Raw genomic sequence first — 72,089 nt, 5'->3', positions numbered from 1 at the left:
TAGCTCGAAGCGTCTTCTGTATCCTCTCAGTTAAGTAGCACCATCGATTTTGAACGGGCCCCCCCATTCTTGCCTCGGTCGGGTCATTGTGCCATTCTACATATTCGAAGGTGTCACCTCCTTTATTTTGTATCATTTATTCAAAGAGAATAGATATTAGCATGAGAATATTTTCTTTGTGTAGGTATGATGTGTCATGTGTCCAAGAATTACTACCAAATTGATGGTAAATAGCAGTACGAACTCATTTTTTTCATTTTCTCCTATACAGAATAATCTCACCGTTTTTACAAGGAAATAATCTCACCGTTTTTGCTGGCTGCTCCGGCTAGGCGGCGGAGGAGGGTGCGTGCGACAGAGGGGGGTGGCGACGAGGTTCCAGGGCGTCCGGGGCGAGGAGGAGCGTCAGGGGGGCTGCTCGTGCTCCTGACGGCGTGGCCGGATCGGGGGAGAGGTGCGGCCTGCAGGGCGGAGCCGATGGGAAGGGGAGCCGATGGGGAGGGGGGTGGCGACGGTGGGGAGGGCGGGGAGGCACCGGCCGGTGGGGGAGGGCGGGGAGGCGCCGGCCGGTGGGGGAGGGCGGGGAGGCGCCGGCCGGTGGGTGAGGAGGTGGCGACGGTGGGTAGGGCGGGGAGGGCGGGGAGATGCCGGCCGGTGGGGAGGGCGGGGAGGCGCCGGCCGGTGTGGAGGGCGGGGAGGCGCCGGCCGGTGGGGGAGGCGCCGGCCGGTGGGGAGGGCTGGGAGGCGATGGCCGGTGGGCGCAAGATGGGGGAGGGAGCGTGCGGGAGGAGGGCGACGAGGTGGGTTTTTTCTTTTTTTTTAAACAACGAGGTGGGGTTGGAGCGTTAGTGGGCAGCCGAGGTTGATTTCTTTGTCATCCGCTGTGCTCCAAGGCAGACGGCAAAGGAGCTTTTGGCGGATGGCAAAGACACGGCGGTTGGAGCGTTAGTGGGCAGCCGTGGGGTTGATTTCTTTGCCATCTACTGTGCTCCAAGGCAGACGGCAAAGGAGCTTTTGGCGGATGGCAAAGACACGGCGGATGGCAAATGTAATGGCTACAACTGCGATTTTCTTTGCCGTCTGCATGGGCCATCTTTGCCACGGACGGCAAAGAAGCGACTCAAGGCAAAGCACTTCTTTGCCATCTGTCAGATCTTTGCCATCTATTTTTTGGTAGTTGACGGCAAAGAGCTTCTTTGCCATCAGCCAACAGACGGCAAAGATCCGGCAGACGGCAAATTCTCTGATTCCAGTAGTGATAGCGTCCTCGCGACCTCAGATATACACCCCCAACGTGACACTCTCACGTAATAACGAGTCGAGGCTGTATACGCCAAGCCCTCCCCCCCCCCTCGAAGATGCAGAGGGGTCCATCCCATGCGTAGTGGAAGCCATACACTCCACGCTAGGGAGAAGCTCAATCCACCAGTGACTCGGGGGTAGGGACACTCGCGAGGCCAAAGCGTCCTCGCGACCTCCCATATACACTCCCACTGTGACACTCTCACGTAATGATGAGCCGAGGTTGTATACGCCCAGGGCCCCCGAGGACACGGAGGGGTGCATCTCACGCCTAGTGGCATCCCTATGCTCCGCGCTAGGGAGAAGATAGCAGCAATCAACACAGTCCGCGAATGACTGCACCCGGAGCTGGCACCAACGTAGTCCGCCAATGACTATGCCCACGGCTGGCACCGACATAGCCCGCCAATGGCTAGGCTCTCAGCTGGCAAGGAAGCCAACTCAATCCACCTACGACTACCCTCACGCACTGTGTGTGGGACACACAACATGAGGTACGGGGCCACTCCTACGTCAAGGGGGACCCCTGAGCATCGCGACTCAGGGGCCTAACTGCGCCCGTAGCCCCTTTCCCCTTTGGACCGTCCTTGGTTTCCAGTCGGCTCAATCGCGAGGAGGTACGCGCGGGGCCATCCCTCCCGACGCAGAGACTACTGCGCTCGAAAACCACTTCAGATCCCTTAGGGAGAACGATGGAGTCACTCGTACGTCAAGGGGGACTCCTGAGCCTGAACTGCGCTTGTAGCCCCTTCCCCCTTTGGGCCATCCTTGGTTTCCGGCCGGATCAATCACGGGTACGCGCGGGGCAGGCCCTGCCGACGCAGAGTGCTGAAGGAGTTCAGGAGTCTTAAATTATCGGCTTCTTAGGAGGAGCATTGGAGTCGCTCCCACGTCAAGGGGGGCCCCTAAACATCACGACTCAGGGACCTAACTGTGGTCGTAGCGCCTTCCCCCTTTGGGCCATCCTTGGTTTCCAGTCGGTTCAACCGAGGGGAGGTACGCACGGGGCGGGCCCTGCCGACGCGGAGTGCCGAATGTGTTCCAAGTTTTGAAATCTCCACTGCGTTCTCCTCATGAGGGCAGCTCGCGCGTCAAGGGGGACTCCTGAGCATCGCGACTCAGGAGCCTAACTGCGCTTGTAGCCCCTTCCCCTCTTGGGACGTACTTGGTTTCTGGTCGGTTCAATCGTGGGAAGGTACGTGCGGGGCACGCCCTGCCGACGTAGAGTAACACAACAAACATGAAAGCAACAAGGCGTGGAAAACATTCAAGCATTCAATTATTACAAACCATGACCAAGTTCATAAAAATGCAAATAAGTTTAACGCCTCCACGAGGCACGATGTTGTTTGCAGGGAAATAATAAAAATAAGAAATCAGGAGGAGCCTCCGCTGGTCACCCCCTCCGAAGGGGGCTCGTCATCAACGTCAGAGGCATCGTCTTCCCCATCGCCGGCTTCAACGACACCTGGAGATGAAGGAGCTGCGTGGCGGGCTAACCTCCTCACAAATGCCTCCGTGGGGCCCTTCACCGCCTCCGTGGCGCGGTCGCGGGCCTCGGCAAGGACCGGCAGGATCACGGAGCTGAGATCAAATCCCGGCTCGCGAAGGTGAAGGTGCCTGAAGACGCGAGTCACAGCCGCGAAGAAGAGGTCGCAGCACTCGTTGTCCAAGATCTTGTCCACCTACACGACGGCAACCTCCAGCACCGCGACGAGCCCCTTCGCGAGCACTGATGTCAGCTGTGCTTCCCTTGCAACGGCGACAAGAATAGTCATATCGATGACACCATTAATCCTTCAGCTGTGGCTACGCCTTAAGGGACTTCCTAGGCAATATGCAAAGGATTTCGCCCGTGGCCTTGGAACCTTGTGTTGGTGTTCCCTCGAAGAGGAAATGGTGATGTAGCACAGCGGTGGTAAGTATTTCCCTCAGTTTGAGAACCAAGGTATCAATCCAGTGGAGGAGTATCACAAGATCCTGCACAAACACAAAAGCTTGCTCCCAACGCTATGAAGGGGTTGTCAATCCCTTATAGATTGTTTGCCAAGTGAGAACTGAAAGCAACAAAGTAACAAAGCAAAGTCAAAGCGGAGGTGTAAATGATGGATGTGAATAGACCCCGGGGGCCATAGTGTTTACTAGTGGCTTCTCTCATGAAAGCAAGTAGACGATGGGTGAACAAATTACTGTCGAGCAATTGATAGAACCGCGCAAAGTCGTGACGATATCTATGCAATGATTATATCTATATGCATCACGTCCAAAACAAGTAGACCGATACTTTCTGCATCTACTACTATTACTCCACACGTCGACCGCTATCCAGCATGCGTCTAGTGTATTAAGTCCATAAGAACAGAGTAGCGCCTTATGAAATATGACATCATATAGAGGGATAATCTCAAACCAATGATAAAAACCCCATCTTTTTACCCTTGATGGCAACTACTTGATGTGTGCCTTGCTGCCCCTATTGTCACTGGGAAAGGTCACCACATGGTAGAACCCAAAACCAAGCACTTCTCCCATTGCAAGAATCATAGATCTAGTTGGCCAAACAAAACCCAAGACTCGGAGAGACTTACAAGGGTATCAAATCATGCATCAAAGAAATCAGCAAAGACTCAAATATATATCATAGATAATCTGATCACAAATCCACAATTCATCGGATCTCGACAAACACACCGCCAAAGAAGATTACATCGGATAGATCTCCATGAAGATCATGGAGCACTTTGTATTGAAGATCCAAGAGAGAGAAGAAGCCATATAGCTACTAACTACGGACCCGTAGGTCTGAATTGAACTACTCACGAGTCATTGGAGGGGCGATGATGATGATGAAGAAGCCCTCCAACTCCAAAGTCCCCTCCGGCAGGGTGCCGGGAAGGGTCTCCAGATGAGATCTCGCGGAAACGGAAGCTTGCGGTGGCAGAAAAGTATTTTTGAGGCTCCCTTGATTTTTTGCTGAATATTTTGGAATATATAGGCCAAAGATCAAGGCCAGGGGGCGGCCAGGGAGGCCACAAGCGCTGACACCGCAGCCTCCCCCCTGGTGGCGTGGTGGGAGCTTGTGGGCTCCCTGGAGCCCACCTGGCTTGGCCCAGAGGCCCCCTGATCTTCTTCCATTCGGGAAAAAATCATTTTGGGGTTTTATTCCGTTTGGACTCCGTTCCAAAATTAGATCTGAAAAGAGTCAAAAACACAGAAAAAACATGAACTGGCACTTGGCACCTAATTAATAAGTTAGTCCCAAAAAAGATATAAAAGGTACATAAAACATCCAAAGAAGACAAGATAACATCGTGAAACCATCAAAAATTATAGATACGTTTGAGACATATCAAGCACGGGAAAGCCGCCCTCCTGGGTGGCCATAGGCTCATCGAACCCGTCCCGGCAGAGGGAGCGGATCGTCGTGCGCAGCCTCAACTCAACATCAGGGAAGCATGCCAGCTCAGTGGCTTTCCTCTCCTCGGCCGTGGCGAGAGCTTTCTCCTGGGCTTCAAGGACGGCCTTCCTCGAGGCGGCCTCCTTCTCCGGCTTCGTAATCAGGCTACTCGCCTCCTGGGATAGCTCTCCCTCCTGGGCGACGAGCTTGGTCTCACGGGCCTGACGTTCCTCCCCCTGTAGGCAATGCTCCTTGGCCAGCTTGGTTTGTTCTCCTTGGAGGACGTTCAGGCAGGGGCTTCCACCTATTCACAACATTCGACAACCGCCTTAGCTTCTATGAGCGCCCGCTCACGTGCGACATGGGTGGGCTCGGCCTCCCTCTCGGCCTTCCTCATCTCGACTGCGACATTCTTCAAGGCGGTGAAGGCCGCATTCAAGACACCTTGAGTGAACATCAAGGTCTTCTGGACCTCCTCCTGAAGAGCCTCCAGCGCACGCGCGGGTGGTGCCACCAGATGGGCAGCACCGTGAAGAACAGGGGGCCCCGAAGACTGCTCCGCGATCGCGAGCATTGACGCCTGAGGAGCCCGAGGGCCCTCGTGGGCCTACCCCCCAAGAAACGGCATCCCCACAGTCGTTTCAGGACGCTTCGGGGGCTCAACGACCAAGGCCAAGGAGGCCGCCCCATGAGCCTCCTCTTCCCAACCGCAAGCGACGGCGCGCCGACGAGAGGAGGCGGGGCGTCGGCAGTGGCCTTCGGCTTGACGACCGTCCTCTTCCTTTTCGCCCCCGGCGAGACAACATCCCTGGACGTCAAGTAAAAAGGAGGGATCATTCAAGCGCGGACAATAGACGCACAAGGCATGCCCAAGCAAGTAACTTACTCTTCGGCATCGCGCCATCTCTTCCTCCTCTCCGCCACGACGACAACAGAGGTGACAGGGCCCCCACAGAGGGGGGCGAGCTCCGCGCCTTGGACCTCTCGCCGGCAGAGGCAGGGTGCACCGGGGGAGGCTCAGCCCCAAACTTCCGAGAAGCAAGCACGCACGCAGACCGCGTGGCGCGCAGGGTTAACACGGCCCCCAGGAGGCCCTGGCCAGGCACGAGGAGGTCCCAGCGGGAGTAACACCGGTGGCATCATCATCTTCAAGCTCGCGCAGGAGGATGGATTGCGATAGGAGAGGCACGCTCGACGGGCGGTCGATGACGGTCTTCCCCGAGTCCCCTTCATCGGAGGTGTCACCAGATGACACCTCCATCGGACCGAAGCCCTCAGCCGGGAGGAGCCCCTGCTCGTTGACGACAGCTATCGCAGCGACCAAGTCGGCCCGATCGTAGAGACATTATAACGGACCCAGGGGCTCGGGAAGGTCCTCAGTGGGGAGGTCTCTAGACCAGAGCCGGAGCTCGTCGTCACCAGCCCGGTACTCCCAAAGGGGCCTGGAGTGTGCCTGGAGAGGCTCCAGGTGCTGCACCAGGAACTCCTTCACTATCATTCCACCGGTCAGCATCTTGGCGCTGATGTCACGGGAAAAGCGCTCCAGCACGGGTGCAGCCCGAGGGTCAGAGAGCTTTGCCGAGCTCCATGAAGCAGTCTTCTCTAGCAACCCCTTCGGCTCCACTAGCCTAGGGTTGGCTTCCTCGAGGCTCATAAGGACCCAACGGTGCCTGAAGTTCTCCACCTTCTTCTCGGCCTTCAGGAGCACATTGCCACTCTGGGCCGCCACGAAGGATACACACGCCGATGGATGAGCGCCGTCGTGCAGGCACAAGCTGAAGAAATGGCGGAGGAGTGCAACCGAAGGCTGCACGCTAACGAAAGCCTCGTAGTAGAAAGCAAAGACGGACAGAAGCAAGATGGAGTTGGGCTGGAGATGAAGGGCTTGGATCCCATAGTGGTCCAAGACGGTGGTGAAGAACAAGGTGAAAGGCGGCACTAGCCCATCACAGATAATTTGGAGGAAGAAGAGGTATACCGCCTCCGACATGGGCTGCTCCTCCATGGCGCTAGGCCAGACCAGAGTTCGACCGTGCTCACTGGAATCGGCCGCAGTCCATGGAAGCACGGGGATGAGATCCACGTCATTGGAAAGGGCGCACTCCAGGAGTGGGTAAGTCGGGGTCGGACGTTGCGCCTCTAGCTTCTGCTTGCCGGCAGGCGCCATCACTAGGCCGGTAGGGGAACGACGCGGCGCTGGATCTGGGGGACGCCGGTTGGAGTCAGATACCAAGGAGGAAGAGTGAGTGGGAAGAAGGAAACCAATAAGGTACCGACGCAACAAGCAGGGCACCTAATAACTTGGGCAGAGACAGAAGACAAGGAGGACCCATCACCAGCCGTGTGACACGCGCCGGCCTGGCCAACAGGCATTCAGGGGCCTGTGGCACCACATGCTGCACCCTGAGGCTCCGCCTAGAAGCCAACCCGAGCATGCGGCGGGCCCAGGGGCTATTGTCGGTGTTCTTGGAATGGGGGTACCCAGACCTGCCTACCTCTAGCCTAGGGCAGGCTCACCTCATCAAAATTAACCGACGAACCCGGCACCACTCAAGGCAAGTCCCTCATGAGGGGCCAAGCCTCACGAGGAGGAGCAACGTCAAGACCCGCACGGGCCTCCTCAGGACCCATCCAGAGCGGCAGATATTCCAAGACAAGGCCGGGCCTCAGGAGTTCACGATATTAATGGATCTCACCATGTTTCTATTGAGTTTTGTGTGCTGAAGTTTTCAAGTTTTGGGAGAGACAACGATGGATGAAGAAATAAGGAGCGGAAAGACCCTAAGCTTGGGGATTTGCAAGGCATCCCAGCGTAATATTCATGGAATACCCAAGCGTCTAAGCTTGGGGATGCCTTGGATGACATCCCCTCTTCCATCTACAATCTATCGGTGTCGTGGTTTTGTCACGGCAGATGACCTCGTGAAAGGACTTGATGATGGAGCCATCGCACCTTGGTGGCGACTCAAAGGGGGTGAGCGAAAGCGAGACTCAAATTTACCCAGGTTCGGCCCCTCGTGAGGAAGTAAAAGCCTATGTCCTGCTTTGTGTAGATTAATGGTGGTTTTGATTACAAGGAGGGCGTAACTCGCCTGACCTAGCTCTCGATTCTCTCTAACTCTCCTCACCTTTCCCTGGGACTCGCCTTTATATACAGGTCGAGGCCCTAGGGTTTACAAAGTCCTGCTATCCTATTCTTGGTAGTTTTCCTTATCTCTAAGTCGCCGTGTTCCCCACGACTAGGAGCTTCCTTGACGTTCCATCATCCACATGGTCTTCTTGAACCGCCCTACAACTCCTGGGCCATTGGACGCATAATTAAAGGTGAGTTGCCCCTTTGGTGACCCGGCCCATTAAGGGCGGGTCACCCACAGGTAACATCCCCAACATTAGGCCCCAGATTGTCGTGAATTCATTTGTGTCAGTAAACTCCCTTCAATCTTGGGGCGACTCGCCTCATTTCCAGCCTTTGGCGAACGTTGAGCCGCCATCTGTGGGCACTCTAACCTGATTCGCCATATAGTATTTAAAGGGTGTCGCCTCATGTCCTTGGTTCCAGTCCCCAAACACGGTAACTGTCAGTGAATCTTTCGCCCATAATTGCTTATCCCGAAAATCTAGGCGCCATCATTGCGTTTACTGACTTATCGCCTCGATCCCTGCCTTGGCAGCCTCGTTTTCCGTTCCTGCCCTTTAAATAGTAAGAGAAATGGGGGGGGGGAGAAACCTCGTCACCAACCCCCATCTCACCTTCGTCTTCGTCTCCGTCTCCACGCACCGGCGTCCCGCACCATCTCCGAGCTCCAGTGTCCCGGCGTCGTCCTCGGCTCCAACGCCCCAGTGTCATCCCCGGCTCCCGGAGTCTTTTTCCATCGACCGCGGCTCTCCAGGCGGCAAGGAACACGAAGCTCTGAGCCTTTGCTCCCGGCGGCGATCCCCTGTTGTCAGGTACACACCTTCCTTCTCTTAGGTCTAGACCAAGAACACCATGGCTGTAGCCCTCTTGCTAGCCAGCTCCATAACAGGATGAACACCTCGAACTATTTTAGATCTGCTCCCTGTTGTAGCGATTAGCTTTAGATAGCAAGATGCGTCGGCCATTTTAATCACGTCCTCCTGCTAGTTCAAACACATGTTCTGTTGACCAACACTGTAGTTGTACTATATGCGTAGTTCATCGCCATTACTTCAGGCGATATCTTCTTATTTTAATCTGTCCGTAGATCCATAGCTTACCGCCTGTCCGTAGAAACATGTTTATTCACCCATTGAGAATATATCTAAGGACAAGAACGTTTCCGAGAGTCGCCTTTTAACTTCGGCCTTCATGGCGACTCAATTTTATTACTGTATCAGGATGTCTTTTCTTCCAGTCTGGAGGGCGAGTTAGAACAACCCCCGAAGGTACACTCGTAGATCGCCCAGATAATGGGCTACGATGCACGTTAAATGTTGGGCGAGTTATGAAACCCTTTGTGAACACCATGGCCCGTACCAGCGGGTTAAAATACTTTGGCGAGTTATCAAACCCATTCCGAACACCATAGAACCATATCAGCGGGTTAGAATATTTTCTAATCTTTTGCTGAGTCGCCTCGCACTACGTTTTTTTGTAGTCATGGCCATTACGAAATGTGACTGGTTGCCGATGAAAGTCGGCGATGCCACACTCAAGAAATATGTTAAGGCGGGTCTCCTTCACAGTAAGGAGACTATTGGTTGGAGAACTGCCCGGGCAAGCTGATTACCAACCCCTCTCTAGGAGAAGTAGTGATCTTCATCGATTATCTCTAGCGTGGATTCAAGCCGCCTGGGTCAAAGTTTTTCTGGGACGTCCTGCATTTTCTCAACCTCCATCCTCAAGACATAGGACCCAATTCCATCAGCAATTTATGCCAGTTCCTGGTCTTGTGTGAATTGTATTTGCAGAGAGAACCCATGATCCCCCTGTTCTGGAAATTCTTCCACTTAAACCGCCAGACCGAGTTCCCCAATGGTCCCAACCACGAGCTTGGAGGAGTTAACATTCAGAGACGCCGCGAGCGTGGATTCCCGATAGTCCTTTTGCCCAGCCACCCAAAAGATGGGACGAGTCATGGTTCTATTGCCGAGATACTTCTCCACCAGGCAAGAACCCTCTCCCGGGTTTCAGAGCAGACCGCTTGCTAATGGATTTTGAATTTCCTGACAAGCTCACCGAAGAAGAAGAGTCGGAGTTCATCCCACTCTTTTCAGATCTGAAATTCCTGTACAACAACGGGCTCATCGGGATCGACCTGTTCCGCTGCTGGATAGAGTGGAATATCCTTCCCTTGAGCCGCCGCGGCGGCTTGATGTATGATTATGATGGAACTTTAGAGCATCCACAACGCGCCAGTCGCCACCAACTCTTAGAGAGCGAAATCATTGGAGTCATCAAGAAATTGACCGGTGAGTCTCTGGAAGAGTGCGCCAAGATCGGCCTTAAAGGCTTCTGTCGTGCAAACCCGGTGCCACCAGTAAGAATCTAAGCCGCCACTTGTCTTGTTTATACTTAACAACCTTTGTGGTTAAAGACTTGCCTCTATCTATCAGAAAAAACGATGTGTTTTGGCGGAGGGGCCCCAAAACCGTCCCCCAAAGTCCACCAAGGTGCCAACCAAGAAGAAGAAAACGGTGAGCAAGAAGAAAACTGCCACAAAAGATTCATCTTTTGTTGGCGACTTCATGCAGACAAGGCACATTCTGAGGTAAGGCTTTTTCCTTGTCCCTTTCTCTATATGTTCCGACCTAAGCTTATACCATATATCCTTACATGTAGGGTGATGATGATGAGAGCAAGAATGATGCAGTCGAGGTAATTTCCATTTCTTCCGACTCACCTTCTTCTTCCCCTAGACCAGCCAGGAGGATCTGCGGAAAAGTTGCCATGTCTCATCCTCATGCTTATATGGACCCTGATTTCCTTTTGAAGAAAGCAAGATTCACCCCCTCTCGCAAGACCCGTAGTCGCTCTAGCGACTTGGTCACTAGACTGCACGAGAAGACGACCGGTCGGAAACGGACCAGTGAGGTACGCCTTTATCTTGTTATATCTTTTGCCGTGTGAAATATAACCCGCCATTTTTGTGAACTTCAAGTCTTTGTCCTGTCAGACTTCTCCTCCCACATCTGGCGACTCGGCCTTCTCTGCTCTCCCACCGATGGTTCGTGTACAAGGGTAAGTCTTCTTTGTTAACCCAAGCTTTCTAAACAATAACATGTGCTTTTAACCTTGGCGCTTCTATCGCAGGGCACAAGCAAAGAGGAGGAAAACTGGCGACTCTCCTTCTGCACACAAAACATCTGATGCCTTAGGCACGGGCACATCTGTTCCTGAGGCTGAAGAGGAGCAAAAGGCGGCTTGCAACATTCCTGCAGGCAATATTCCCGATGCCTGGGGTGACTCGCCCGTCATTTTGAAAGAGACCGCTCGCCAGAGTAACCCGCCAAGCCCTCTCAAGGCGACCGACGATCCAGACGTCGTGGTTACCGGCTTTGGCTACTCTACTCCCCCAACTGCCGTGCTCTCAAAACATACTTCAAAGGCAAGTCGCCTTTCCCCTGATGGCGATGCAGAACCCCTCAAACTCCCCCAATACGAGAAGCTGGAATTCGACCAACTGTGCTCCGGCTTGACAACTCATCTGGAGAAGGATTTTGAGCTGAACAAAATCTTGCTCCACCTTATGAGGGCAAAACATGAGGTATGTGGATGTATCTCCCTATACTCATTAGCCTTCCAAGGGCCGGGCCATCTTTCTTGAAGATGAGCCGGGTCTTTGTATTAGAAAATTTCAACCTGTAGCCCCAAGGGCCGGGTCATCTTCTTAGAAGATGAGCCGGGTCTTGTATTAGATAACTTTAACATGTAGCCCCCAAGGGTCGGGTCATCTTTTTAGAAGATGAGCCGGGTCCTGTATTAGAAAACTTCAACCTGTAGCCCCCAAGGGCCGGGTCATCTTTGCAGAAAATGAGTCGGGTCTTGTATTAGAAAACTTCAACCTGTAGCCCCCAAGGGTTGGGTCATCTTTGCAGAAGATGAGCCGGGTCTTGTATGTGGTATGACTTTTTGATAAAAATCATACATTAGCCCTCAAGTGTCAGGAGTATTGCTTGCAAAAATTCTGAGACTTGTCTCCCCGAATATTATGTGCAGGAATCTATGGCCCACAGCGAGGCGGCTGTAGCCGACTTAAAGAAAGACTTGGTTGGTCAACAGGATTCTTACTTCGGGCTGGAAGCCAAATTCCGCTTGCTGCAGGCCGATTTAGAAAAAATGAAGGCTGACCATAAAATTTTTGAGAAGAAAGCCAATGCCGACCAAGCCGCCATCTTGAAGCGTGCCGAGCAAGCAGAAGAGAAGCTGGAAGCCGCCCAACAAGAGCTGACTGGCTTAAAAAAGCATGTGTCCAATATGACAGTCACCATGTTTGGTAAGCTTGACCGTTTGAACTCTTTTGACTAACCAGGTTGGGATCAAAAATTACCAATACTTATGTCCCCTTCGCAGGTGCCCGAGCTGTCAATCTGCTAGAGGACTGTCTGCTTAAATTGAGAGCCATATACGCCTTTGCTGAGCAGCTATACACTGGAGGCGTGCTGTCAATCAAGGCAGTGATGGGCAGTACGGGACCAATGATGACCATCAAGAAAATGCTTGGCTTCTTGTCCACACTGCCTCCTCAAATAGAAGAATTAAAGAGATCAGCCGCCCGAACAGGAGTTTTGAACACCCTAAGTCGATGCCTAGGATACGCCCTGGAGCTCAAAACCGAGGAAATAGTTGCCGGCTACCCTAAGTTGAAGGTCGATGGGTCAGAATTCACCGAGGTGGATTATCAGCGGTCCATCGTAGAATCTCGCTATGCAGCGACGAAACTGGCGGCTAGCTTGGATCTGAAGAAATATCAAGCCGCCTATGACGAAAACAAAAAGAAGGTGACGCCTCCTTCATATCAAATTGCTAGCCTGGTTCCTAGCCGCCCCAAGAATCCTTTTGATCTTGACTTGGACCTGTCTCACTTCCTGGCTGAGGAAGACGAGTTCATCGCCTTGTCCAAGTGTAACTGGAAGCTGGCCGACTTACGAATTGAAGGCGGAGAAAGTTCAAGGCAAGGCGACTCGGCGGCGGTTTGACTCGCCCATGAATCCTTCCTTTGCTGGGGAATGATACCCATTTTGGCCGTGCGAGCCATGTAATTATCTTGCTAGTGTGTGTGTAACACCAAACATACCGTATTTTCTTTTGGATAGAACCATTTGTAGTCCTTGAATCTTATGCGTGACTCGCCTACAACCGTTTGGTAACCCAAGGAATGTCACAAATTTTTTCTTGGTATGTTTAAGAACAATAGCAGCCAAGTCAGTAAAATTGCGGCCAGGAATAAACCAGCCCCCTGGATCATGAGCCGTGGCAAAAGATAGATTAGCCCCCGAGATATGGCGAGAAATATGAGCCGTGGCGAGTTATAATCAAAGCAGACTCAAAGTAAAAAATTCATCGACTCAATGACTTTTGATAGGATAAGACGAGTTTGCAAAACTCTAGTGTTACCCTTAGGAAGCTTTTGCAAAAATAAAACCTTGTTATTTTAGACTGGCTGATCAAGCGCGAGTCAAGCTTCTGTGAAGCAGGTTCAATGAACCAATGGTTTCTCTATTTTCCATGTGTGACTCTGGCCGGTACCTTTTATAGTTTAACCGAGGCGAGTTCAGGGTCCAAATAACGGATTGACTCACCTCGAGTACATAGGTCCGTGTGGTGACTTGTTCAACACATAGTCCAATATAACCATTTGTAATGCGGTAATTTTTCTCTAGCCAAGAGGGTATTCAGGCTGAACTCAATGAGTGGAAGGCCCCAAGTGACTTATGGTTGAGGAAGAAACCAGACATAGGATTACAGAAGCGTATACGCTCTTACTGCAAAACGACTTGGGGACTTGTAGCCCCCAAGTAAGCCGGTTCACTTCTCAAAACCATATAAGGCGCCTATGTTTGAACCGTGCGACGTGGCAACTTTTGGCCCTCTTTGGCTTACCAGCATCCAGTTTTGAAATGAGTGCAGCATGGCGACTTATGCTCTTTGATGCTGATAGCGTCCATGTTTGGGCGACTTATAGAACAATAAACACTCATGCTTTCAAAAACTGAAACGACAAAGGACCCCGAAATTCGTGGGTGCCGCCTTTATTGCTTTCATAATTCATGGGTTACAAAAAACTTGATAAAAGAAAGAAAGGGTGCTCATGGCTCTATGTATAGTAAGGCCACAGATGGGCTATGTTCTAGGGGCAAGTTGTCTCAACCTCCGGAGTTGGACAATCTGGACGAAGATCCATCAAATAGTAGGAGCTGTTCCGAAGATTCTTGCTGACGACAAATGGTCCCTCCCATGGAGGTGACAACTTGTGCATACCGGTATGATCTTGAATCAAACGGAGCACTAAGTCGCCTTCTTGGAAAGCTCGGCTCTTGACCCGGCGGCTATGATAACGGCGTAAATCCTGTTGGTAAGTCGCCGGTCGTGATGCGGCCAAGTCACGTTCCTCCTCCAAGGAGTCCAGCGAGTCTTGTCGCGCTGACTCGTTGTCCTGCTCCACATAAGCGGCGACTTGCGGAGAATCATGTTTGATGTCACTTGGTAACACTGCCTCCGCCCCATAGTCCGGAAAGAAAGGAGTAAAACCCGTGGAGCGGTTTGGAGTCATCCTGATACTCCAAAAAACTGATGGCAACTCCTCAACCCAACATCCTGGCGTGCGTTCCAAAGGTACCATGAGTCGAGGCTTAATCCCTCGCAATATTTCCTAATTCGCCCTCTCTGCCTGTCCATTAGACTGGGGATGCGCCACCGTAGAAACATCAAGTCGGATATGCTCTCACGAGCAGAACTCTTGCATTGCACCTTTGGATAAGTTAGTACCATTGTCTGTAATGATACTATGTGGATATCTGAACCGGAAAATTAGCTTCTTCAAGAATTTCACGGCCGTATCAGCATCACAACTGCTAATAGGTTCTGCTTCCACCCACTTGGTAAATTTGTCAACCGCCACCAGCAGATGAGTCTTTTTATTAGAAGACATTTCGAAAGGGCCAACCATATCGAGCCCCCAGACTACAAACGGCCAAGTGATTGGTATCATCCACAATTCCTGAGCCGGTACATGCATCTGACGTCCAAACTTTTGGCAGCCATCACATCGGCGAACAATCTCCTCCGCGTCTGCGTGAGCCATCAACCAATAAAACCAATGCCTAATGGCTTTAGAAACCAGGGATCAGGATCTAGCATGATGACCACAGTCGCCCGCATGAATCTCATTGAGGATCATACATCCTTCCTCAGAAGAAACGCATCTTTGAAATACCCCTGAGGTGATTCGCTTGTGTAACTCGCCGTTGTGTATAACCATAGATTTGCACCGACGGACAATTTGGCGAGCTAACAGCTCGTCGGCAGGTAACTCGCCTCTGGTGAGATACGCCATGTAGGGAATCGCCTAGTCCGGAGTAGCGTGAAGAGCCACCACGAGTTGAGATTCGGGGTCTAGTATCGCCAGGTCTTCTTCCGAAGACATTTTTACTGAAGGGTTATACAATATATCCAAAAAGACATTGGGAGGAACCTGCTTATGCTGCGAACCAAGAGCGTCCGCTGCTTCGTTAAGCCGTCGATCGATGTGATCCACTTGATAGCCACCGAAATGACCCGCCACATCAGACATAGCCCGTCTGTAAGCCGCCATCAAAGGGTCTCATGAATCCCAGGTGCCACAAACCTGTTGTGCCACCAGATCGGAATCGCCCAAGCATCTCACTCTCATGAGGTTCATCTCCTTGGCGAGTCGCAAACCATGAAGCAGAGCTTCGTATTCTGCTGCATTGTTAGTACATGGGAACATGAGTCGGAGGACATAGCAAAACTTATCTCCGTAAGGCGAAGTTATCACCACGCCAGCCCCCGATCCTTCCAACTCTCTGGACCTGTCAAAATAGACGGTCCAATATGTAAGATCTGGTTCTTCCTCAGGGATTTGTAACTCGGTCCAATCATTGATGAAGTCCACGAGCGCTTGAGACTTGATAGCTGTCCGAGGCGTATACCGCACCTGATGGGGACCCAGCTCGATGGCCCATTTGGCAATCCGTCCAGTGGCCTCTCGGTTATGTATGATATCGCCGTGGGGAGCGGAGCTGACGACTGCGATCGGGTGTTCCTGAAAGTAATGCTTCAACTTTCGACTCGCCATGAATACCCCAAAAACCAATTTTTGCCAATGCGGGTAACGTTGCTTGGAGAGGGTAAGGACCTCGCTTATGAAATACACCGGTCTTTGGACGGGGTATTTTTCCCTTCCTCCTTTCGCTCGACAACTACTGCCACGCTGACTGCTTTGGAATTGGCAGCAATGTACAGGAGCATAGGTTCTTTGTCTGCCGGAGCCGCCAGCACCGGCGGGTTAGATGATTGCTACTTCAAGGCTTCGAAAGCGTCGTTGGCCTCATCTGTCCATACAAAACGATCGGTCTTCTTGAGCAGCTGATAGAGAGGGATGGCCTTCTCCGCAAGACGACTTATGAAACGGCTCAAAGCCGCGATTCGACCTGCCATGTGCTGTACTTGGTTAAAGTTGGCTGGTTTCCCAAGCGAAGTAATTGATGCAATCTTGTCCGGGTTGGCCTCGATTCTTCGTTCTGACACCAAGAAACCCAATAGCTTCCCCGCGGGGACACCAAATACGCACTTTGTGGGGTTAAGCCTCATCTGGTAGACACGCAGGTTGTCAAATGTTTCTTTGAGATCCTCCAACAGCGACTCCTTGCGGTGAGATCTAACCACGATGTCGTCCACGTAAGCGTGGACGTTACGACCTATCTTGCTGTGTAAGCAGTTTTGGATGCAGCGCTGGTAAGTCGCCCCCGCGCTCTTAAGCCCAAACGGCATGGACACATAACAGAAAGCTCCGAAAGGGTTTATGAAGGATGTCTTTTCCTGATCCGCCACCGCCATTTTTATCTGGTGGTATCCTGAATAAGCGTCCAAGAAACACAAACGTTCGCAACCCACCGTCGAATCAATAATTTGATAAAGTGCAGGCTCTATTAAGGTCCGTGTAATCGATGCACATGCGGAAAGTGCCATTCTTCTTGAGTACCAAGACCGGGTTAGCCAGCCATTCCGGGTGAAAAACCTCGATGATCAACCCGGCGGCAAGGAGCTGGGCCACTTCTTCTCCAATCGCCTTACGGCGCTCTTCGTTAAACCGGCGGAGGTACTGCCGTACCGGCTTAACCTTGGGGTCAGTATTGAGATGGTGCTCAGCGAACTCTCTCGGCACACCCGACATGTTAGAAGGTTTCCATGCAAAGATGTCCCGATTCTCACGGATGAATTTGATGAGCGCGCTTTCCTATTTGGGGTGAAGACCTACCCCAATAGTGAACTGCTTGGTGGAGTCACCCTACGTAAAATCAATGACCTTGGTGTCGTTTGCTGGTTTGAACTTAAGGGGCGGCTCAAAATCAATAGTTGGCTTTTTGAGCGGCGTCATGTCTGCCGGGTCGACGTTGGATTGATGGAATTTAAGCTCCTCGGTCGCGCAAGCTGACTCGACATAGGTTGCATCTCCTTCTTCGCACTCTTGGGCTATTTTCCTGTCACCGTGGACGGTGATGGGACCCTTGGGTCGAGGCATCTTTAGCTTCAGATAAACATAGCACGGGCGGGCCATGAACTTGGCGTAAGCTGGTCGTCCAAACAGCGCATGGTAGGGGCTCTTGATCTTGACTACCTCGAACAAGAGAGACTCGCTCCTGTAGTTTCATTCCATGCTGATACGTCTCCAACGTATCTATAATTTTTGATGGTTTCATGCTATTATCTTGTAAAACTTTGGATGTTTTGCATGCCTTTTATTTATTTTCTCAGACTAACTTATTAACTCAGTGCCAAGTGCTAGTTCCTGTTTTTTCCATGTTTTTGACCCCTTTCAGAGGAGATTTTGAAACGGAGTCCAAACGGAAGAAAAAATGCCCGAAAAGATTTTTTCTGGAACGGAAGAAGATCGGAGAGCTTGGGGGCCAAACCAGCAGAGCCCCAGGGGCCCCACAAGTCCCAACCCCGCGGCCAGGGGGCCACACCATGCAGGATTGTGGGACCCCTGGAGGTCCCTTGACCTAGATCTTGCGCCTATAAATTCCCAAATATTCCCAAAAAAATCAGGGGAGCATCGTAATCACTTTTCCGCTACCGCAAGCTTCTGTCTCCGCAAGATCCCATCTGGGGCACATCCTGGTGCCCTGCCGGAGGGGGATTCAAACACGGAAGGCTTCTCCATCAACACCATGACCTCTCCGATGATGCGTGAGTAGTTCACCATAGACCTACGGGTCCATAGTTAGTAACTAGATGGCTTCTTCTCTCTCTTGGATCTTCAATACAAAGTTCTCCATGATCTTCATGGAGATCTATCCGATGTAATCTTCTTTTGCGGTGTGTTTGTCGAGATCCGATGAATTATGGATTTATGATCAGATTATCTATGAATCTTATTGGAGTTTCTTTTGATCTCTCTTATGCATGATTTCATATCCTTGTAATTCTCTTCGAGTTGTGGGTTTTGTCGAGCCGACTAGATCTATGATTCTTACCATGGGAGAAGTACTTGGTTTTGGGTTCATACCGTGCGGTGACCTCACCCAGTGACAGAAGGGGTAGCAAGGCACGTATCTTGTTGTTGCCATCAAGGGTAAAAAGATGGGGTTTTCATCATTGGTTTGAGAGTATCCCTCTACATCTTGTCATCTTGCTTAAAGCGTTACTCTGTTCGTCATGAACTCAATACACTAGATGCATGCTGGATAGCGGTCGATGTGTGGAGTAATAGTAGTAGATGCAGAAAGTATCGGTCTACTTGTCTCGGACGTGATGCCTATATGCTAGATCATTTCCTTAGATATCGTCATGACTTTGCGCGGTTCTATCAATTGCTCGAGAGTAATTTGTTCACCCACCGTAATACTTGTTATTTTGAGAGAAGCCTCTAGTGAACACTATGGCCCCCAGGGTCTACTCCACACCATATTTTCAGCCTTACACTTTTTACTTCGTTGCACTTTCCGCCTTCAGATCTCACTTTACAAACAATCTTGAAGGTATTGACAACCCCTTTGAAGCGTTGGGTGCAAGCTTGTTTGTGTTTGCGCTGGTACTCTGGACTTGACGAGACCCTCCTTCTGGACTGATACCTTGGTTATCAAACAGAGGGAAATACTTACTGCTCCTATGCTGCATCACCCTTTCCTCTTCAAGCGAATAACGAACGCAAGCCCAATCTCCATCAACGTGTCAATTTCTGGCGCTGTTGTTTGAGGAGTAGCACGTGCCAAAAGCCACATTAAGCTTGACCCGCCCAACGGGGTACTCCGATTTACCCAGCACAATACCATGGAAAACCGTGGATAATGACATCAGGTCCTTCTCGAGGAGATTCATCCGCCGGAAAGTGTCGAAGTATAGGATGTTGATGCTGTTGCCCCCGTCCATAAGGACTTTGGAGAGGCTGTATCCCCCGACTTGGGGAGCCACGACCAGGGCTAAGTCGTCGGGGTTGTCGACTCGGGATGGATGGTCTTCCGGGCTCCATGTTATGGGTTGCTCTGACCAGTGAAGGTACCGAGGAAGCGCCGGCTCAGCTGCAAAAGTTCTATGCTTTACCTTGTGGTCCCGTTTACATGTGTTAGTGGTGAACACGTGGTACTGCTCGTTGTTCAACTGTTTGGGTTGTTTTGGAACTCGCCCCGGTCCTCCTACCGCTGGGGGTCTCCTTGCGGGGGGGGGGGGGTGTTGAAATATTCCCGGTGGGTGTTATTGCTCGTTATGAACTTGGTATTGACCGGCATAGTGTTGCGACCCGCCCTGTGGTCCTTGGTTGGGGAAGCCCCCGAATGTGACCTGTCGCGACCCAGACGGGCCGGGTTGCTCCTGCCGCTGGCCCTACTCGCCGCCTTGACTCCTTTTGAGCGCCTCGGCCCGGAACTCTTGCATCACATAGCAATCCTCCGATGAGTGAGTCGTCGGTCCATCAGCTGTGGCGTGCTGCGGGCACGGGCCCTTAAGCATTTCATGGTAGTTACGCGGTTTCTTCCCACTGAAGCCCCATTTCTTCTAACGCGGGTTTGCGTTGCCAGTATTAGTATTAGCTACAAATTCCATAGGACCCTCGTGTTGCCGCTTCTTGCCGTGTCCGTCATGGTGGTTATTTCCCCGGTTCTAGAACTGGGATTGGCCCTTTTGTAACTCGCCCTTGCGGGTAGCTCCAGTTTTATAGTCGCCCTCCCCAAGATCCTCAGTGTCATCTGACTCGGCGTATCTGGTAAGGGCGTCCATCAGCTCGCCCATGTCCTGTACCTTTCGCTTAAGTCTCCCTAGTTTCAGCACCAGAGGCTCGTAATGACAATTTTTCTCCAAGATCAACACCGCGTGAGCCGCCGAAATACCTTCCGACGAATGAATGACTTCCTCAACTCACCGGGTCCACTGGTGGGCCGACTCATCCGGCCGCTAAACGCAGTGCTGTAAGTCGACGATGGTCATCGGGCCCTTGCAGGTCCCTCTGAAGTTCTTGATGAAGCACTCCTTCAGTTCCGCCCAAGTGTTGATGAAGTTGGGCGGCAGATTTTTCAACCAAGTACGTGTCGTCCCTTCGAGCATCATGGTGAAGTATTTCGCGCAGCATAGCTCTCGATCCATGACCCGGGCTGGAGATCCGGTGAGTAGTTGGGAACCTTCCTGGGCCCTTTGAAGTCCTTCGGCATCCGCTCGTTGCGCAAAGCAGGCGCGAGACATGATACTCTAATGTGTTTGCCCCCACCATCTGGGGGCGCGGGCGACGATGGTATGTAGGCCAGATAGGCCTGACCCGCCATGGCCGTTGGCTCCATATGCCGCGCGGCCCGTGCTGCGTCCACAATATCCTGGGCTCGTGTGTCAGGCATCCCAAGCAGATCACGTTGGGGGAGCCGCCGCAGCCAGCTGGTGACTGCGGGGAAAATCTCGTGGCGACTTCCCGTGTGACTCTCCTGAGGCGTAGAGTGGAGCCGATCAAGGCTATGGGAATACTGCACGTGCTGAAGCACGACCGTTTTCAGCATCTCAATGGCGTTTCTAGCTTCTATCTCGGCCGGGGTGTTTCCGTAAATCGGAAGAGACTCCAGGTGGCGGGTTGCAGCCAGCACGTTGTCGACAGGGTTTGAGAAGTGTCCCCGCGGTGTATGGAATCGAGTCGCATGAGCGTCCATGGGATGAACCGGCGGCGGATTGGGTGGTGGAATCGTTCCTCCCCTCGGGGCGGCGTGCAGAGGCCGATCAGGACCCGCCCCGGGGGTGCGTGGAGTGTCAAAGAGGCGAGTTGGGTGTAAGTCGGCCGGGACGTGCCCACCGTGTCTCCTTTGATGGACAACGTCGGACGCGCGTTGCTGTATCCCGAGCCGCCAGCCTTCGGTTTTCAGCCGATCGGTCTGTGTAGCGACCGCAGCTCGCTGTGTCTCGATCCTGGTGGCTTCTACTTCCATGTCGCGTTGTGCTTTGGCCATTGCCTCCCACAGTTTGGTTAGCTCGGCATTGACCGATTCCTGATTTTCAGATGTAACCGGGGTTGCCATAAGGCTGGCTATCTCCGCTACTAGTTCCGTCATGGTTTGCGCTGGAGGCTTGGACGTTCCTCCGGTCTCGTTGTTGCCAGTCGGGTTCTGAGGAGGTTGTGCTGACCCCGCCATGTAGATGGCGATTTGCCGGCGAGATCTCTCGAGGACTTCGAGATCCATCGCCAGCGATAGCCCCCCGAGCTGCCCTTCCTCAAGAGGGTGGATTGATGCCGTCTCACCCATGGATGACTCGCCATCGGAATTGATGGGGGTGATGTCCTGGCCCGCCTCTTTGTCTTGCGCGTCGCCTCCCTGCGTAAAGCCGACAAAAACCTGGCGGCTCTTGTTCCACCGTGTGACGGGGAGGACGTACCTGGCCGGCTCGACGATGTCGGTGGAGGTGTCCGGCTCAGGAACAGGCGTCCTGATCATGCCGATGAAGATGTTGATCTTGCTGAAGGGGACTCGGTAGCCAGATTCGACGGAATCGGCATCCGATTCCCAAAGTGAGTTGTCGATGTAGTACTTCCCGCGGCGACTCTTGGTCATGATGCCGACCGCATAGCTTTCTAACCCTGATAGGGCTCCCTTCGAGAACTCAACTCCACCGTGCGCTAGCCCCACGGTGGGCGCCAATTGTCGTGGTTTTGTCACGGCAGATGTCCTCAAGAAATTACTTGATGATGGAGCCATCGCACCTTGGTGGCGACTCAAAGGGGGTGAGCGAAAGCGAGACTCAGATTTACACAGGTTCGGCCCCTCGTGAGGAGGTAAAAGCCTACGTCCTGCTTTGTGTAGATTAATGGTGGTTTTGATTACAAGGAGGGCATAACTCGCCTGACCTAGCTCTCAATTCTCTATAACTCGTGTCACCTTTCCCTGGGACGCGCCTTTATATACAGGTCGAGGCCCTAGGGTTTACAAAGTCCTGCTATCCTATTCTTGGTAGTTTTCTTTATCTCTAAGTCGCTGTGTTCCCCACGACCAGGAGCTTCCTTGACGTTCCATCATCCACATGCTCTTCTTGAACCGCCCTACAACTCCTCGGCCATTGGACGCATAATCAAAGGTGAGTCGCCCCTTTGGTGAACCGGCCCATTAAGGGCGGGTTACCCACAGGTAACATCCCCAACAATCGGTATGTCACTTGGACCTTAGTTTCTATTCATCACATGCTATGAGTTTTGCTTGGAGAATTGTGTATTATAGTTTGATTTTATTTTACTTCGCCACAGCCATTGTTTTTGGACACACGCACGTATTGAGAGAGACACATGTTCACCATATTTTATTAGAATAGGCTATGTGCTTGACTTATATCTTTTGAGCTAGGCACTTGATCAAGTGCTTGAGTTATATCTTTTAAAGCACGATGCTAATTATATTTTAAAGAAATAGTTGCACTCTCATGGTTCACTTAAATAGTTTTGATAGTCGAATAAATTTGCACGTGTTATAAGACTAGTCCAAAAAGGATAGGTATTCAAGGGTGGTATAATAAAACATGCATGTAGCACACAAAATAAGTAACACATGGTTTAATTATATTGACGTGGTAATATGAAAATGTAGGTTCATGATCATTGGTTAGTAGAAATATCAGTATTAAAGCTGGTTATTTACATCTCATCTCAATATTGGTCATGGCATGGTGACGAGGTGTGAGCATTTTTAAGTATGAAATCAAATCCTATCGTGATGTTTGAATCGGGGGCCGCAATGCTTAAATGCTACCAACCTCCGCCCCCACAAGTAGGAATGAGACACCGGATGAAAATTGAAAAAAATGGGGAGGCCAAATGTGCCCACCAAGAAAAAAGAGAAAGAAAAAATAAAAGAAAAAGAAAAAAATTAATGAGAGAAAAAGAGAGAAGGGGAAATCGGGTAATGACTAGTATATAAATAAAATAAAATAAAAGATAAGAGTGGACCCAAGGACCATAGCATTCACTAGAGGCAGCTCTCTCATAATTGTAGTGTATGTTGGTAAACAAATTACCGTTGGGGAATTGATAGAGAAGTGCATAGTTATGATGATTCTTCATGGCATAACTCATATATAGGAATTACCTCCACGACAATTAGACCACCATCTAGCTGCATATACTTGTATTACTCCACCCAAACACCGCTATTCAGCATGAGTCTCAAAGTATTAAGTTCATAACAAACAGCGTAACGCTTTAAGCATGATGACATAGTGCATACAAAGTAAGATCAAACAATATGTTCTAACCCTATCATTTATCCTTAGTAGCAACAATACAGTGTGTGCCTTGCTACATCCCCTGCACAAAGTATGGACACCACAAAACTGAACCACTACTATTCACCACTCCCTCTCATAATTTACGCATTAACTTGGCCAAACAAACTCATAGATCGAAAAGCATACATAGCTATCAAAAATACACATAATAGATCTCAAAAGACACAATTACTTTCAATGAATAATATGATCACAAACCCACAATTCATCGGATCCCAGCAGGCGCACCACAAGAATTACATAGAATAGGTCTCCAAGGAGATCATTACATTGAAGATAATAAGAGAGAGAGAAAGAGAGAGAGAGAGAGCTAAAACTATGGACACATAGGTCCTGTAGGAACTACTCTCACATCATCATGGAGGTAGATGTCGATGTCAAAACCGGCCGATCTCGAGTAGGGGGTCTGAACTGTGGATCTAGGGTCGATGGGTAACAAGAGAGAATGGTGACGATGTTTTAGCCAGGTTCAGGCCCTCTCGATTGAGGTAAAGCCATACGTCCTACTCTTATTGCCATTGATGAGATAGTACAGAGTACAGGGTTGATCTACTACGAGATCGATGTTCTGGTCTAAATAAACCCTAATCGTAATGAGCTTGATGTATCCTGCAAGCTATGACCCCCTCGCTTATATAGACGCTAGGGGTGTCAGGGTTTACACGAAGTCGGTTCAACAAAGAAGGAATATGCAGATGCCTATATCTCCTTGGATTGCACACCAAGTCTTCGGAAGAGTCCATCTAGAATCCAAAACTTCTGTGAACGGTCAAAAAGGACAGAGAGTCCGACCCATACGGACAGGTAAGCGGCCCAAGGACTGCCTAATCCTGGACTCCCTCAGTAGCCCCTGAACTAGCCTCCAATATCAAAATCCTCCTCCATCGATGACATCATGGGGCTCAGGCTTGCAGGTGAATTCCTCTTTTCTCCTTTAACCGAAGACAGTTCGGCTCTTGATAACACCTTCTCCTTTAAACACATAGACAGATATATAGATTTTTATCCCTGGGCGTGTTTTACAACGGGTAGCATCTTTCCTAATTCAAAAGGCCGTAGCTTGGCCAACGTCCATTTTTTTAATGAGCGGCTCAACATTGTTTTATTGGCACGTCCCATCATGGATATCATGCTTCATTTTTCAGGGATTTGGTTTACGGCTTGGGGTTATCCCAGGCACCCATAATTGCGGTTTTATCGGGAAGCAGTGGAGTTTACGGTACAGCTGCGAGGCCTTCAACATTCTAGTGAGTTACAAAAGGTAAAAAAATTGTCACCTCGGCCTCCTCTCACACCTCAAATCTCGCTCACCATCGCCATTACCCTCTCTCCAAGCACCAACACCCTAGCTTTCCTTCTCCTCCCGAGTCCTCGAATCCCCTCACCAGTATGGCAATAGCTAGCGCTCATTTCAAGGGCAAGTGGGAGTTATCCTTGATGACCCACAAGTGTAGGGTATCTATCCTAGCCTTTTTAATAAGTAGGAGTGTCAAACTCAACGAGGAGCAGAAGGTACTGACAAGCGATCTTGAGCAAGGAATAACTTCAAGTATTGAAAGGTAACTTTTTATGGGTTTTCAAGTATAAGTAGCAAGGAAATAAATGCAGGGAAAGGAAATGGTGTTGAGGTGCAGCAAGTGGCCCAATCCTTTTGAACACAAAGGATAAGCCGAGGGACTAAACTTATAAAGACTAAGGCATTCCTGAGGGCACACGAGAGAGATAATGAAGTGCTTTCACCATATTTTTTCTAGTACTATGTTTTGTATTGATAAGTGTTATGTGGCTGGATCTTAACTAGTGCACCGTCTAGGCTAAGACAAGTACACTCTTATGATTAATCCCTCTTGCAAGCGTCCGCAAATACAAGAGAGAATTTAAGGCAGAGCCTAACCATAGCAATACGCTTTAGGATCCAGTGCTCCCTCGTGCAAAAGTATGCGAACTGGGGTTCAGGTTTCTGTCACTCCGGCAAGCCACCATAAGCATTGTTTATACACGATGCATTCCCCTAGGTCATTAAAAAGGTGAAGTGTTATGTAGTCGACGTTCACATAACACTACTAGAAGAATAACACCAAAACTTAAATATCAATCAACACATATTACTTCGACATCATATGACTACTAGCAACTAGACTTCTCCCATGTCCTCAAGAACTAAAGCAACTACTCACAATACATAAAAGAGATCAAGATTAGAGTTGATGAAAATATGATGAATAATCTGGTCATAACAATAATTCTCCAACAAAACTCAATAGAATTCACCACAAAAGAGTAATCAACACCGCCGGAGTAGAGAGGATGAATAGTGCAAGGTACAACTCTGATTGCAATGGTAAAGTGAGATGGGGTGAAGATGGAGATGGTGCTGGTGATGATGACGATGGTGATGACGATGAGGACGATCTCCCCTTCCGGGAGGAGTTCTCCCCGGCGGAATATGCCCGCCAGAAAGGTCTTTTCTTCTGTGTAGGTTTCCACCCTAGAGCGGCGGCGGAACTCCAGAAAAACTTCTGTCCCCATACCTCTTAGGTCACGAGGATCATATAGGCCAAAGGAGAGCACCGGAGGCGGGACCCACCACCCAGGCGGCCTCTGGGCGAGGCCTAGGGGTGACCCGTGCCAGTAGGTCGCCTGGGTGCCCTGTGGCCCCCCTACGGCCCTTCTTCGGCTTGTCTTTGTGATCTGTTCGGAAACTCCTTCCCCATAAATTTCAGCGCAATTGAAGATGTTATGATATGGTAACTCTTCGTGTTATTTTCTCCGCTGAATCCTGTGTCTGCTGTGTCGACACCGGAAATTTGTAAACTGTGTAAAATAAGCCAAAACACTATAAGTACATCATCATAATGTGAAATATATCAATGAATAAAGACAAATTATGATACAAAATAGTGATGCATTTTGGACGTATCAACTCCCCCAAGCTTAGACCTCGCTTGTCCCCAAGTGAGTACTGAGCTCGATAAACCTGTCCACAAGTTTAGAGAGTGAAGTGTCGATAAATAAGAATACAGACAAGAAGCATCATAATTTCTCCACTAAACTCAACCATCCTCAACATCAAACTCAACTCATAAGGCTTATATGAAAGAGTAATATCAATCACAATCAAAAGTAGGGCTAACGAAACTCATCAAACCATGGCAAACATGTCCTTGGTCAAAGAACAACTAATAACTTTTAACTTTTGCTCTTCCTCTTATATTTTGATGAGATCAATTGAAGATTTTTGAAAGAACATGTTATTAGTCAAGAAGTGAAAATGCTAACACAAAGGATGATGTCTTCTTTAGCTAGGCTTAACAAACAACTTACTCATCTTAATGATATTGTCAACAAAGTTGTGATATGGCAATTCTCAATGAAACAATATAAATGCATGAATCTTTGTCAACATAAAGTGTCTGCTCTTTTATAGGATAGAAAGAAGTAGGTTTACTTACTCAACATACAAATAAAAGATTAGCCCTTCGAAGAGGGTAGTAGGGAAAACTCACGTGCTAGAGCTTTTAGAGATTTTGAAATCAACAAGGTTGTAAAACAAGCTTTTGAGAGGTACATAATTTGTCAACGTATGCTAGCAGATAGCCCAATACTTCTCATGTTGGACAAGTTTTGAGGAACGGCTCCCAAAGTGGGGACGATCACATCCGCTTAGTCTCCTTTTTTTATCACTACCAAAGTTCTCTGATTTCTCATCAACAAAGCATGAAGGAGGTTTTGTTTGTTGTTATTATCTTTTACGAGCTGGGCACACTCATGCCAGTCCCTTCTTGTATTAGGGGTTCACATATTAAACATGCAAAACGAGGATAAAACTTGTCCAGTATGAGAAGATCATGAATTATCTACTACTTCCTCATGAGCTAAAACAGAGGCACAAACAGGGAGTAATCTTTGAAGGTTTAAAGATAGCACATGAGTAATATACTTTAGGAGTGGCGGTGAAATACCACATAAAGGGAGGTATGGTGGACTCTTGGGAAGGTTGAGGTTTCAACGTGTGGATGCACAAGCAGTATTCCCGCTTAGTACAAGGGTTGTCTAGCAAAGGCTTTTGAGAGCAGAAAAATGATGTTGACTTGGATGCACGACAATATAAGGTTTAAACTAAAGAATTGGCATGAAACATCAAGTTGTCTTCCTTGTCAGCATAACACTTCAAGCATAAGAACATAAAGGTTTTGGCTATGTCGCTACTAGAAAAACTCATGCGTGTTGTTATGACAAATGCTATGTTTGCCAAGATTAAATAAAGTTTTCAAAGCCCTACCTGATATGTAAGATCAATACTCCCATAAGAATCAACATATAAGGTCGATTGCATGAAGGGAATACCAGGTGCAGCAAAGAAACCAATAGACTTCTCATTAATATTCCATCATAGAAAACTACACACTCACGGATACAAGACTCTCCACAAAGGATTGATAGACCTCAATGCAAACACCTATTTCATAAGATAACTTCCCTAGATATGATACAACACTAAACTTGACGATAAAAGATAAAGGATAAAAAATAAAGATACATGGCACTCCCCCAAGCTTGGAACAAGCTAAGGGAATGCCATTACCCATGAAGATTTCACTCTTGATCCTACTAGTTATTCTTCAAGTCTGCTATTATGCGCCGAAGGGTTTGGTTTTCAGCTTCCAATATGGCCACATGTACTTTAAGAACACGGAAGTCTTCACAGAATTGGTTAGTGATTCTGTAAGATTCAGATATAGAAGATGACACAACTGGAGCTCCCGTGGAGGGACAGTTCCTGAAAGGTTCAGAGAAAGATCATGTTGAGGGTTAATAAACCCCACGAGGATGGGGTTGTTGGAGCTAGATCCTCGTGATGAAGGATATCCTTCTTGCTGGGTGGTGACCATCTTGACTTCCTCTCTCACGGAGTGCTCCATCTCCGCTTGTCTTGTGGCAATTTCTTCATTAGTAGCCCATCCGGCGACCTTCCCTTGGTTGATATCTTACTGGACACAGCAGAGACGACGACCTGTGTAGTCTTCCCCGCTCGAGTCGCAAGAAGACATCTCGAACAATAGCTTCTTAGCCTTGCAGAAAAAGATCGAAAGAGAAAACACACAGTAACGCAAGATACAAAGAAGGGACAATCCGGGAAAATATATAGCAAAACTTTCTGCATCAAAAGGAAGGTAATAAGCCAAAGTGGGGTCGGAGATGAACTCCGGGTGGTCCAGGCGGCCTCCTAGCGCGGCCAGGTGATAGCCTGCTCCACCAGGTCGCCTGGAGCACTTGGAGCTCCTCTCTGGCTCCACTTCTGCTCGGAATTTTTCTAATTTTGCAAAAACACATAATACGGAACTCTTATTGATGTTCACGAAGTTTCCTTACCGTATTTTATACCTATTCTTATTCTGCTTCTCCCGGTGTATGACACAATGTTGCAATATGTTCTTCATGAGTGGCTATCTGTATCACATCCACCCCTACATTGATGGGGTCTCCAGCCATGTAATGCTTGAGTCTTTGCCCATTCACAACATGTGGTTTTGTGCCCTCAAAATTATTAATCTTTATTGCACCGGAGCGATAGACTTCTTCGATATGGTACGGTCCTTCCCACTTGGAAAGTAATTTACGTGGAGAAAACCTGAAACGAGATATATACAACAAAACTTTATGACCAACATTAAATTGACGTTTCAAAATTCTCTTGTCATGCCACTTCTTTACCTTTTCTTTGAACATTTTTGCGCTCTTGTAGGCTTCACTTCTCCACTCATCTAGAGAAGTCAAGTTCATGAGACGCTTTTCACCAGCAAGCTTTGGGTTAGCATTAAGCTCTCTAACAGCCCAGAAAGACTTGTGCTCTAACTCTAAAGGTAAATGGCATTCCTTGCCATAGACCATCTTATACGGAGACATCCATTTTGGATATTTTTAAGCAGTTCTATACGCCCACAAGGCATCTCCTAGCTTTTTGGACCAAAGCTTTCTAGAACTATCCACTTTCTTTTGCAAGATCAACTTGATCTCTCTATTTGTGAGCTCAACTTGCCCACTTGTTTGAGGGTGGTAAGGTGAAGTAATTATATGATTAACATCATATTTTCCTAGAGCTTTTCTAAAACAACCATGTGTAAAGTGCGATCCTCCGTCGGTCATGAGGTACCTAGGTACACCAAACCTAGGGAAGATTACATCCTTGATAATTTTCAAAGATGTCTTGTCATCAGCACTTTCAGTGGGGATTGCTTCACCCACTTGGTCACATAATCAACAGCCACTAAGATGTGAGTGTATTTGTGTGAAGGAGGAAAAGGACCCATAAAATCAAAAACCCAACAATCAAAAGGCTCAATGATAGAGAATAATTCATAGGCATCTCATTTCTCCTACTAATATTACCAACTCTCTGGCACTTATCACAAGATAAAACATAATTTCTAGCGTCTTTAAAGAGAGTAGGACAATAAAAACCTGACTAGAGAACCTTGTGTGCGGTCCTCTCACCGGCATGATGTCCTCCATAAGGACTGTTATGACATTGTCTCAAGATATCCTTCTGCTCATGCTCCGGTATGCATCACCTCATGATCCCATCCGCACCTTCTCTAAAAAGATGTGGGTCATCCCAAAATTAATACCTCAAGTCGTGGAAGAAATTCTTCCTCTACTAGAATGTTAAACCTGGAGGCAAAAACTTTGCAACAATAAAGTTAGCATAATCTGCATACCAAGGATCGGAATTAGATTGTACTTTCAGAACATCTAATTGTTCATCAGGAAAACTATCGTTGACCAGAATAGGATCATGTGGTATGTCCTTCATCCTGGAAAGGTTGTCTGCTACAGGGTTGTCTGCTCCCTTCCTATCCACGATCTACAAATCAAATTCTTGAAGAAGAAGGTCCCATCTGATAAGCCTTGGTTTGGCATCCTTCTTTTCCATAAGATATTTAAGAGTCGCATGATCAGTATGAATGATGACTTCTGAATCAACAATGTAAGGCCTAAACTTATCACAAGCAAACACTACCGCTAAAAATTCTTTCTTGGTAGTAGCGTAATTCTTTTGAGCACTATCAATGGTTTTGCTAGCATAATGTATAACATTCAATTTCTTATCAACCCTTTGTCCTAACACAGCTCCACAACAAAATCACTAGAATCACACATGATTTCAAAAGGCAAATTCCAATCAGGTGGTTGGACTATAGGGGCGGTTATCAAGGCTTTCTTAAGAACTTCGAAGGCTTGCTTACAATCTTCATCAAACACAAAAGGAATATCCTTCTGGAGAAGATTAGTGAGGAGTTTCAAAGTCTTTAACAAATCTTCTATAGAAACCAGCATGACCGAGGAAACTACGAATACCTCTGATGTCCTTTGGATAAGGCATCCTCTCCATTGCTTCGACCTTTGTCCTGTCCACCTCGATTCCCTTTTTAGAAATCTTGTGGCCAAGAACAATTCCCTCATTGACCATGAAATGACACTTCTCCCAATTTAGTACCAAGTTCGTCCCCTCACATCTCTGCAAAACTTTATTAAGGTTGTGGAGACAATGGTCAAAAGAGGTTCCATAGACGGAGAAATCGTCCATGAAGACCTCCACAATTTCCTCACGAAAACCATGAAAGATAGCAGACATACACCTTTGAAAAGTAGTAGGAGCATTGCATAAACCAAAAGGCATACGTTTATAAGCATAAGTACCAAAATGACAAGTAAAAGTGGTCTTCTCTTGATCGGCAGTGTTAACATGAATTTGAGAGAAGCCAGAATACTCATAAAGATAGCAAAAGTGAGTGTTTTTCGATAACCTTTCAAGCATTTGGTTGATGAAAGTCAGCGGGTAGTGGTCCTTCTTGGTTGCCTTGTTCAGCTTCCTGTAATCAATACACATTCTATATCCAATAATAATTCTTTGAGGTATTAGTTCGTTCTTATCATTAGGAACCATCGTCGTACCTCCTTTCCTGGGAACACAATGTACCAAACTTTCCCACTTACTATCAGCTATAGGGTAGATAATACCTGCAGCTAGAAGCTTGATGATTTAGGTCCTTACAACATCCTTCATCTTCGGGTTCAACAGTCGTTGATGATCAACAACCGGTTTAGCATCACGCTCAAGATTGATAGTATGCTGACAAATAGATGGACTAATCCCCTTAAGATCATCAAGGGTATAGCCAATAGCACCTTGGTGTTTATGAAGGACTTCCAATAATCGCTCTTCTTCATATCTTGAAAGGTTAGAATTGATAATAACAGGATATACTTTCTTTTGATCTAAATAAGCATACTTGAGCGTACTGGGAGGAGGTTTAAGATCAAACACCGGGTCTTCTTTTGGTTTCGATAAAATTCCCAAAGGCTCAACTCGAAGGTTGTGCTTGAGGATAGCAGGCTGTCTCAAGAATATGTCATCTAGCTCATTCCTTTCCTGCATATGCATATCATTCTCGTGGTCCTGCATAAATTGCTGCAAAGGATCGTTAGGAGGAATAGCAATAGAAGCAATCTCTTCAATAATTTTATCATTACTAGGCAAATCAGTACCACGAGTTTTCTTCGAGAATTTAGAAGAGTTAAATTCATATGGCTCACCATTAAATTCAACAGATACTTTTCCTTTCCTACAATCTATAATAGCTCCAAAAGTTTTGAGAAAAGGCCTACCAAAGATAATAGGGCAAAAACTATCTTGCACAGAACCAAGTACTAGAAAGTCGGTAGCATAGTTTACCTTTCCACATAGAATTCAACATCTCGCACAATTCCAATAGGAGAGATAGTTTATTTGTTTGCAAGATGAATAGTAACATCAACGTCTTCAATTTCACATGGTAGAATCTCATTCATGATCTCTTGATAAAGTGAAAAAGGAATAGCACTAGCACTGGATCCCAAATCACATAGCCCGTAATAATTATGATCTCCTATTTTAACAGATACAACTAGAGAACCTAAAATTGGACCTTTATTCTTGGTTGTAACAAGTTTAGTAGAAACAACACAAAAAATTATATTGGAATCCTCAATATTACTAGTAACCAGATCCTTGACTAATGCAACTTGAGGATCGCCTTAATCAGGTCCTCATGCTCAACAGTCGTTCTTTCACTTTTATTCAGTATGCGTGCGAGAAAAGAATGCTCCCTCATCCTGGTGGGAAAAGGGGGCTTTTCATATAAAACTGCACGCAAGATAGGGCCAACGACATTGATATCAAGAGGTAAATCCTTAAAAGGTTTATGGTGTTGATCCTCCCTCTTCTTAGAAGAGTCAATATGAGAGGCAAAGTCTTTGCAAATATCAATTAGAAGCTGGGAATCAAGACTAATCTTAGCACAAAAGGTATTGAAGTAATCAGTTTCCACATAGGTCTCAATGTAATCATGCTCATAATTTATAAAGGATTCAATACCTTTATCAGTCTCCTAGTCTTTAGTGTTCTTCTGGATTCTTTCAATAAGATCACACTTAGCTTCAGTGCTTTTGTTGGAGAATGCCCCACTAGAGGAGGCATCAAGCATCTCTTTATCTTGACAATAAATCCTTGCATAAACATTTGTAAGAATAATTTCCTTGGAGAGCTCATGATTGGGACATTTGAGCATTATGGACTTCAATCTCCCCGAAGCTTGAGCGATGCTTTCTCCGTCACGAGACCAAAAGTTATAAATATAGTTCCTGTCTCGATTTATTTCATGAAGAGGATAAAACTTTGCATAAAAGAGAGGCGTAAGATGTTGCCAATTTAGTAAATGAGAGTTATCGAGAATCCTATACCAATCGAAAGCCTTATCTTTTAATGATAGAGAAAATAGCTTTCTCATAACAAAATCCATCTATATAGATGCAAGCTTGAATAAGGAGCATAGTTGTGAAATATATAGCAAGTGTTCACCTGGATGTCTATCTCCTGCATATCGATTAGCAAAGACACAATCAATAATAACAGTTGGTATTTTAAAGGGCACAATTTCAGTAGGTGGGGGAGGCTTCTCCACCACAATAGCATTGGGGCGGTTCCCCAAAAGCAATAAACCAAGAGCAGAGTTGTCCATAGGGACAAAAAGCAGAAACAGTAAAATAAAAATAGCACGTACAGCGTAAAGGTTTCCTTACCAATTTTGCTTACCAATAGCGCTACACTCCCCGACAACGGCTCCAGAAAATTGTCTTGATGACCCACAAGTGTAGGGGATCTATCGTAACCTTTTTGATAAGTAGGAGTGTCGAACCCAATGCGGAGCAGAAGGTACTGACAAGCGATCTTGAGCAAGGAATAACTGGAAGTACTGAATGGTAATTTTTTATGGGTTTTCTGGTATAAGCAACAAGGAAATAAATGCAGGGAAAGTAAATGGTGTTGATGTGGAGCAAGGGGCTCAATCTTTTTGAACACAAAGCATAAGGCGAGGGACTCAACTTATAAAGAGTAAGGCGTTCCTGAGGACACACGGGAGATATAGTGAAGTGCTTTCGCCATATTCTGTATAGTACTATGTTTTGTATTGATAAGTGTTATGTGGCTGGATCTTAACTAGTGCATTGTCTAGGATAAGACAAGTACACTCTTATGATTAATCCCTCTTGCAAGCGTCCGCAAATACAAGAGAGAATTTAAGGCAAAGCCTAACCATAGCAATAATCTTTAGGATCCAATGCTCCCTCGTGCAAAAGTATGCGAGCTAGGGTTCACGTTTCTGTCACTTCGGCAACCCACCATAAGCATTCTTTATACACGATGCATTCCCCTAGGTCCTGAAAAAGGCGAAGTGTTATGTAGTCGACGTTCACATAACACCACTAGAAGAATAACACCATAACTTAAAATATCATTCAACACATATTACTTCAACATCATATGACTACTAGCAACTAGACTTCTCCCATGTCCTCAAGAACTGAAGCAACTACTCACAAGATATAAAATAGATCATCATCAGAGGTGATGAAAATATGGTGAACAATCTGGTCATAACAATAATTCTCCAACAAAACTCAATAGAATTCACCACAAAAGAGAAATCAACATCGGTAGAGTAGAGTGGATGAATAGTGCAAGGTACAACTCCGATTGCAATGGTAAAGTGAGATGGGGTGAAGATGGAGATGGTGCTGGTGATGATGATGACGGTGATGATGATCTTGATGATGCACGTGACCATGGTGATGACGATGAGGATGATCTCCCCTTCCTGGAGGAGTTCTCCCCGGCGGAATCTGCCTGCCGGAAAGGTCTTTTCTTCTCTGTAGGTTCCCGCCCCGGAGCGGTGGTGGAACTCCGAAAAAACTTTTGTCCCCGTAACTTTTAGGTCACAAGGATCATATAGGCCAAAGGAAAGCACCGGAGGCGGGACCCACCACCCAGGCAGCTTCTGGGCGCGACCTAGGGGTAACCTGCGCCAGCAGGTCGCCTGGGTGCCCTCTTTTCCCCCTCCAACCCTTCTTTGGCCTGTCTTCGTGATCTGTTTGGAAACTCATTCCCCGTAAATTTTAGCACAATTTGAGATGTTCTGATATGGTAACTCTGCATGCTATTTTCTCCGCTGAATCCTGCGTCTGCTGTTTCGGCACTGGAAAGTTGTAAACTGTGTAAAATAAGCCAAAACACTATAAGTACATCATCATAATGTGAAATATATCAATGAATAGAGAAAAATTATGATACAAAATAGTGATGAATTTTGGACGTATCACTCCTCCGTCTCCAAAAAGGACGTTTTGGAGCAGAAGAGTTGCAAGTAACTTCTAGAAAACATAGCCCATCGTGCGCTGGAGGAGGACTAGGTTATCCCCACCCCTAAGGATAGGGAAAGATTAGTGTTTGTCCCTCATTTCATTACAGGCTTAAGCTTTCCCCTTCACCCATTCGTTAAGGGGATCATGTTTTACTATGGTCTTGACTTCCACGATCTCCCCGCGAACTCCATCACCCATCTTTCGGCTTTCATTACGTCAGCGAGGCCTTCTTGTGGGTCCAACCCCACTTCGGCATGTGACCGAAGGTCCTCAACGTAAAGCCCAAGGTCATTAATGGCGAGTTGGCTGACTGCAGAGGGGTAATGATCGGGAAGCTCAACGGGGCTACATGGCTAAAGGGGACATTCATCGACACTATCAAGTCATGGAAAAAAGTAGTGGTTCAACATCACCAAGCCATGCAAGGTAGGCGAGGTAGATCCTCCTGCACTCAGATCTGGCCCCCTACGCGCCTCACATCTTGGACGGAAAAGGCCCTAGATTGGGGGAAGGCCGGAGACGTGAAGGAGCTTATGAAGAGGATCTTTGATCTAATGGAGAACATCGATCTCACCAACGTGGTACACATGATGTTGCATCGCGACCTTCTCCCCTACCAGTATCGGACCGTCCCCATGTGGGAATATGATCTAGAGAATCCGGACAGTGCAGATGGACCAGTACAGAGATTTTTCCGTACCACACTCGAGAAGTTGTGGAAGGCTTTGTTCAAGTCACAGAAGACTTGGCCTGACGAGGAGGAGGATGAAGGATTTTCCTTCCTTAATCCTACCAGACCGGTAATGTTCTTACCGAATTGTTTAACTTTCACCCCTCCCTCTTTTAACAAGGCACTTACCCCTTCTTCCCCCAATACCTGTAGATCTGGCTGAATAAATCTGGAAGGATTAACTGTCTGGCGCCTTTGCCTGAGGACGTCATGAACCCTCTACTAGCGGCCATGTTGGTCGAGAAGACGTATACGGCTCCGAGGGAGAAGGAGGAACAGAAGAAGGGGAAGAACAATATCTGGGGGGGCTTTGATCGAAGGGTCCCTCGGACAGTAAGTCTGAAGAGACACTGGCTCCCTCCCACATGGAGGGATAAGAAGAGGAAGATGAGGAGGAGGTAAGCGACAACTCCCATACCAAAAAGAGACCGGGGTCTGAACACTCCGAGGGAGATCAAGCTCTTGTTGCTTCCAAGAAGCCACATATGGACCCTATGGCCCTATTCTATGACATTCCAGAGTCAGATGAGGAGTCTACGAATGAGGCACCGGTACCTCGAAGGACCCTCAAGGTGAAACCCCTATCCAAAAGGTATGTACAGAAAATCTGAATACACCTTCCCTCTAATTACCATGGTTCTAATTAGGCTCATATTCTGCATTACAGCCCATAGCGTGATCTCCCCACTGATCAAATTTCGGAGGGGGATTGCTTGCTAGCCAACCTGGCTGAAAGCGGGACCTGCTCGCCCTACTGACCTCCCCCCGCAGACAAGGGGGCCGGGAAATGGTATCCATGGAGGCCCCCAGTGCCGGATACGACGACCAGGGGTGACGATATTATGGCCGTGGCCAATACTTCGGCCATCAAGGACTAGGAGGATGAAATCCCCCTCGAGACAAAGGAGAGAGGTCCCAGACTCTTTGGGTCTCCTCCAAAGACAACTTCGGAGGATCCTTCATCTCTGGTGCTAGCGGTAGTACTCTCTCCACTAAACGAGACTACTACAACACATCTGGAGCCATCCATGATGGAGCCACTCCGAACTGGATGGCGAGAGCTAAGGGGAAGGTCTAAATGATCCTTGCATTCCCAAAGAATGCTGCACTCATCTGAGTGCGGTTTTGCAAAGCATTCAGTCTGTTGATAACGGTCTGAAAGGAGCCTTCGACGCATTGTTAACAAGCATCAAGGTAATCCATATACTTTTTTATTTACAATTATGCATTGTTTAAAAGTTTTATTATGTCGAGTACCCCCAAAGCCCGGTGTAAGTTTGAAAGACTCATGCAGGGGTTAGAATTATTTGGAAACAATGTGTGCAGCCCCCAAGACTGTCGTGGGTTGATGAGAATGCACCCTTGAAAAAAAGATATTGAAATAATATGAAAATTAACAAAATATGTTCTTTCGCAGGCCTCTGTGTGAGCTGCAGCCCCCAACTCTCTGGAGTTGGAGGAGACGAACCGGAAACTAAGAGTTTCCGAGGAGGAGCTTTTTTGCTTCAACAAGCATTTTGAAGACACTCGAAGTAAGTGCATGAGCGTTAGCATTCATATTGAATTATTTGTAATTTTTTCTCTAAATAAGTACTTGCGAACTTACTATCATAGCTATTGTTGATGACGTTGATCGGCTCAAGGGCGAACTGAGCCAAGCCAAACAAGAGGCCGTCGAACAGAGGGCCGCGACCATACAGGCTAAGGCTATCAGCAAAAAATCCAAAGCTCAGGTTAGCGAAGTTCAATAGGAACTTAAGGAGGCCGTCACGAATAATGAGGCCCTCAAGCAAAAAGAAAGAGAAAAATTGACCAAACTGACGTCGGTCACCACTGTCCTTTGAGAAGCATGGAAGGAGGCACATGATCTCCAAAAGGAGGTCCATCAGATCAAGAAATTCGCGGCTAGTAAGCGGTATTTATTACAATGTACCTTTTGGCAGGCGAAGATTTGTATCCCTTAATTAAATATGGATTTTTGAGGTACGATTTTCGACCTGCCGAAGAGTGTGGCAGAGGCTGAGAAGTACTATGCTTCTCAGGAGGATGTGATCCAGCAGAGGCTCTTCTAGGCATAGTTCTTGAATCCACAGCATCCTCAACTGGCGTCTGACCAGTTGAAGCAGCTGATGGAGCTGCACAAGATGACCAAGCCTGCTATGAAGGACTTGTGCATCAGGCTGTGGCTGGATAAACCATTGCCCAGCAGCTACTTCGCCTTGGTTCAAAAGTTGATTGTTGCACCGCCTCGAACCGACGTCTTGAAGCGATCGGTCAGCATCGAAGGAGCCTGTATGGCCTTTGCAAAAACAATGACGCATCTGCCGAAGTTAGAGCCGATGAAGATGGCCACTACACCTCCACGACCTAGGAAGGAGCACATGGGCCCCGAACGGTATTTCGCCACTGCTATGGAGGGTGCCCAGGCTCTAGAGACACTATGTACAAAGGACACAGTGCTTCATTAGAGGATACTATCGTGTAAAAGTTCTTGTATGATACAATGCCTTTGAGTTTTTACATGGTAGATGATACATCTTCATCGTACCTATAATTTTTTTTGTTCCATGCCAATATTATAGAACTTCAACATAATTTTGGAAACATTTTATATGATTTATTGGACTAACATATTGATCCAGTGCCAAGTGTTAGTTCCTCTTTGTTGCATGTTTTTTATTTGTTAGAATATCCATATTAAACAAAGTCCAAACGCGATAAAAATTTATGGAGAATTATTTTGGAATATATGTGTTTTTTGGGAGGTGGAATCAGCGTAAACGGAGGCCCGCGGCCTCCACTATCCACCAGGGCATGACCCATACCCCTCGCACGCCTTGCCCTTTAGTGTCCACCCCGTGCGTCGGTTGGGGCTCTTCTTCAAGCGCAAGAAAGATAATTTACGAAAAAATATAATGTAAATATTTCAGCCTGATCGGAGTTAGGGATCTCCATGAATTTGAGAAACACCAAAGGGCTAGAATACATGAACATGAAAGAGAAAATGATACTCCAACGTATCTATAATTTTTGGTTGTCCCATGCTATTATATTATCTGTTTTGGATGTTTTATATGCACTAATATGCTATCATACAAGAACTATGCAATAAAGGACATAGTTTCTGTTTTTTCCATGTTTTTGAGTATTGCAGATAAGGAATTTTAAACGGAGTCCAAAAGGAATAAAATCTCCAGAATGATTTTTCTTGGACCAGAAGAAACCTACCAGACTTTGAAGAATGGGGCAGGAGACCTGCTGGGAGACAACAAGCCTGCAGGGTGCGCCCTAGGGGGGCACGCCCCCTGGCTTGTGGGGCCCCTACGAACCTCCTAACCCTAATCTTTGTCCTATAAATTCCCAAATATTCCCCCAATACCAGAACGACACCTCAAAATATTTTTCCGCCGTTGGGAGCCTCTATTCCTGTGAGATCCAATCTGGGAGCCTTTTCCGATAAACTGTCGGAGGGGAAATTGATCACTGAGTGCATCTACATCAACTCCATTGCCTCTCCGATGATGCGTGAGTAGTTCACCATAGACCTACGGGTCCATAGCTAGTAGCTAGATGGCTTCTTCTCTCTCTTTGTTCTTCAATACCATGTTCTTCATGATCTTCATGGAAATCTATCCGATGTAATACTCTCTTCCAGTGTGTTTGTCGAGATCCAATAAATTGTGAGTTTATGTTCAAATTATATATGAATATTATTTGAATCTTCTCTCAATTCTTATATGCATGATTTCATATCTTAGCAAGTCTCTTCAAGTTATTGGTTTGGTTTGGCCAACTAGATTTGTAATTCTTGAAATGGGAGAAGTGCTTAGTTTTGGGTTCAACCTTTCAGTGTCCTCACCCGGTGAAAAAGTAGGGGTAGCGCGGCATGTATTGCATTGTATCCATCGAGGATAAAAAGATGGGGTTTTCATCATATTGCTTGAGTTTATCCCTCTACATCATGTCATCTTACCTAATGTGTTACTCTGTTCTTCATGAACTTAATACTCTAGATACAAACAAGAGTCGGTTGATGTGTGGAGTATTAGTAGTAGATGCAGAATCATTTCGGTCTACTTGACACGGAAGTGATGCCTATATGCATAATTATGTGCTTTTCTATCAATTGCTTGACAGTAATTTGTTCACCCACCATATTATTTTCCTTCATGAGAGAAGCCTCTAGTGAAACCTATGACCCCGGGGTCTATTTTCCATATTATACTTTCAGATCTATAAACCAAAAATACCAAAAAGATATCGCTGCCATTTATTTACTTTTGTTTTCGTTTTAGTTATAGCAATCTTTTATATCTATCTCTATCAAATCTCATCCTTGCAAATGACCGTGAAGGGATTGACAACCCCTTTTTAGCGTTGGGTGCAAGTGTTTGATTGTTTGTGTAGGTGCTAAGATTGGGGCCTTGCTTGTTCCTCCTACTGATTGATACCTTGGTTATCAAGAAACTGAGGGAAATACTTATCTACTTTGGTGCATCACCCTTTCCTCTTCAAGGGAAAACCAACGCACGCTCAAGAAGTAGCAAGAAGGATTTCTGGTACCGTTGTCGAGGAGGATACATAGCAAGATCAAGCCTACCAAGTACCCATCACAAACTCATCTCTTGCAATTAATTTATTTGTCATTTCCCTCTCGTTTTCCTCTCCCCAACTTCTAAAATTATTTTTAGAAAATACCAAAAAGATTTTCCTTTTTATTCGCCCTTTTCTTCGCTTGCCTCTCTCCTTCCAGATCTCTTACTTGTTTTTATGACTAGCATTACCACTTCCCCTTTGTCACCAGATTTTGAAGTTTTATACTTCAAACAAAAACAAAGGGAAAATTTGAAAGATGCATGGTATAGGCTAATGTAATCTTATCGTATCTCCAACCTGAAAGGAGATGCAAAGGTTTTGATCAGAAATTTTTATATTGGATTGGCTTTACATCATAGAGACCTCATAGATTTAGCCTCAAAAGGGAATTTTATTGAATTAAATACAAACACTGCTTATGATGGTTTGGAGGGGATTTTGGGAGATCCTCCACAAAAAAAGGGGTTTAATTTCTCAGAAGAGGGAGTTCAAATTCTCGATAAATTGAGTGACTTACATATGCACTTAGTCGAGTTACAACAATATCACGAACCCCTAAACATATTTGTGGAAACCTGAACCGTTTGAATACTTTGATTACCCTTTGCAATAAGCGTTTGGATATTTTGGACAATAAGATGGTTTCTTCCCCTACAAACCCGGGGAAGAGGAAAGAGTCCCCCGCTCGGTACCAAAGATGACAATACCTAGATCTATTGCATTATGCCTAGCTAGGGCCGTTAAACAATAGCGCTTGTTGGGAGGCAACCCAATTTTTTATTTGCTTTTGTTTTTTATTCTATTTTTGAGTGCTGCAAACATTATTACTTCTATAATAATTGTGTTTTCTTGTTTTAATTAGTGTTTGAGCCAAGTAAGACCTTTGGGATGGTCTACGGTGTTTGCAAGTTGATTTTGCTGAAAAACAGAAACTTTTGCTCTCATTCCAAGAATTTTATAAATTGACTGGAACGTGATTTTGATCTGAAACTTTTAAAGAAAATTTGTAAACAATTATACCTGATTTTCCTAATTTTTTATAATTTTTATAGTTACAAAAGTATTCGAAGTTTATAGATTTCTACAGACTGTTCATTTTTTGACAGATTCTATTTTCTTTGTGTTGTTTGCTTATTTTAATGAATCTATGGGTTGTATCGGGGGTATGAACCATTGAGAAGTTAGAATACAGTAAATATTACACCAATATAAATAAGAAATGAGTTCACAGCAGTACCTAAAGTGGTGATTTATTTTTCATATACTAACGGATCTCATGAATTTTCTGTTGAGTTTTGTGTTGTGAAGTTTTCAAGTTTTGGGTAAAGATTTTATGGACTATGGAATAAGGAGTGGCAAGAGCCTAAGCTTGGGTATGACCAAGTCACCCCAAGCCATATTCAAGCATACCAAATAGCCTAAGCTTGGGGATGCCCTGGAAGGTATCCCCTCTTTCGTCTTCAATCCATCGGTAAATTTACTTGAGGCTATATTTTTATTCACCACATTATATGTGTTTTGCTTGGAGCGTTGTCACATCCCTATATCCCTAATAGAGTTTAGCAAGATTGTGCTCATGTATTTCTCATTGCATCCAAGAAAATGAAATGAAAACAAAAGCAAACCCTAGCTACTCTATTTTCAAAAACAATTCAAATTTGGTGGCAAATCAATGAATCCAAAATGGCCATCATAAAAGTTAATCTTTTCTGTTAATTATTGAAAACAAAATATCAAGGGTGAAATATATTTTCAAAATTCTTTTGGCATTTAATTTTAAACTTAAAAGTCACTGAGATCAATTATATATTGATTTCAAATATTTCAAATTATCATAAAATGTTGAAACTTTTATATGTGTTTGGAAATTATCCAAATAACACGTGAGTATCATTCAAACTATTTTGGAAATAGTTTGGAGCCAAAAATAAAATGAAACAAAGTCAGAATTGTTTTAACAGAAAACAGAAATGGAATAAAAAGATAAAAAGCTTACTTGTCGCTCACCTAGCCCGGCCGAGCTCCCCCTCCTGTCGTCTACCTCATGCGAGTCGGCAGCAGGAGCTGGCCGCCACTCCCTCCGACGCGGCCACGCACCTGCGTGCCTGCCTGGCCGCCGATTCACGCTGGCAAGGAGGGGATAACCTCCCGCGACCTCCTCCCATGCTCTCCCCCTCCTCATTCGCCCCTTGTTCTTCCACCATTCGGCCGCCATTAGAGCTCGAGCTTGAGGTCGAGCTAGCCGTCGTCTCTGGCCATTGGAAGTCCTCTCGAGCATGCTGTTCGCTCCGCCTCGTCGAGCAACTCGTCCCTTCCTAAGGAAAGAAGCCCTCGAGCCCTGCATCGCCCTGACGCCATCGTCCTCATCCTCGGATCCGCCGCGGGAGCTCGTCGCCGGTAGCTCTCCGATGATCGGTTGGTCGTTCTAAAGCCACCAATGGCTTCAGCTCATCACGTAGATTCTCGAGGAGCCCAACCTCGCACGTTTTGCACTCGGATTCGATTATATCGTCATAGCCCGAACTCCGGCAGCCGCCGAGCTCGTCGTTGGCGTCATCTCCGGCCATCTTAGCCCATGTTCTTAGCAAAAATGGTTATGCGATCAAGCGGCCGATCGTCTGGTGCCTTCCGCCTTGCGTTTGGTCACCGGAATAGCAAACCCGAGGCCCTCCGTCGTTCTGGTGGTCGCCGCAGCCTTGTCGCCGGTGGGTTTGACCCCATCGCCGGTGGGGTTAACTCGCCTCAGTCCCTGGCAAGTGGGGCCAGCCCCCTGACTAATTAAGGTTAGTCAATATAAAAATAAAAATTATATTAAAAGTTAATCAGACACTGACAGGTGGGTTCATCCCTGTTAATTACTTAATTGGATTTAAATTTCATTAGAATCTGGCTAGAGTCACTAACCAGTGGGTCCCATTGGTCAGGTTTGACTTTCAAACGGCGACCTGACGTGCTGATGTCATGTTGATGCGATAAATCCAATTCTGGTTTTAAAATAATTCCAGAATAATTGCAAACTTTGGAAATTCATAGAAATTTGATTATAATTCCAAATCAGACATATAATATATGCAAATTGATCAGAAAAATTCAGTGAACACAATGGTGCTACTTTCATGCACGAAAAACAAAGTTATGAAACAACATTGGGTCAAATCAATTAAATGATTAAGATAAATATGCCATTTCAGATAATATTTGAATTTGGATTTCAAACCAGATGCAAACTAAGGTTTTACCAACCACACTGAATCATACCACTCTTCATTTCCTGCCATGATCATGCATCATGATTGTTGCATATGATTTCTATTAATTGTATGTTTTTATTTCGATAGGCCCTACCCCTCCGGATACGACTGAATATCCGACTCACGGATATTACCCCTCTGCTGAGCAACAAGGCAAGCACCTTTTGATCATTCCGATATCATCCCATGTTCTTGCTCCTGCTCCCACTTATTGCATTAGAACAAACTATTTCAAATGCTTTACTTCGGTAGCTGATCCTATTCCTTTGCATGACCTGTCTTTGTCACAGTAAATAGCCAAACCATGCAACCTAGCATACGTGGTAGATGTTTGAACTGTGGTGTGTTTATACCTACTATGCTTGCTATGCCTAGAATTTGTGTCGGGTCTGTTTCATCTAGGTGATGAACAGGAATGGATGAATGTGTTCTAGTGACAAAGTTTAAGTGTGGAACCTGATTTGGTAAAGGTACCGATGAAAGGCTATGAAGGAGTACAGGGCGGGTTGTTTCATTGGAACCGTCCTTAGGAACTAAGTTCGGTGTATGTAATCCAATACTAGATACTAGCACACGTTCGGATACTAAATTGACCCTCTCGACTTATTAATCGCCTAGTACCCGGTCCAGGAGATGCAAGTAGTTTCTGGTGTTTGTAGTCATGCTAGAGGCCATGCATAGTGCTGACCTTAGAGGTGGGCTATGATGCGGTAGGCAGTGGCATGGTGTACCAAGTGGCACTGGAATGGTGGGCTTGGGAACGCTACGCACATCGTTTGGGGCCGTGGTGGAAACCTCGGCCGGAATTTGATGTCAGTTGTGCTTCCCTTGCAACGGCGCCAGGAATAGTCATGTTGACGGCACCAGGAATCCTTCAGCTACGGCTACGCCTTAAGTGACTTCCTAGGCAAGTATGCAAAGGATTTCCCCCGTGGCCTTGGAGCCCTGCATTGGTGTTCCCTCGAAGCGAAAAGGGTGATGTAGCACAGCGGTGGTAAGTATTTCCCTCAGTTTGAGAACCAAGGTATCAATCCAGTGGAGGAGTATCTCAAGATCCTGCACAAACACAAAAGCTTGCGCCCAACACTATGAAGGGGTTGTCAATCCCTTATAGATTGTTTGCCAAGTGAGAACTGAAAGCAACAAAGTAACAAAGCATAGTAAAAGCGGAGGTGTAAACGATGGATGTGAATAGACCCCGGGGCCGTATTGTTTACTAGTGGCTTCTCTCATGAAAGCAAGTAGACGGTGGGTGAACAAATTACTGTCGAGCAATTGATAGAACCGCGCAAAGTCGTGACGATATCTATGCAATGATTATATCTATAGGCATCACGTCCAAAACAAGTAGACCGATACTTTCTGCATCTACTACTATTACTCCACACGTAGACCGCTATCGAGCATGCATCTAGTGCATTAAGTCCATAAGAACAGAGTAACGCCTTAAGCAAGATGACATGATGTAGAGGGATAATCTCAAACCAATGATAAAAAACCCCATCTTTTTACCCTTGATGGCAACTACTTGATGTGTGCCTTGCTGCCCCTACTGTCAGTGGGAAAGGTCACCACATGGTAGAACCCAAAACCCAAGACTCGGAGAGACTTACAAGGATATCAAATCATGCATATAAGAAATCAGCAAAGACTCAAATATATATCATAGATAATCTGATCACAAATCCACAATTCATCGGATCTCGACAAACACACCGCCAAAGAAGATTACATCGGATAGATCTCCATGAAGATCATGGAGAACTTTGTATTGAATATCCAAGAGAGAGAAGAATACATCTAGCTACTAACTACGGACCCGTAGGTCTGAAGTGAACTACTCACAAGTCATTGGAGGGGCGATGACGATGATGATGAAGCCCTCCAACTCCAAAGTCCCCTTCGGTAGGGTGCCGTGAAGGGTCTCCGGATGAGATCTCGCGAAAACGGAAGCTTGCGGCGGCGGAAAAGTATTTTCGAGGCTCCCCTGATTTTTTGCTGAATATTTGGGAATATATAGGCCAAAGATGTAGGTGTGGGGGCAGCCAGGGAGGCCACAAGCCCTGACACCGCCGCCTCCCCCCTGATGGCGTGGTGGGAGCTTGTGGGCTCCCTGGAGCCCACCTGGCTTGGCCCAGAGGCCCCCTGATCTTCTTCTGTTTGGGAAAAAATCATTTCGGGGTTTTTATTCCGTTTGGACTCCGTTCCAAAAACAGATCTGAAAAGAGCCAAAAACACAGAAAAAACAGGAACTGGCACTTGGCACTGAATTAATAAGTTAGTCCAAAAAAAGATATAAAAGGTACATAAAACATCCAAAGAAGACAAGATAACAGCGTGAAACCATAAAAAATTATAGATACGTTTGAGACGTATCAAGCATCCCCAAGCTTAACTCCTGCTCGTCCTCGAGTAGGGAAGTGATAAAGAATGAATTTTTGATGCTTTCATGCTAGCAAGCATAAGTGTCCTTTGTAATTCCTCTTATGTGATGTGAATGTTCAGATCCATTAGATTGAAAACAATAGTTTGCTATTGACGTGGAAACAATAATAATTCAAGCAAACTAGCAAGGTAATCATGAACTTTCAAAATAACAAGGCCAAAAGAAAGTTATCCCTACAAAAGCATATAGTCTGGCTATGCTCTATAATCACTGCACAACGAATTTAAATCGTGCACAACCTCGGTATTGGCCAAATAATTGTTTCACACCTTTACTTTCTCAAACCTTTTCAACTCTCACGCAATACATGAGCGTGAGCCATGGTTATAACACTATAGATGGTGTGGAGTGTGGTGGAGGTTGCAAGACAAAAAAGGAGAAGATAGTCACATTAACTAGGCATATAAATGAGCTGTGGAGATGCTCATCAATAGATATCAGTGTGAATGAGTAGGGATTTCCATACAAATGATGCACTAGAGCTACGAGTATGTGAAAGCTCTTAAAGAAAACTAGTGGGTGTGCATCCAACTTGCTTGCTCACGAAGACCTAAGGCAATTTTGAGGAAGCCTATCATTGGAATATACAAGCCAAGTTATATAATGAAAATTTTCCACTAGCTATATGGTGGTGACTAAATGAGAGACTCTCAATCATGAAGATATGGTGCTTGATATGCACAAGTGTGGAAAAAGTGGTAGCATTGTCCCTTCTCTCTTTTTCTCTCATTTTTTTATTTGGTGGGCTCTTTGGCCTCTCTTTTTTATTTTGGTGGACTTCTTTGGCCTCTTTTAGTTCCTCAGATGGTCATCACACTTTCAACTCAAAACTTAGAGCAACTACGACTCTATATGGAATGCCTTCGGTAGTGTATCGTGGCAATGATCTAGCATGGCATAGACATCATCATGCTAGCTATCTTACGATCATGCAATGGCAAAGTAGACGTGGTGGAACATGTCATGTTGATGTTTGCATGGCAATATATCTCGGAATGACTTTGAAAAAGCCATAATAGGTAGGTATGGTGGCTCTTTTGAGGGAGGCTAATGGTGGGTTTTGTGCACCGGTGAAATTTGCACGACATTAAGAAGATAGTGATGGTGGAAGGTGAAAGTGCATCTAAAGCATGGACTCAACATTAGTCAAGAAGAACTCATATACTTGTTGCAAAAGTTCTATTAGTAATCGAAACAAAGCATTCAACGCATACTCCTAGGGGAAGGGTTGGTAGGTATAAACCATCGCGCGATCCCGACCGCCACGCAAAGGATGACAATCAATATACTAATCATGCTCAGATTTCATCACATAGCGGTTCACCATACGTGCATGCTATGGGAATCACTAACTTCAACACAAGTATTTCTAGATCCACAACACCTTACTAGCATGACTTCAATATTACCATAACCACAACTCAAAACTAATTGAGATAAATCAAACTTCTCTAACTATTCAATGCACATGAAGGTGGAAGTTTTCGTATCCCTTTGGATAACTACCCCTTTTGAGACTACTTTCAAAGCATAGATAAACTACCAAGCCACGCACCGTTGTGCTCTAAAAGATATAAGTGAAGCACATAGAGCAAAAAGTATCTAGCTCAAAAGATATAAGTGAAGCACATGTGAGCTGAATTGTCTACCAAAAGATATAAGTGAAACTCGACAAAATCATGGTGAGTGCATGTCTCTCTCTCTAGGTGTGCAGCAAGGATGATTTTGACACAACAAAAATAAAAGACTCCTACGATACAAGACGCTCCAAGCAAAAACACATAACATGTGGTGAATAAAAATATGTCCCCAAGTAACATTACCGATGGATCGAAGACGAGAGAGGGGATGCCTTCCCGTGGCATCCCCAAGCTTAGGCTTTTACGGCATCCTTGAATCTCTTGGTGTGACTTGGGCATCCCCAAGCTTGAGCTCTTGCCACTCTTTATATTTTTTTCCATAAGAACTTCACCCAAAACTTGAAAACTTCACAACACGAAACTTAAATGGGAACTCGTGATAACATTAGTACAAGAAAGCAAACCACCACTTCCTTAGGTACTGTAGCAACCTTAAATTCTACTTGTGCTGATGTTGGGTTACTGTACTTTCAATCTTCAATGGCTAATACCCCCCGATACTATCCATAGTTTCATCAAAATAAGCAACCAACACAACAAAAACAGAATCTGTGAACAGCAGACCAGTCTGTAGCAATCTATATATTTCGTATACCTTTGTTACTCCAAAAATTCTGAAAAATTACGACAGTCTGAAGAATTTGCATAGCAATCAGCAGCAAAACGAATAAACTCAAAATCTCTTTTCGTGAGTAGAAAATTTCTGTCTTTTCCAGCATGACCAAACGATCATCCCCAAGACTAATCATAACGGTTTTGCTTGGCACAAACGCAAAAAGAAACACAAAAAACACAATCATAACATAATTATGAAAGTGTGGAAAACATAAAAAAGAAATAAAAAGGATAGATTCGTTGGGTTGCCTCCCAACAAGCGCTATTGTTTAATGCCCTTAGCTAGGCATTCATTTGAGTGATGCTCACACAACAGACAAGAATTGAAGCACAAAGAGAGCATCATGGAGCAAATGGCTAGCACATTTCAGTCTAACCCACTTCCTATGCATAGGGATTTTGTGAATGTCGTGGGTATAAGTCTGACAGTAGATGTGTATGGTACGAAAGGATGGGCAGAGCCTTAGCTACGGCGAGGTTGTATGAGTTCAGGCCCCTCTACAGTGGAGGTAATAGCCCTACGTCTCAATGCTCTGGGAGCTTGTTGTCGAGTGGAATATGGATTACAGTGAATTGCTAACCCTTGCACCAGTGGGGAAGGGCGGCTTATATAGAGTGCGCTGCCCTTCACAACGGTTCGGTGCACAGGGGTGGAGTAGTGGCGAATAAATGCCTACATTACAGGTAACGTATGTCTTAAATGCTAATAAAGGCACATGGAAACGTATGACCGTTTCCCTCCAGGGGGGTTACGATGCACAGAGTGGAATCCAGTTGGTTAGTTTGATACACTCCGAATGCTCATCTCCGACTGGATGATGGAGGATTCGTCACCGACTGGATGATGGGAAGTCCTTAATTCCGTCGGAACTGACTAAGGGCCTTATCCCTTATGAAGGGTAGTCCTGTTGGAATTATGCCCTAGAGGCAATAATAAATGTATAGTTATTATTATGATTCCTGTATCAAGATAATAGTTTATTATCCATGCTATAATTGTATTGAATGAAGACTCGTTTACATGTGTGGATACATAGACAAAACACCGTCCCTAGCATGCCTCTAGTTGGCTAGCCAGTTGATCAATGATAGTGAGTGTCTTATGATTATGAACAAGGTGTTGTTGCTTGATAACTGGATCACGTCATTGGGAGAATCACGTGATGGACTAGACCCAAACTAATAGACGTAGCATGTTGATCGTGTCATTTTGTTGCTACTGTTTTCTGCGTGTCAAGTATTTATTCCTATGACCATGAGATCATATAACTCACTAACACCGGAGGAATGCTTTGTGTGTATCAAACGTCGCAACGTAACTGGGTGACTATAAAGATGCTCTACAGGTATCTCCGAAGGTGTTGGTTGAGTTAGTATGGATCAAGACTGGGATTTGTCACTCCGTGTGACGGAGAGGTATCTCGGGGCCCACTCGGTAATACAACATCACACACAAGCCTTGCAAGCAATGTAACTTAGTGTAAGTTCCGGGATCTTGTATTACGGAACGAGTAAAGAGACTTGCCGGTAAACGAGATTGAAATAGGTATGCGGATACTGACGATCGAATCTCGGGCAAGTAACATACCGAAGGACAAAGGGAATGACATACGGGATTATACGAATCCTTGGCACTGAGGTTCAAACGATAAGATCTTCGTAGAATATGTAGGATCCAATATGGGCATCCAGGTCCCGCTATTGGATATTGACCGAGGAGTCTCTCGGGTCATGTCTACATAGTTCTCGAACCCGCAGGGTCTGCACACTTAAGGTTCGACGTTGTTTTATGCGTATTTGAGTTATATGGTTGGTTACCGAATGTTGTTCGGAGTCCCGGATGAGATCACGGACGTCACGAGGGTTTCCGGAATGGTCCGAAAACGAAGATTGATATATAGGATGACCTCATTTGATTACTGGAAGGTTTTCGGAGTTACCGGGAATGTACCGGGGATGACGAATGGGTTTCGGGAGTTCACCGGGGGGGGCAACCCACCCCGGGGAAGCCCATAGGCTTTGGGGAGACACACCAGCCCTTAGTGGGCTGGTGGGACAGCCCCAAAGGGGCATATGCGCCAAGGATAAGAAATCAAAGGAAAAGAAAAAAAAGGGAAGGAGGTGGGAAGGGAGGAGGACTCCCTCCCACCAAACCTAGTCCAACTCGGTTTGGGGGGGAGAGTCCTCCCCCTTGGCTCGGCCGACTCCTTGGGGGTCCTTGGACCCCAAGGGAAGTCCCCCCCTCCCTCCTCCTATATATATGGAGCAATTAGGGCTGATTTGAGATGACTTTCCCACGGCAGCCCGACCACATACCTCCATAGTTTTTCCTCTAGATCGCGTTTCTGCGGAGCTCGGGCGGAGCCCTGCTGAGACAAGATCATCACCAACCTCCGGAGCGCCGTCACGCTGCCGGAGAACTCTTCTACCTCTCCGTCTCTCTTGCTGGATCAAGAAGGCCGAGATCATCGTCGAGTTGTACGTGTGCTGAACGCGGAGGTGCCGTTCGTTCGATACTAGATCGTGGGACTGATCGCGGGATTGTTCGCGGGGCGGATCGAGGGACGTGAGGACGTTCCACTACATCAACCGCGTTCTCTAACGCTTCTGCTGTACGGTCCACAAGGGTACGTAGATCACTCATCCCCTCTCGTAGATGGACATCACCATGATAGGTCTTCGTGCGCGTAGGAAAACTTTTGTTTCCAATGCGACGTTCCCCAACAGTGGCATCATGAGCTAGGTTCATGCGTAGATGTCTTCTCGAGTAGAACACAAAAGTTTTTGTGGGAGGTGATGTGCGTTTTGCTGCCCTCCTTAGTCTTTTCTTGATTCCGCGGTATTGTTGGATTGAAGCGGCTTGGACCGACATTACTCGTACGCTTACGAGAGACTGGTTTCATCGTTACGAGTAACCCCCTTTGCTCAAAGATGACTGGCAAGTGATGGTTTCTCCAACTTTAGTTGAATCGGATTTGACCGAGGAGGTCCTTGGATGAGTTTAAATAGCAACTCATATATCTCCGTTGTGGTGTTTGCGTAAGTAAGATGCGATCCTACTAGATACCCTTGGTCACCACGTAAAACATGCAACAACAAAATTAGAGGACGTCTAACTTGTTTTTGCAAGGTATGATTGTGATGTGATATGGCCAACGATGTGATGTGATATATTGGATGTATGAGATGATCATGTTGTAATAGAAATATCGACTTGCACGTCGATGGTACGGCAACCTGCAGGAGCCATAGGGTTGTCTTTATACTAACATATGTGCTTGCAGATGCGTTTACTATTTTGCTAGGATGTAGCTTTAGTAGTGATAGCATGAGTAGCACGACAACCCCGATGGCAACACGTTGATGGATGATCATGGTGTGGCGCTGGTGACAAGAAGATCGTGCCGGTGCTTTGGTGATGGAGATCAAGAAGCACGTGATGATGGCCATATCATGTCACTTGTGAATTGCATGAGATGTTACTCCTTTTATGCACCTTATTTTGCTTAGAACGACGGTAGCATTATGAGGTGATCTCTCACTAAAATTTCAAGACGAAATTGTGTTCTCCCCGACTGTGCACCGTTGCTACAGTTCGTCGTTTCGAGACACCACGTGATGATCGGGTGTGATAGACTCAACGTTCACATACAACGGGTGCAAAACAGTTGCGCACGTGGAACACTCGGGTTAAGCTTGACGAGCCTAGCATGTGCAGACATGGCCTCGGAACACATGAGACCGAAAGGTCGATCATGAATCATATAGTTGATATGATTAGCATAGGGATGCTTACCACTAAAACTATACTCAACTCACGTGATGATCGGACATGGGATAGTGTAAGTGGATCATGAACCACTCAAATGACTAGAGAGATGTACTTTTTGAGTGGGAGTTTAGCATATAATTTGATTAAGTTAAACTCTAATTATCTTGAACATAGTCTAAGTCCACTTTGAATATATTTGTGTTGTAGATCATGGCTCACGCGACAGTCATCCTAAATTTTAATACGTTCCTAGAGAAAGCTAAGTTGAAAGATGATGGAAGCAACTTTGTAGACTGGGCTCGTAATCTTAAGCTAATCTTACAAGCTGGGAAAAGGATTATGTCCTTAATGCTGCGCTAGGAGATGAACCACCCGCTACGGCTGATCAGGATGTTAAGAACGCTTGGTTAGCACGTAAGGAGGACTACTCAATAGTTCAATGTGCAGTCTTGTATGGCTTAGAACCGGGACTTCAACGTCGCTTTGAGCGTCATGGAGCATTTGAGATGTTCCAGGAGTTGGAGTTTATCTTTCAGAAGAACGCCCGGATCAAGAGGTATGAGACCTCCGATAAATTCTATGCTTGCAAGATGGAGGAAAACTCGTCTGTCAGTGAACATGTGCTCAAAATGTCTGGGTACTCAAACCGTCTAGCTGAACTGGGGATTGAACTCCCGCAAGAAGCTATCACTGACAGAATCCTTCAATCACTGCCGCCAAGCTATAAAGGCTTTGTGTTGAACTACAACATGCAAGGGATGAACAAGTCTCCCGGCGAGTTGTTTGCGATGCTGAAAGTCACAGAGTGTGAACTCCGTAAAGAGCATCAAGTGTTGATGGTGAGCAAGACCACTAGTTTCAAGAGAAACTGCAAAGGCAAGAAGGGCAATCCTAAGAAGAGCGGCAAGCCTGTTGCCAATCCGCCGAAGAAATCCAAGGTTGGACCTAAGCCTGAAACAGAGTGCTTCTATTGCAAGGGTATGGGTCACTTGAAGCGCAATTGCCCCAAGTATCTGGCAGATAAGAAGGCGGGCAAAGAAAAATCAGGTATATTTGATATACATGTTATTGATGTGTACTTAACCGGCTCTCGTAGTAGTGCCTGGGTATTCGATACCGGTTCTGTTGCTCATATTTGCAACTCGAAGCAGGAACTGCGGAATAGACGAAGGCTGGCGAAAGACGAAGTGACGATGCGTGTAGGAAACGGTTCCAAGGTTGATGCAATCGCCGTCGGCACAGTGTCACTTCAGCTACCATCAGGATTAGTGATGAACTTAAATCATTGTTATTTAGTGCCTGCGTTGAGCATGAACATTATATCTGGATCTTGTTTATTGCGAGACGGTTACTCTTTTAAGTCTGAGAATAATGGTTGTTCTATTTCTATGAGTAACATCTTTTATGGTCATGCACCGAATGTGAGAGGATTGTTCATATTGAATCTTGATAGCGATACGCATATACATAACATTGAGACCAAAAGAGTTAGAGTAAACAATGATAGCGCCATATTTTTGTGGCACTGCCGTTTAGGTCATATTGGTGTAAAGCGCATGAAGAAACTCCATGTTGATGGACTTTTGGAGTCACTTGACTTTGATTCACTTGACACGTGCGAACCATGCCTCATGGGCAAGATGACTAAAACTCCGTTCTCCGGAACAATGGAGCGTGCAAGTGACTTGTTGGAAATCATACATACCGATGTGTGTGGACCAATGAGCGTAGAGGCACGCGGTGGATATCGTTATTTTCTCACCTTCACTGACGATTTAAGTAGATTTGGTTATGTCTACTTGATGAAGCACAAGTATGAAACATTTGAAAAGTTCAAGCAATTTCAGAGTGAAGTGGAAAATCATCGTAACAAGAAGATCAAGTTCCTACGGTCTGATGGTGGGGGTGAATATCTGAGTTTCGAGTTTGGTGCTCACTTAAGACAATGTGGAATTGTTTCGCAGTTAACACCGCCTGGAACACCACAGCGTAATGGTGTGTCCGAACGTCGTAATCGTACTTTGTTAGAAATGGTGCGATCTATGATGTCTCTTACTGATTTGCCGTTATCGTTTTGGGGTTATGCATTAGAAACAGCTGCATTCACTTTAAATAGGGCACCATCAAAATCCGTTGAGACGACACCATACGAACTGTGGTATGGCAAAAGGCCAAAGTTGTCGTTTCTTAAAGTTTGGGGATGTGATGCTTATGTCAAAAAGCTTCAGCCTGAAAAGCTGGAACCCAAAGCGGAAAAGTGCGTCTTCATAGGTTACCCAAAAGAGACAGTTGGGTACACCTTCTATCTCAAATCCGAGGGCAAAGTGTTTGTTGCTAAAAACGGAGCTTTTCTCGAGAAGGAGTTTCTCTCGAGAGAATTGAGTGGGAGGAAGATAGAACTTGACGAGGTTGTCGAACCTCTCATCCCTCTGGATGGTGGCGCAGGGCAAGGGGAAACCTCTGTCGTTGCGACGCCGGTTGAGGAGGAAGTTAATGATGATGATCATGAAACTCCAGTTCAAGTTTCTGTTGAACCACGTAGGTCGACGAGATCACGTTCTGCTCCAGAGTGGTACGGTAATCCCGTCTTATCGATCATGTTGTTAGACAACAATGAACCTGCGAGTTATGAAGAAGCAATGGTGGGCCCAGATTCCAACAAATGGCTGGAAGCCATGAAATCTGAGATAGGATCCATGTATGAGAACAAAGTGTGGACTTTGGAGATACTACCTGAGGGCCGCAAGGCTATTCAGAACAAATGGATCTTTAAGAAGAAGACGGACGCTGACGGTAATGTGACCGTTTATAAAGCTCGACTTGTGGCAAAGGGTTTTTCACAAGTTCCAGGAATTGACTACGATGAGACTTTCTCACCCGTGGCGATGCTTAAGTCCGTCAGAATCATGTTAGCAATAGCTGCATTTTTCGATTATGAAATCTGGCAGATGGATGTCAAAACGGCGTTCCTTAATGGTTTCCTTAAGGAAGAGTTGTATATGATGCAGCCCGAAGGTTTTGTCGATCCTAAGAATGCTAACAAGGTATGCAAGCTCCAGCGATCCATTTATGGACTGGTGCAAGCATCTCGGAGTTGGAACAAACGCTTTGATGAGGTGATCAAAGCATTTGGGTTTGTACAAGTGGTTGGAGAATCTTGTATTTACAAGAAAGTGAGTGGGAGCTCTGTGGCGTTTCTAATATTATATGTGGATGACATATTACTGATTGGAAACGACGTGGAGCTTTTGGAGAGCATAAAAGGTTACTTGAATAAAAGTTTCTCTATGAAGGACCTAGGAGAAGCTGCTTACATTCTAGGCATTAAGATCTATAGGGATAGATCAAAACGCCTGATAGGACTTTCACAAAGCACATACCTTGATAAAGTTTTGAAAAGGTTCAAAATGGAACAGTCCAAGAAAGGGTTCTTGCCAGTTTTACAAGGTACGAGATTGAGTAAGACTCAGTGCCCAGCAACTGATGAAGATAGAGAGCATATGCGCTCCGTCCCCTATGCTTCAGCCATAGGTTCTATCATGTATGCGATGCTGTGCACTAGACCGGATGTTAGCCTGGCCATAAGTATGGCAGGTAGGTTCCAAAGTAATCCAAGAGTGGATCACTGGACAGCGGTCAAGAATATTCTGAAGTACCTGAAAAGGACTAAGGAGATGTTTCTCGTGTATGGAGGTGACGAAGAGCTCGCCGTGAAAGGTTACGTCGATGCAAGCTTTGACACAGATCCGGACGACTCTAAGTCGCAAACCGGATACGTATTTATTCTTAATGGGGGTGCAGTAAGCTGGTGCAGTTCCAAGCAAAGCGTCGTAGCAGATTCTACATGTGAAGCGGAGTACATGGCTGACTCGGAGGCGGCTAAGGAGGGTGTCTGGATGAAGCAGTTATGACGGATCTTGGAGTGGTGCCAAGTGCACTGGATCCAATAACCTTGTTCTGTGACAACACTGGTGCCATTGCCTTAGCAAAGGAACCACGGTTTCACAAGAAGACCAGACACATCAAACGACGCTTCAACCTCATCCGCGACTACGTCGAGGAAGAGGACGTAAATATATGCAAAGTGCACACGGATCTGAATGTAGCAGACCCGCTGACTAAACCTCTTCCACGGCCAAAACATGATCGACACCAGAACTGTATGGGTGTTAGATTTATTACAATGTAATTCACATGGTGATGTGAGGGCTAGATTATTTACTCTAGTGCAAGTGGGAGACTGTTGGAATTATGCCCTAGAGGCAATAATAAATGTATAGTTATTATTATGATTCCTGTATCAAGATAATAGTTTATTATCCATGCTATAATTGTATTGAATGAAGACTCGTTTACATGTGTGGATACATAGACAAAACACCGTCCCTAGCATGCCTCTAGTTGGCTAGCCAGTTGATCAATGATAGTCAGTGTCTTCTGATTATGAACAAGGTGTTGTTGCTTGATAACTCGATCATGTCATTGGGAGAATCACGTGATGGACTAGACCCAAACTAATAGACGTAGCATGTTGATCGTGTCATTTTGTTGCTACTGTTTTCTGCGTGTCAAGTATTTATTCCTATGACCATGAGATCCTATAACTCACTGACACCGGAGGAATGCTTTGTGTGTATCAAACGTCGCAACGTAACTGGGTGACTATAAAGATGCTCTACAGGTATCTCCGAAGGTGTTGGTTGAGTTAGTATGGATCAAGACTGGGATTTGTCACTCCGTGTGACGGAGAGGTATCTCGGGGCCCACTCGGTAATACAACATCACACACAAGCCTTGCAAGCAATGTAACTTAGTGTAAGTTCCGGGATCTTGTATTACGGAACGAGTAAAGAGACTTGCCGGTAAACGAGATTCAAATAGGTATGCGGATACTGACGATCGAATCTCGGGCAAGTAACATACCGAAGGACAAAGGGAATGACATACGGGATTATACGAATCCTTGGCACTGAGGTTCAAACGATAAGATCTTCGTAGAATATGTAGGATCCAATATGGGCATCCAGGTCCCGCTATTGGATATTGACCGAGGAGTCTCTCGGGTCATGTCTACAGAGTTCTCGAACCGGAGGGTCTGCACACTTAAGGTTCGACGTTGTTTTATGCGTATTTGAGTTATATGGTTGGTTACCGAATGTTGTTCGGAGTCCCGGATGAGATCACGGACGTCACGAGGGTTTCCGGAATGGTCCGGAAACGAAGATTGATATATAGGATGACCTCATTTGATTACCGGAAGGTTTTCGGAGTTACCGGGAATGTACCGGGAATGACGAATTGGTTCCAGGAGTTCACCGGGGGGGGCAACCCACCCCGGGGAAGCCCATAGGCTTTGGGGAGACACACCAGCCCTTAGTGGGCTGGTGGGACAGCCCCAAAGGGGCCTATGCGCCAAGGATAAGAAATCAAAGGAAAAGAAAAAAAAGGGGAGGAGGTGGGAAGGGAGGAGGACTCCCTCCCACCAAACCTAGTCCAACTCGGTTTGGGGGGGGAGAGTCCTCCCCCTTGGCTCGGCCGACTCCTTGGGGGTCCTTGGACCCCAAGGCAAGTCCCCCCCTCCCTCCTCCTATATATATGGAGCAATTAGGGCTGATTTGAGATGACTTTCCCACGGCAGCCCGACCACATACCTCCATAGTTTTTTCCTCTAGATCGCGTTTCTGCGGAGCTCGGGCGGAGCCCTGCTGAGACAAGATCATCACCAACCTCCGGAGCGCCGTCACGCTGCCAGAGAACTCTTCTACCTCTCCGTCTCTCTTGCTGGATCAAGAAGGCCGAGATCATCGTCGAGCTGTACGTGTGCTGAACGCGGAGGTGCCGTCCGTTCGGTACTAGATCGTGGGACTGATCGCGGGATTGTTCGCGGGGCGGATCGAGGGACGTGAGGACGTTCCACTACATCAACCGCGTTCTCTAACGCTTCTGTTGTACGGTCTACAAGGGTATGTAGATCACTCATCCCCTCTCGTAGATGGACATCACCATGATAGGTCTTCGTGCGCGTAGGAAAATTTTTGTTTCCCATGCGACGTTCCCCAACAAGTCCTTGGGTAGGACTAATATGGCAGGCCTTTGACCCTACCCTACGACTATAACCCCATCATTAGTCCCTGAATGGATCGGGGTTGGAACGACGAAGCGATGCTTGGAGTACGGATCCGACTGGTACGGATGCGACTTTGGCGTTGTTTGCCTCGATCCACTTTACCTTCTTTGACCAACGATCCGAGTGGATGTACTTGTCAAACGGACTGTCAGGGACCGAGTGCTTCCGTGGTATATTTTGACGTGACCAGTCAGCTGACATCGGCGGTTTTTCCGGGATCCTCAAATTTCCGTTGCCGCGCGCTCAGCGGGGATGACAACATCGCAATCGAGTAGTACCTGACGCCTCGATTCCCGGGCCTTCATCTTCTCCACTAATATCGCAGCAACCGGTCGGGGGATAAGATTTCGGGGCCACTTGCTAGTGACCCAGTCGGAACCTTATTTAAACTTCTGCGGCGAGGGTTTTTCGTTACACTCGCCGGATAACTTGCACTTTCCCCGCTTCTCTCGCCATCTCCTGCGCATCCCAAGCTCCTTCCTTCTCCTTCTCCCTCGTGGATCCGCAGCCTCTGCCATGACAAAGGGGCATACTAGCAAGCTAGAGGCGCGGAAGAAGAAGGGGAAGGCGGCGGCAGCGAGCGCTACCGGCGGGGTGGATCCAGGGGGATTTCCTCCCTTCCATAGTGACGGAGGAGAACTTGCTGGAGTTGGTGGAGCACGGAATGATTGCGCACAAGTCGTGGAGGTTGCCGACGGAGGGCGAGACCGAGCCGGCGCCCCGGGAGGGGGAGCGCGTATTGCGGCTCAGCCACGTGCACCGAGGTGTCTCTCTGCCTCCTCATCCCTTCTTCAAAGGTATAATGAACCACTTCGGGGCGCAACTCCACCATTTTCCTCCCAACGCAATAGATCATCTCTCTGCCTTCGTCGTGTTGTGCGAGTGTTTCATCGGCTGTCCTCCCCATTGGGGGCTTTTCAAACACATCTTCTCTGCTAGATCTCATACCATCAAATGACTTAACCAGTCGGACGACAAAACTCACCTCCTCCAGCTCTGCGGAGGCTTAGGCTTCCAAAAGAAAAGTAAAAGTAGCTATCCCGCTCTTCAGTTGAGTGATTCTGTTAGGAACTAGCAGTCGACATGGTTCTACTGCCAGGACGTTGCTTGCCCGAATGCTACAACTGGACTGCCTCCTTTTAGCTTAGACCGACCGGCTCCGCCTAGGCAGCTCGTGCTCACGAAGGCGGAGAAGACCCAGATCCAGCCTCTGGTCGATTCGCTTGTAGAGGTCGTCCGAAGGGGCGTCACCGGCATAGATTTGCTGGAGGTTTTCCTGGGTCGGTGTATCCAGCCTCTGCAAGCTCGATACCACGCCATGTGGCACTACACAGGGCCTGAGAACTCCACTTGGACTAACGTCGAGTGCGTGACCGGGGAGACGGTGGCGTAGTGGGTCCTCAACATCACAGGCGCCTGCGAAAACCCTAGAGGAGCCCGGCAAGTGTAGGCCTTCCGGGCGAACAACCCTCCTCCGAACAAAGTGATTATAACTTGTCGAGTGCACACAACTGTCTTAGATTTATCGCTTTCTTGAATCACTGTCTGACGTCTGATGTTGTCGAGTGTATCTTGTGTAGGCGTGGACTAACTGGTTTTCTCCTCTCTCAAACGGGAATCAGGCCGAGGAGGAGGAAGGCAGCCAGGAGGGCAGCGTGGAGAGCGTCGAGTACGTCTCCGACAGTGGGAGACGGAGGAGGAGTCCGCAGAAGAAGAAGAGGCAGATGAGGAGCAGAACTCGCCACCTCCACCGCCAGAGCCTCGGACTAAGCGCCCTCATGAACCTGTGGCTCCTTCGGCCCCTCCAGCATCCTCGAGTGCGCCGCCAGCTGCTCCTGTGGTACCGAGTGCCTCGCCAGCCGTTCCCGTGGCTCCGAGTGCTTAGAGCACAAAGAGGACCAGGGACTCTGCTGCTGAGCCTGCGGGTCAGCCCTCGAAGGTGGCCAAACCGAGTGGATCTAAGCCTCGGAAGGCTTTGCCGCGGATGAGGGTCACAGTTCCCGTCACCTCAACGTAAGTGCATTGTTCTTCTATCTTCTTTTAGTATTTGATTGAACTCCTGCTTATTGGTCGAATGAATTTTACTCGACAGAGTTGCCACCTCTGCCACCTCTCTGGCACGCTAGGGGGACGATCCCATGGACATGGACAACGTTGTCACATCCCAGCCAGGTGCGTCGTGGCGATTCCGAGAGTTTACAATATTGCATCACAAATTCTGTCTTTGGTCTTGCCTTTTTCCTATGGTCTCACGCCGTTCGGTCGAGTTTCCCTCAGGGGTGATTTATGTGGAGGAGGGCGACCAGAGGAGGTCCGAGCAAGCTGTGGTGCCTGTCCTTGAGGCTGTTCCGCCAGTTACTACTCTCGCCATGGACGCGCCGCCGACTGAGACGATGCCGTCGACTGAAACGGTGTTGATCGCTGCTGAACCAACTGGATTAGGCCTTGGGATGCCCAAGGAGCCTCCTACGATGCCAGGTCCGTCGACTGTCGAGTACAACGTCCAGCGCCTCCCGGAAGATCAGGTGCGAGTTGCCAAGGGGGCCATGGTGCAGGCGGAGTTGATGGCGGGGGAGGCCAAGAGATCGTACGACTCCATCGCGTCCGTGTACAAGTGAAGCTTGGAACTGCGGGACGATATCCGATGAAGTGGGCTAGTAAGTATTTACTTTCCTCTTGTAACCCACTGGGTGTTTGAGCAGTGCACTCAGATATAGTATGATTATTTTGCAGTGGGTTCACTCTTAGTGAACCCAGTGGGTGTAGTCCCCGAGACTTCTGTCGAGTGCTTGCACCGGCAGTTGTCTTTATACACATTTTCTTTAACTTGATCAGATCAAAAACTAATCTGTTCGAATGTTACCGGTGGTGGCACTCCGAGTGCACCTACTGGATGAGTCGCCGAGAGTAATTTTACTTAGGTCGGGTAGTAGTGACCTCATAGGCTTGTTTGTTGTCATGTATCTCAATAGGGCGGACCTGTTTGAGCTTCATGCTAGTGGGGTCACTCTTAGTGAACCCACTGGGTGTAGTCCCCGAGACCGCTGTCGACTGCTTGCGTCGGCAGGGGTCTGAAGAACTTAGAATTTTTATTGTTGTCCTTTGTTGAATTTGTTTGATCGTCTCTTGGCGCTGACTTGCAGAAAACTTGTGAGATGGGAGCAACGTACGAGACTCTGAGGGCTGAAAAGGTTCAGTTTGCTGGGGAACTGGATGCAGCAATGGTTGCCTTGGCTGGTATGAAGGATGTTCTGGCTGAACGAGAAAAGTCCTTGGAGGAGGCCCGTGAGGCAAACAAGGCATTCGCGACTGAAATGGAGAAAATGGGGAAACAAAGGACCGAGCTGATGGGACAGATGCAGGTGTTGAACAGGCGGTGCATAGCACAGGAGAATTACGAAAGTGACTGGGCCCGGAAGATGATAGCGCTTCTGAGTGGTAAGTTCTTTTTGTCCGAGTGCTTCTCGACTGTGCATTTCCTGCTGTTCTTACGTTTTGGTCGTCCTGTCTTTGCAAATTTTTGCATGGACGCTGAGGCTGAAGCAGCTGACGTTGAGCGGTCGATTCTTCCGAACGTTCCACTCGGCAAGGATGCCAATCGAGATATGCTCCGAGTGCACATTCGCCTGGGCAAAGTGGGTCCTTTCATCGGTCGACTGAGAGAGGTCGTTGGCCGAATCGGCAAGGAGCTTTGGCCTGAAGACGAGTCTCGACACGAGATGGAAGGCTTGATGACTCGGCTGGAGGAGGTCCCGAACCGAGTGCAGGCGTGGAAGAAATCTGCGGCTCGCTGTGGTACGGATGTCGCTTTGTCGCTTGTTCGAGTGCACTGCAAGGAGGCGCGCGAAGGGAAACTAAAGGCGTTGCAAGTCGCCAACACCAAAAAGCTTCGATTCGAAAATTTCATGGAGACCTTCCTTGAGAGCGCCACTCGCATCGCAGACGGGATCGACCTCGACACATTCATGGAGCCTGCCAGTCCCAGTGCCAGTCCTGACGATGTTTAAGAAAACTTTTTGCCTCGGTATGCCGAGTGTTAGTTGTATGAAACTTGGGCCACTGCTGTTGGCCGTCACATTCGTGGTTCGGTGTGGATAAGCTTGATCTACACCGAGCCAACTATCCTTAGGCAAACTTTGAATTTGAATCGAATCTTTTTCTCTTCTTTTGCCAAAGAGTTGTTGATACGATTTTGGCTCGTGGTTTTTGTTTGGCGTTTCTTGGTGAAGCCAATGGCAAACACGCGGAGCATGTAATTGTCAGTTGTCTTGACATCTGCATGAGCCTCACTGAGGGTGTGTTGAATCTCCGAGTGGATCTGTAGGATACACTCTAAGGCAATTGAGTACTTAGGCGATTCGTGATCGCGGCTAATTCTTCGAGTGCGACTGTAAGGTCGTACTCGGAGCAAGTTGTTACTCTTGTAATTGTCAGTTGTCTTGACATCTACATGAGCCTCATTGAGGTTCTGCTACTCATGTAATTGTCAGTTGTCTTGACATCTACATGAGCCTCTCTGAGGGTCTGCTGAGTCCCCGAATGTATCTGTAGGATACACTCAAAGGCAATTGAGTAGTTATGCGATTCGTGATCGCGGCTAAGTCTTCGAGTGCGACTGTAAGGTCGTGCTCGGAGCGAGTTGTTACTCATGTAATTGTCAGTTGTCTTGACATCTACATGAGCCTCAATGAGGTTCTGCTACTCATGTAATTGTCAGTTGTCTTGAGATCTACATGATCCTCAATGAGGGTGTGCTAAGCCTCCGAGTGGATCTATGAGATACACTCGAAGGAAGCTTTCTATTTAAGCGATTCTTGATCGCAAACAAGTCCCCGAGTGCGACGTTAAGTGCACACTCAGAGAAAGTGTGTAGTTAGGCGATTCGTGATCGCAGCTAAGTCCCCGAGTGCGACGGTTAGTGCACACTCGGAGAAAATTTGTACTTAGGCGATTCTTGATCGCAGCTAAGTCCCCGAGTGCGACGTTTAGTGCTCACTCGGATAAAGTTAATACTTAGGTGATTCTAGATCGCAGCTAAGTCCCCGAGTGCGACGTTAAGTGCACACTCGGAGAAAGTTAATACTTAGGCGATTCAGGATCGCAGCTAAGTCCCCGAGTGCGACGTTAAGTGCACACTCGGAGAAAGTTAATACTTAGGCGATTCTGGATCGTAGCTAAGTCCCCGAGTGCGACGTTAAGTTCACACTCGGAGAAAGTTAATACTTAGGTGATTCTAGATCGCAGCTAAGTCCCCGAGTGCGACGGTTAGTGCACACTCGGAGAAAGTTAATACTTAGGCGATTCTGGATCGCAGCTAAGTCCCCGAGTGCGACTTTAAGTGCACACTCGGAGAAAGTTAATAATTAGGCGATTCTGGATCGCAGCTAAGGCCCCGAGTGCGACGGTTAGTGCACACTCGGAGAAAGTTAATACTTAGGCAATTCTGGATCGCAGCTAAGTCCCCGAGTGCGACGGTTAGTGCACACTCAGAGAAAGTTAATACTTAGGCGATTCTGGATCGCAGCTAAGTCCCCGAGTGCGACGGTTAGTGCACACTCGGAGAAAGTTAATACTTAGGCGATTCTGGATCGCAGCTAAGTCCCCGAGTGCGACGGTTAGTGCACACTCGGAGAAAGTTAATACTTAGGCGATTCGTGATCGCAGCTAAGTTTTTTTTTCTCGATACCGGAGTGTGCGACCGCGGAAGAATTTTGAATCTGCGAAAACTCAATCTGCTTTGTATTACTTCAACGATACTTGTTCTTTACATTTCTTCAGTCGACGGTCACGTGTAGAAGCGCTTTAGGAGATCTCCGTTCCATGCTCGCGGCTCGTCCGTTTCCCTGTCGATGTTGTAGAGTCGGTATGCACCGTTGTTCAGCACCTTGGAGATGATGAAGGGTCCTTCCCAGGCGGGAGCCAACTTGTGAGGTCTCTGCTGATCCACTCGGAGCACCAGGTCGCCTGCTTGGAATGTACGACTCCTGATGTGTCGCGCGTGAAAACGCCGCAGATCTTGTTGATAAATGGTTGAGCGAGTCAGTGCCATCTCGCGCTCCTCCTCTAGAAGATCCACTCCATCTTGCCTTGCTTTTTCTGCTTCAGCTTCGGAGAAGAGTTCAACTCATGGAGCGTTGTGAAGCAAGTCACTCAGAAGGACTGCCTCTGCTCCGTAAACGAGGAAGAACGGGGATCGCCCTGTAGATCTATTTGGGGTTGTGCGGAGACCCCAAAGCACCGAAGGTAGCTCGGTGAACCATGCGCCAGTGGCATTCCACAGCTCTCACAGGAGTCGAGGCTTCAAACCTTGCAGAGTAAGTCCATTTGCCCGCTCTGCCTTCCCGTTTGTTTGTGGATGTGCCACAGATCCAAAATCCACTCGAATACCTTGGCCTGTACAGAAACCTTTGAATCTATCCGAGTCAAAGTTTGTTCTGTTGTCAGTGATTATGCTGTGAGGTACCCCGAATCTGGAGATGATGTCCCTGACAAATTTGATGGTTGTTAGGGCGTCGAGCTTGTTGATGGGCTTGGCTTTGATCCACTTTGTGAACTTGTCGACTGCCACCAACAGATGTCTGAATCCCCCTTGGCCTGTCCTGAATGGACCGACTATATCTAATCCCCATACCGAAAACGACCAAACAAGAGGGATTGTCTTCAACGTAGATGTTGGCTTGTGGGACTTGTTAGAGTAGAACTGATAGCCTTCACATCGCTCGACCATATCTTTCGCCATTTCATTTGCCTGCAGCCAGAAGAAGCCAACTCTGAATGCTTTGGCGACGATTGCTCTTGAAGAGGCGTGATGACCGCAGGTTCCCGAGTGAATTTCCTCCAGGATTAACTGTCCATCCTGTGGGGAGATGCATCGTTGAAGGACGCCTAAAACGCTTTCCTTGTACAACTGGTCGTCGATGATAGTGAACGATTTTGACCTACAGACGATCTGTCTGGCTTGGACTTCGTCTTCTGGTAATTCTTGCCTCAGGATGTATGCAATGATCGGCATAGTCCAATCGGGGATGACAGCAAGAATCTCCATGATCAAATCAACCACAGTAGGTACGTCGACTTCAGTCGGATCTGTCGAGCTCTTTGGTTGTATTGGTTCCTCTGTGAAAGGATCTTCTTTAACTGAGGGAAGGTGGAGGTGCTCGAGGCAGACGTCACTCGGGACTAGTCTCCGAGTGGATCCGAGTTTTGCCAACTCATCAGCTGCGTGGTTCTTCAGTCGCGGAACATGGTGGAGTTCTAGACCTTCAAACTTTTTCTCGAGCTTCCTCACTGCATTGCAGTATGTGGTCATGGTGAGGTTCCTGACGTCCCACTCCTTCATCACTTGATTAACCACCAAATCTGAATCGCCATAGACCATCAGGCGACGGACGCCGAGTGCGATGGCCATGCTCAGTCCGTAAAGGAGAGCTTCATACTCAGCCTCGTTGTTGGAGGAATCAAAGTGTATCTGCAACACATACTTGAGTTTGTCACCCTTTGGCGATATGATCACCACGCCAGCGCCGGAGCCATTCAATATCTTGGACCCATCGAAGAACATTGTCCAATGAGCCGAGTAGATGTGGGTTGATTGCTGTTGTTCTACCCATTCTGCTATGGAGTCAGCCAGAGCTTGAGACTTTATAGCTTTCTTGGCCTCGAACTTGATGTCGGAGTATAACATCTCCATTGCCCACTTCGCCACTCGACCCGATGCATCTCGATTGTGGAGGATTTCCGACAATGGAGCATCAGGGACGACAGACACGAAGTGGTCTTGGAAATAATGAGCCACCTTCTTCGCAGTTATGTAAATCTCGTAGATAAGTTTTTGATAGTGGGGATACCTCTGCTTGGAAGGAGTCAGGACTTCGGAGACGTAATACACTGGCCACTGAACTTTGTATGCTTTGCCTTCTTCTTCTCATTCGACTGTGAGAACAGTGCTGACGACTTGATTTGTAGCCGCGATGTACAGAAGAAGGGGCTCTTTACTGAGCGGAGCAGTAAGAACCGGCTGGGTGGAAAGTAAGACTTTGAGGTTGTCGAATGCGACTTGGGCTTCGTCTGTCCACTCGAAAGTATCTGATTTCTTCATGAGTCGGTACAGAGGAAGCGCTTTCTCGCCGAGTTGACTGATAAACCTACTCAAAGCCGCTAGGCAACCAGTGAGCCTTTGAACATCGTGTATTCTGACCGGCCGCTCCATTCGGACGATGGTCCCGATCTTTTCGGGGTTGACTTCGATCCCTTGTTTGGAAACGAAGAAACCGAGCAACTTTCCGCTGGGAACGCCGAATGAACACTTGGTTGGGTTGACCTTGATATCATACCTACGAAGGTTGGCGAATGTTTCTGCCAAGTCAGTCAGCAGGTCGGAACCTTTGCGTGACTTGACTATGATATCATCCATATACGCCTCCACATTCCGACCGATCTGTTCGAGGAGGCATTTTTGGATCATGCACATAAAGGTTGCTCCTGCATTCTTCAAACCAAATGGCATAGTGATGTAGCAGAAGCACCCGAATGGGGTGATGAAGGCGGTTTTTAATTCATCGGGGCCATACAGACGGATCTGATGATAGCCCGAGTAGGCAACAAGAAATGACAAATGCTCGCAAACCGCAGTCGAATCGAGAATTTGATCGATGCGGGGGAGTGGAAATTGGTCTTTCGGGCAGACCTTATTGAGATGCTTGAAGTCGATGCACATTCGGAGCGACTTGTCCTTCTTGGGCACCATGACAACTTTGGCGAGCCACTTGGAGTGGTGTACCTCGCGAATGAAGTTGGCTGCCAAAAGCTTGGCCACCTCTTCTCCGATTGCCTTCCTCTTGTGCGCGGCGGATCGACGCAGGCGTTCTCGGACAGGCCGAGCGGCGGGATCTACATGCAGTCGGTGCTCAGCCAACTCCCTGGGCACACCTGGCATGTCAGAAGGCTTCCATGCGAAGATGTCCCAGTTCTCACGGAGGAATTGGATGAGCTCGGCTTCCTATTTAGGATCGAGGGTGGTGGAGATATTCGTCGGGGCAGCTGTGTCGTCCGTTGGGTGGATGCTCACTTTCTTCGTCTCTCCCGCCGACTGGAATGCGGACTCCGAAGCTGGCTTGTTCGAACGCATCAAGTCAGCGGGGTCGACTGTTTTCTTGTACTCGTCAAGCTCGAGGACAGCCATCTGCTGATCGGCGATCCTTGATCCCTGCTGCAGACACTCCTCGGCCCGCTGTCGATTGCCTGTGATAGTGATCACACCTTTCGGGCCTGGCATCTTCAGCTTTAGGTACACGTAACATGGACGGGCCATGAAACGCGCATACGCCGGGCGGCCCAGAATTGCGTGGTACACACTCTGGAAGTCCACCACCTCGAACGTCAGCTTTTCCTTGCGGAAGTTCTTGTCGGAGCCGAAGACGACGTCCAACGCGATCTGGCCGAGTGACTTGGCCTTTCGTCCAGGGACGACTCCACGGAACTGCATGCTACTCTCGCTAAGTTTGGACATCGGAATGCCCATCCCCTTGAGAGTGTCAGCGTACATGATGTTCAAACCACTGCCGCTGTCCATGAGGACTTTGCGCAGTCGGACTCCTTCCACCACTGGGTCGACGACCAGAGCCTGCCTCCCTGGGGTGGGTACGTGTGTTGGATGATCCGATTGGTCAAAGGTGATCGCAGTCTCAAACCATTTGAGGAATGTGGGGTTGGCCGGCGTGGCCATGTTCACCTCCCTGTTCACCAGCTTCAGACGACTCTTGCTCTCAACGTCAGCAAAAATCATCAGTGTTGCATGGACTTGGGGGAACGGATCCCCCTTGTCCTCCTCATCCTGTTCATTGCCCTTTTCATTCGGTTGCCCTTCGCCGAACCCCTGGATCAGGAGGCGACATTGCCGAGTGGTATGCTTCGGATATATAGGGTTGCCCTCTTCATCCGTCTTCGTGTGAATCGGACATGGCTGGTCCAGGATGGGGTTACTGAACTGCTTCTTCTTGGGGGTGAACTGAGCCTTCCCCTTGCCTTTGAACTTGGCATTGGTAACAACTGCGGCTTCTGCCTGCGGAGTGGACGGAGCTTTCTTCTTCTGCTTCCGAGTGTTATTCCCATCTCCATCGGCGACTGTTTTGTGCTTGCCGCTATGGATGCAGTCCTCTTCTTCGCCATTTGCATAGCGTGCCGCTATCTCCATCATCTTACTCATGGAGATGTCGCCGGTTCGACCGAACTTCAGGTATAGATCTCTGTACCGCACGCCTACCTTGAAGGCGCAGACTTCTTGGTGCTCTGTGACGTTCTCCACCGTGTGGTAGAGGGTCATCCAACGCTGAATGAAATCGCGCAGGGGCTCATTCTGCTTCTGGACACAGTGCTGGAGCTCCACGAGGCCAGCAGGGCGCTTGCACGTCCCTTCGAAGGTCCTGATGAAGACTTGGGCCAGATCTGCCCAGCTGTAGATGCTTGAGGGAGCCAACTGGTTCAGCCACGCTCGTGCCGAGCCGTCGAGCATAAGAGGGAGGTGCTTCATGGCGACGTGGTCGTCCCCTCCTCTGATCTGGACTGCCACTTGGTAGTCGTCCAGCCATGTTTCTGGCTTGGATTCTCCTGTAAACTTGCCAATCCCCGTCGCCAATCGGAAGTTGGGAGGGATGTCAGCCAAACGGATGGCTCGACTGAAACACTCGGGACCAGAGACGATGGTCTTGCTTCCACTCGGACGGTCCATATCGTGACCATCGCGGTGGGCTCGGCCCCTGTCGACCCTCCGCTGGGCGATATGCCCTCTCGCGTCGGGCCTTGGATCGTAAGTGTCACCGACTGAACGCCGATCATCATGATGTCGGGCCCCGTAGGGCCCACCCCGCGGAGGGGTGCGTGAACGGCGACGATCTTCGGGATTTATGGAACGGCTGCCTCCCTGTGTCGCTGATGAGAACCAGGGCTGTGAACTGACCGATGCGTGTTCGCATGAACAGAACTGTTGTGGATCCTATTGTGCGACTGGGAGACCGCCGAATTTTGTTGCTGCGCCGTGTGAAGCAGGGCGCGGATTTGCTCGATCCCCCTGCCAGCCTCCGAATCAGTCGGCTGAAGGGAATCGGCTATCTTGGCGGCGGCAGCCAGGTTGAGGATGGGTGTGCGGAACACCTCCACGTTGCTCCGCCGAGTGTGCCGACTGGCAGAACGACGAGGCGGACGGCGAGCGTCGGACGTTTCGCCGATCTCGTGCTCGTTCCGGCCAGTTTGGCGGGGACTTTCCTGGGAGTTGGCCATGTGCACTTCTGCTGCAGGCCCGCGACCAAGTACTCGAAAGGAAACTCAGTCGGAACCGAGTCCGAGCGCTGGGACGGCGGGGCAACCACAACCGACCCTAGGACCGCCACTTGTGAAGATGCGTTCTGGCGCGCCTGGGCGTGTTACACCCAGCGCTGGAGCCGCGGATGGCGGGACCGCTTGTTGCGGCACGTGACAGCGGTGTAGGTTGACACCGGAGCCGACTACTGGAGAAGAAGAATACCGCGGGCGTCGGCACGGAAGTGCGTAGCCCCGCGACGGGGGAGCGCCTCGACGTCGAGAGGGGCGTCCCGAAGCCATGCCGAATCATCGACGATGAAGGAGAGAGCGTCGAAGAGGATCTCGTGACCCATGCTCAAATCTCCACCCGACGACATGACGAAAAGATGTAGGTGCAAACTCGCTGGAAGTCGCTTAGACGCATGCCCCACGGTGGGCGCCAACTGTCGTGTGTATAAGTCTGATAGTAGATGTGTAGGGTACGAAAGGATGGGCAGAGCCTTAGCTACGACGAGGTTGTATGAGTTCAGGCCCCTCTACGGTGGAGGTAATAGCCCTACGTCTCAGTGCTCTGGGAGCTTGTTGTCGAGTGGAATATGGATTACAGTGAATTGCTAACCCTTGCACCAGTGGGGAAGGGCAGCTTATATAGAGTGCGCTGCCCTTCACAACGGTTCGGTGCACAGGGGTGGAGTAGTGGCAAATAAATGCCTACGTTACAGGTAACGTATGTCTTAAATGCTAATAAAGGCACATGGAAACATATGACCGTTTCCCTCCAGGGGGGTTACGATGCACAGAGTGGAATCTAGTCGGTTAGTTTGATACACTCCGAATGCTCATCTCTGACTGGATGATGGAGGATTCGTCACCGACTGGATGATGGGAAGTCCATAATTCAGTCGGAACTGACTAAGGGCCTTATCCCTTATGAAGGGTAGTCCTTGCGGAGGACTTATAGGGCAGGCCTGTGACCCTACCCTAGGACTATAACCCCATCAGTGAACAAACAACTTGCTGGAGCAAGAATCAACTAGCATAGGAAGGCAAAACAAGCATAGCTTCAAAAATTTCAACACATGGAGAGGAAGCTTGATACTATTGCAATAAGTAGAAGTATATGATCCTCTCTCGTAGTAATTTTCAGTAGCATCATGAATGAATTCAACAATATAACCAGCACCTAAGGCTTTCTTTTCATGATCTACAAGCATGCAAAGTTGACGCTCTTCAAAAATAGTGGGATTATCATCAACTAAAGTCATGACGTCTTCAAACCCACGTTCAATATTATTGCAAATATCATATTCATCATGAGGTTTGAACAAATTTTCAAGATCATAAGAAAGATCATCACCCCAATCATGATTATTTCAACAAGTAGTAGACAAAGCAAAACTAGCATCCCCAAGCTTAGGGTTTTGCATAATTTCAGCATGATTATCACTAATAGAATTTATAGTGAAACCCTCAACTTACTAGCAATTCGTGAATCACTTCATAAATTTCTTCCTCACAATTTAGAGATTCACACATCTCAACCAAAACTCCAAAAAATAGTCAAGCACCCTCAACTTACTAGCAATTCGTTCCACATAAGTGGGTCTCTTAAAGAGATTAGCTATTGGATGAGGATCCATATCACTAGATTTTCAGCAAGCGAAGATGCAAGCATATTGAAGGCACATGGCACACAAGCAAACAAGAAAACCGGCAAAGGGAAACGGCAAAGGCAAAAGAAAACGACAAATGAGAAAGGCAAATGAAAACGAAAAATGTGAAGTGGGGGAGAGGAAAACGAGAGGCAACTCGCAACAAAAGTAAATTCAAGAGAAGAGTTTGTGAGACCTACTTGGATAGACTTACAAGTATATCAAATCATGCATATAAGAAATCAGCAAAGACTCAAATATATATCATAGATAATCTGATCACAAATCCGCAATTCATCGGATCTCGACAAACACACCGCCAAAGAAGATTACATCGGATAGATCTCCATGAAGATCATGGAGAACTTTGTATTGAAGATCCAAGAGAGAGAAGAAGCCATCTAGCTACTAACTACGGACGTGTAGGTATGAAGTCAACTACTCACGAGTCATTGGAGGGGTGATGATGATGATGAAGAAGCCCTCCAACTCCAAAGTCCCCTCCGGCAGGGTGGCGGGAAGGGTCTTCAGATGAGATCTCGCGGAAACGGAAGCTTGCGGCGGCGGAAAAGTATTTTCGAGGC

Source organism: Hordeum vulgare, chromosome 3H (genome assembly GCF_904849725.1).
Source record: "Hordeum vulgare subsp. vulgare chromosome 3H, MorexV3_pseudomolecules_assembly, whole genome shotgun sequence".
Taxonomy (NCBI): Eukaryota; Viridiplantae; Streptophyta; class Magnoliopsida; order Poales; family Poaceae; genus Hordeum; species Hordeum vulgare.
The sequence above is the reverse complement of the archived record's forward strand: the minus strand, read 5'-3'. Positions refer to the sequence as shown.